At 38.5% G+C, this 66,123-nt stretch overlaps 5 protein-coding genes and 1 pseudogene across 6 annotated transcripts; 2 read left to right on the forward strand and 4 right to left on the reverse strand.

The window, feature by feature from the left end:
• Positions 1-3,537: 3,537 nt before the first annotated feature.
• On the forward strand, positions 3,538-4,524 carry LOC306851292 (olfactory receptor 1f45-like; the record flags this gene model as incomplete). The annotated part of the gene is made up of 1 exon (XM_079387450.1): positions 3,538-4,524. One exon carries the CDS (start codon positions 3,538-3,540, stop codon positions 4,522-4,524), a length of 987 nt encoding a protein of 328 aa, XP_079243576.1.
• An 8,837-nt stretch (positions 4,525-13,361) lies between these two features.
• Positions 13,362-15,443, forward strand: LOC306851293 (olfactory receptor 6N1-like; annotated as a pseudogene). Its single transcript has 2 exons — positions 13,362-13,987; positions 15,411-15,443. The product of its transcript is annotated as an olfactory receptor 6N1-like (transcript).
• Positions 15,444-15,851: 408 nt separating this feature from the next.
• On the reverse strand, positions 15,852-16,847 carry LOC306851095 (olfactory receptor 1E16-like; the record flags this gene model as incomplete). The annotated part of the gene is made up of 1 exon (XM_079387160.1): positions 15,852-16,847. The coding sequence occupies exon 1, from the start codon at positions 16,824-16,826 to the stop codon at positions 15,852-15,854; it is 975 nt and encodes a 324-aa protein (XP_079243286.1). The 5' UTR covers positions 16,827-16,847.
• Positions 16,848-19,840: 2,993 nt separating this feature from the next.
• Positions 19,841-35,642, reverse strand: LOC306851294 (olfactory receptor 1M1-like; the record flags this gene model as incomplete). The annotated part of the gene is made up of 5 exons (XM_079387451.1): positions 19,841-19,957; positions 20,216-20,359; positions 25,307-25,448; positions 29,350-30,164; positions 35,343-35,642. 5 exons carry the CDS (start codon positions 35,640-35,642, stop codon positions 19,841-19,843), a joined length of 1,518 nt encoding a protein of 505 aa, XP_079243577.1.
• An 8,541-nt stretch (positions 35,643-44,183) lies between these two features.
• Positions 44,184-45,189, reverse strand: LOC306851810 (olfactory receptor 52E8-like; the record flags this gene model as incomplete). The annotated part of the gene is made up of 1 exon (XM_079388257.1): positions 44,184-45,189. Exon 1 carries the CDS (start codon positions 45,162-45,164, stop codon positions 44,184-44,186), a length of 981 nt encoding a protein of 326 aa, XP_079244383.1. The 5' UTR covers positions 45,165-45,189.
• Positions 45,190-61,102: 15,913 nt separating this feature from the next.
• Positions 61,103-62,083, reverse strand: LOC306851811 (olfactory receptor 1M1-like; the record flags this gene model as incomplete). Its single annotated transcript, XM_079388258.1, has 1 exon — positions 61,103-62,083. Exon 1 carries the CDS (start codon positions 62,078-62,080, stop codon positions 61,103-61,105), a length of 978 nt encoding a protein of 325 aa, XP_079244384.1. The 5' UTR covers positions 62,081-62,083.
• Positions 62,084-66,123: the final 4,040 nt, after the last annotated feature.

Here is a 66,123-nt window from a genome sequence, read left to right on the forward strand (position 1 = left end):
ATGCAACAGTTTACTGACCCTTTAGACAAAATATACAAGAAAAAAAACTTTCTGTAGGTGTGTTTTGTGTTTTATATCACATTTCAGAATTTTATGACTCACATAGTATGATAGTGAGAATATGAAAAGCACACTAGAGAAGAAAAACACATCAGTTATATTCAGAGGCCAAAATTGAACAAAAATATGCAATTTGGTGCACAAGCGCACACACACACACACACACACACACACACATATACACACAAATACAAATGGTTCTATTGGGTTGTTAAGGTGCTATAGCATCACTGACATACAGTGGTGGAGGAAGTACTTAAGTTTAGTACTTAAGTAAAAGTACAACTACCCTGCAAAATATATACTTAAGTAAAAGTATAATTACTACATCAACATCTTACTTAAGTAAAAGTCCTAAGTACATACTTTTAAATTTACTTTAAAGTATTTTTTTAAGTAAAAGTACACAATCGGTTGTCTCAATGTCTGGGCTGTTCAATTGTAATAATCACAAACAATTTCTATTGTGTATTGGAAAGGGTAGTTGAGCAAGCTCTCTGCAATACTGACACACTGTAAAAATCTGGTTATTTACTTATTATTACTCATTAAATAATAATTAAGCTAATCCAATTATGACATACAATTTATTTTATTTTTAAAATTGGTTTGATATTCGCATATACTTCGCGCTAAATTGCTAAATATATATATATATATATTTGCAAATTCAAAAAAATGTCATGATATTGACGAAAAACAACTGTCATAGTGCAAAATTGTTCACAATCGAATCAAACCTAGATATAGTTTTAACTGCATGCTTACTTGCGAATGTCAACTAAATACCCAATGTTGAATGGTAAAGAAGCTAGGGGCCGTATAAAAAGTTTGAAAATTTTTTAATCGAGTCAAAACAAACAGCTATTTTAGCCAACTACGAATGTACAGATATAGCAGTAGTTTGCTCATCTCCAAAAATGTAACGTACTAGTAAGCTATCGTCCCTGCTGTGCTAATAACCAGCTAATGAAGTTGCCCTGTTAGGGTACCACTAACTTACGTCAAACAAATATTATACTGGTGTGATATTTTTGTTATGTTGACATCCGTTTTTCTATAACAGTCATAGCACCATGTCATAGCAAGTTAGTAACTTAAATATGAATAGCTACCATTGCATGTCTTACCTCTATATGTTTCTTCAAATTTGAAGGGGAGTTTTTAAACGCCAACAGTTCTTTGCGTTGAGGTAGGCACTTGACACATTGAAAACGCCAGGAGTCATTCTTTGAACCTTTAAATTCAAATAACTTGCTTAAATAAGGCCAGGGGTGTCTCTCAGAATCAGAGCTGCAGGGCACAGGCTCAAGCTCAGTCGACGTTGTTGGCTCTTCGTCCATGTTTGATATTTGGTGTCCTTTTCTTCGATTTACATCAGTTCTGCTTGTGTTGTTTCAAAACGTGCGCTCACTATTTTCGGCGTGAGTTCTTTGACCAATCAGATCTCCGATCTGTTTCAACGTGCATTGGCCAGCAACGCCAAAACGTCAGTCGACCAAAAAAATTTTATGCAAGATTTGGAAGGATGTAACGACACGCATTTTAATAATGTAGTGGAGTACAAAGTACAGATAATTGCTGAAAAATCTACTTGAGTAAAAGTATAAGTATGCATTATTTTTTTTACTTAAGTAAAGTATAGATACGTAAAAATTTACTTAAGTACAGTAACGAAGTACAAATACTCCGTTACATTCCACCACTGCTGACATACAATAAATAAATAAAAAAGTGGTGTGTGGCCAAGTATGATGACCCATACTCGGAATTTGCGCTCTGCATTTAACCCATCCAAATGTACACACAGTAGTGAACATACTCCCGGAGCAGTGGGCAGCCAACGCTGCGGCACCCAGGGAGCAGTTGAGGGTTCGGTGCCTTGCTCAAGGGTCTCACCTCAGTCGTGGTATTGAGGGTGGAGAGAGTGTTGGTTACTCATTCCCCCACCTACAATCCCTGCCGGGCCTGAGACTCGAACCCACAACCTTCGGATTACAAGTCCAACTCTCGATCCATTAGGCCACGACTGCCTACAAAGAATCCATTAAGCCCCCATATAGTTTTATTAATGGTTCTCTAACTCTTTCTTTGTCTCTTAGTTCAGTTGGGGAATGGATAAAAAACAACATTAAAATACAGTGTATTTCCTGAAGACAACATGGTTCTCAACCTATTTGCCCCAAAGGCCCCCCCATAAGGAAATATTCTAGGGCCTCCACATGAGACTTTTTGACCTCAGAAAAGCATAAAAGTGATTCAAAACAGCTTTTGCCATTGTAGTAAATTCCTGTTATAGCAAACATATGAGAGTGGAGAACCATATCTAAAATCTTAGGAGGAGAATAGGGTTCCTCTAATGGTTCTACATAGCACTATTTGAAAAAGGTGCTGTATATAGCACCTATTCGTGCAACATAGCACTTAAAATGGTTCCCCTATGATTACAAGCCAATGAACCACTTTTAGGGCTTTTTTAACACCCTTTTTTGGGTATGTTTGGGTACGAGCGTATGTTATTTATATGACCATAAAGTAAGGTGAAACACTGATAGCTTGTAATGTAAATCAGTGAGACTTTTTATAACAGTATAACATACTACTTGCATAAATGCATATGAATATCAGCTATAATCTCCCAATTATATATTTTAGCAAGATGCTTGATTTTATGATCAAAGCTCTGTAGTTTTAATTGTGGAGGGCAAGTTTCTTCAGATCAGATCAAATATGAATGGATATTTTGTTTCCTATTCCTCATATTTATATATATAAATATTATGATTTAGATTTGCTCTTATATATATATATCTGCCACAGTATACAGACATCAGATTAATGAGACATGAAATTTCATTCAATATTGATGACATCTTGCCTTTATTACATTTTGTTTTTACCTTGTTTGCCTCTGTGGGCCAAAAGTGTAAAAAACAAAGCCTAATTCATGTCTAAATACACCAACAACGTCATGGCCTTAATTACAACAGTAATTAAATACACATGAGAAACATTTTTGCTAAATAACAAGACCTCAGTCAAGGTAATTATTTCTTTGTTTGTACACAGTGGATAATTAGACCCATTAGACCCTGGTCATTAGTTTAACAGCCCTTTTAAAACCCCCTTTTTCCTGTAACACTGCACGATTTCAATCCAAAGCAACATTTACAGAACAGTTGGTGGGTATTATTTGTTTTTGTTTAATTTACAGATGAAAATGAATTTAACACTTCCAATGTTTTTTACACTGTTTTTCTGTTTTAGTGCTTGTATTTAGCTTTAAAGTTGTATGAAGATAATGACACTGTTGTTATAAAAATATAATCTTCTGCTTCTGTGTTAATTCACAAATTTCCTGCTCCTGTTTTGTTAAGTTAATTGTTGACAATGTCTTTATGCTTTTACTATCTTAAACTGAATATTTAAAAGCTGAAAATTATGAATTGTTATTTGTTTCAGAATTGCAGAGTTCAAATGAATTTTTCAGTTGCTTTCAACAATGGAACAAATTCTTTCAATGAAGGATTTTATCTAACTGCCTTTCGCACGCTGGAAAACAAAAATTACCTCATTTTGGTCTTGGCGATCATCTACATTGTCACCTTGCTGGGGAACTTTGCTCTTCTGACTGTCGTGCTAATGAACTCCAGCTTACAGAACCCCAAGTATCTTGCTGTATGTAATCTAGCCATTGTTGACATTTCAATGAATAGTGTCATTATTCCTCAAATGGTGCCTGTTTTTGTGTTCAATCAGAATTATGTTTCATTTGGAGCATGTTTTTCCCAAATGTTCTTCATGCATTTTTTTGGTGACATGGAATCTTTCTCTCTTGCTCTTTTGGCGTATGATCGTCTGATTGCGATCTGCTGGCCTCTTCGTTACTCTACCATAAACACCAACCTGAGGATGCTGCTCATAATAATAGGGATTTGGTCTCTGGTTATTTTGCTTGAGATTTTCCCAGTCATTTTTGCAGCCAGACTCCCTTACTGTGGCTCAAGAGAGGTAAACAGCTGCTGTTGTGAACACGGCCCAGTCTATAGGTTGGCTTGTACAGACATTTCTTACAACCGACAACTGGCTACAGCTAAGACACTGACTGTTTTACTAGGCCCTTTGTCTTTTATTATCATCACCTATGTGATTGTAGTGGTTGCTGTGGCAAGGATTGCATCCATATCACAGCGCTGGAAGGCCTTCCACACCTGTCTCACTCACCTGCTACTGGTGCTGCTCTATTATATGCCTGTCATTCTAGCATATGTACTAGGGAACCTGCGATTAGTTCAGAATGTAGATCTATTCACAGCAATTCTGACTGTTTCTGTTACCCTCCCACCAATGCTGAACCCCATCATCTACAGCTTAAAGACTGATGAACTCCGAGACAAGATAGCCAAGCTTCTGGGAAAGCCAAAAGTGGCACAACAGATCATTAAAAACGAGGCCAATGGATAACAATGATAACATTTTTCCCATTTCAACGTACTTATAATTTGTAAACTTGTTAATTATGTTAAACATGTCCTGAATTTGTCCCAGTGACCCAATGTTTTGACCCTGTGCATTATATATTATTATTACATTGTATTCATGGTGAGTTACTCATCTTTCAGTGCAAAACAGAAAATAAATGATGAAAATATTAGTTTGTTGATTTAATTTTATTTGCTATGTCTCTAGTCCAGCATTTTTATTCACTTATTATTTCTAGTACTGTAGTTTTTGTAAATATCACATTTTTAGATGTTTTATCTAGTCATTCACAAATGGTTACATGGAAGCAAAACGGTTTCATAATGCAATAAGTTCCAGTGTCCATAAAAATCTGTAAATTTAAGAGGCTGAATGACTTTAAAATGAACAAAAACATTAAATAAAACACAAACACACTAAATAGACATCTCATACAGACATGAAATATACCTTTAGTGTATAATGCATTTTAAAAAATAGTAATATATCTTATCTTCTAATATAAGATATAATATCTAATATGTCCTATCACATGTTACCATTTATGGGGTAATAAAGAGAAAGTACGTTTGGAGCTGTTTCATACTTAAGAACACCAGAAGTCAAAATAATTCATAATTATTCATAATAAAAAACATGGGAATATTTTCCTGTGGAATCACTGTGGACTCGAAGATTTATTCTCTCATTTACCCACTAGATGGCAGAAAAAGGAAACAATGCACTGCAGTTGACTATTTACACCTCAAGATTATGAAAGGCATAAATGCACTTTGAATAAAATGTAAAATACGTTAAACTAAAATGAGCAGTATCCTTGGAAATCATCTGATGAGTGAGCATTTCATAACTACAAACATAAGAGCTTTATTAAAATGCTAAATTATTTTAGAGATTTTTAGAATTTTAATAGTGTTTCCTCCCTTTTGTATGTACTCCTAGAAAAACATACACTACTACACAACAACAATAAGGGATCTAAAAAGTGATCTGGCCTATATTACAGAAACATCCTAACTCAGAATACTATTATCTCTGTTTAATAACCATGGCAATTTTAGGAAATATATCATAATTCGGTTACACTTTATGTCAATAGTCCACTTTAGACATTCTACTAACATTCTAAGGCCTCCTCCCGTAATATTTTTAAAAAGCAGTTAAAGACACACTTTTATACTCTGGCTTATAGTTAGAGTGGTGCCGATTTTGATTTTGATTTTAAATTGCTGTCATTTTTTAAATTTGTATTATTCTTTTCCTTATTGCTTATTGTGTTTTTTGTAAAGCACTTTGAGCTACATAACAATGTATGAAAAGTGCTATATAAATACAGTTTATTATTATTATTAGAAGTAATTTTGTAACTATGTCAACTACATGTCAACTAAATATCATTAATTTGTAACTATGTCTACTAACTCTCAGTAGGGTAAGTTTAGGTTTAGTAGAATAAGTTTACATCTACTTGCAGATTCTCATACTCAGTATGTTGTATGTTGTGGACCAATCAATATAAAGTGTTAGAAGATATTAAGCAGACAGTCTTCTAATACTCTAGTGACTGCTAGTTGACATGTAGTTGCATAGTTACTTACTGTTAGTAGAATGTCTACAGTGGACTATCGAAATAAAGTGTTACCCATAATTCAAATCTAAATTCAAGAATTAATATAGGAAGTTTCTTTAAAAAACCAACCTTTTACACAAGCACTGAATTACTTTAAATGTACAATAGGAAAAAAAGAAAACCCTGTTATATCAACAATATTCTCCCAAATGTTGTCCTAACTAGCATAAAAAGTGTTGTTTAATCAAACTCTTTCATATTACAGAATATTTTGAATTGTTAAGAGTCTGCAAAGTTCCCAGCATGCATCACAGTTGGAATAAATCATGTGGCTACTGTTGTGAGATTATTAGTTTCGGACTTTGTGTTGTTGTTGTTGCTGTTTTTGTCATCACTGTAATGGTTTGTGTGGTGATGTTTAAGATCTTTCTACATTGTAATCTTTGTCTTTATTCAAGTACTGTGAATATATAAGGCTTCGCTTTCGATTACAGCCCGCGGATGTTACACGTACACAATAACTACACGTAACAAGAGGGTAATAAGGCTTTGCTTTAGATTACAGCCCGCGGATGTTACACTTACACAGTAACTACACGTAACAAGAGGGTAACAAAGCTTCGCTTTGGATTACAGCCCGCAGATGTTACACTTAGACAGTAACTACACGTAACAAGAGGGTAACAAGGCTTTGCTTTAGATTACAGCCCGCGGATGTTACACTTACACAGTAACTACACGTAACAAGAGGGTAACAAGGCTTTGCTTTAGATTACAGCCCACAGATGTTACACTTACACAGTAACTACACGTAACAAGTGGGTAACAAGGCTTCGCTTTAGATAACAGCCCACAGATGTTACACTTACACAGTAACTACACGTAACAAGTGGGTAACAAGGCTTCGCTTTAGATAACAGCCCGCGGATGTTACACTTACACAGTAACTACACGTAACAAGAGGGTAACAAGGCTTCGCTTTAGATTACAGCCCACGGATGTTACACTTACACAGTAACTACACGTAACAAGTGGGTAACAAGGCTTCGCTTTAGATAACAGCCCGCGGATGTTACACTTACACAGTAACTACACGTAACAAGAGGGTAACAAGGCTTCGCTTTAGATTACAGCCCACGGATGTTACACTTACACAGTAACTACACGTAACAAGAGGGTAACAAGGCTTCGCTTTAGATTACAGCCCACGGATGTTACACTTACACAGTAACTACACGTAACAAGAGGGTAACAAGGCTTTGCTTTAGATTACAGCCCGTGGATGTTACACTTACATAGTAACTACACGTAACAAGTGGGTAACAAGGCTTCGCTTTAGATAACAGCCCGCGGATGTTACACTTACACAGTAACTACACGTAACAAGAGGGTAACAAGGCTTCGCTTTAGATTACAGCCCACGGATGTTACACTTACACAGTAACTACACGTAACAAGAGGGTAACAAGGCTTCGCTTTAGATTACAGCCCACGGATGTTACACTTACACAGTAACTACACGTAACAAGAGGGTAACAAGGCTTCGCTTTAGATTACAGCCCGTGGATGTTACACTTACACAGTAACTACACGTAACAAGAGGGTAACAAGGCTTTGCTTTAGATTACAGCCCGCGGATGTTACACTTACATAGTAACTACATGTAACAAGTGGGTAACAAGGCTTTGCTTTAGATTACAGCCCGTGGATGTTACACTTACACAGTAACTACACGTAACAAGAGGGTAACAAAGCTTTGCTTTAGATTACAGCCCGCGGATGTTACACTTACACAGTAACTACACGTAACAAGAGGGTAACAAGGCTTCACTTTAGATTACAGCCCGTGGATGTTACACTTACACAGTAACTACACGTAACAAGGGTGCATGTTTGCATAGTAGTTCAGAAAAAATGTTGAAATACATTTTATTCTACTTGCCTCAAACCACATACGGAAGCTCAAGTGCACCAACAGCACTACAGCTATCAAAAATAAATTTGGTAAATGTGTATTATGATGGTATATTTATATGCTATATCCTCGGGCAGCTGGAAACAGGTAATCTAGTTTTCCACTACTGCACCTCAACGGACATGATTCGCTGCTGAGATGACCATATGCAATGCTCTTTTATCAGGTAAATTTTCATATCAATTTTTAAACCAAATCATAGCAAAAACTCATTACAAAATTTCCCCATACTTTAGTAATCTCGACTATGGTGGTTTTTAACTTTGCTATAATTACTAAATTATACTATAGTATAGGCCTACTATTTGTATCAATGTCATGTAAGATATATGTTGTAATAATACAGTACAATAAGTACCCAGTATGCAGTGTAAAATATACTGCATCATATATTTTATGTTATTACAATAAGGCCACTTGTTCTAAATCATAATATTGTTGCCAAACACAGTACGTCATGCATACCACATAATCTTAGAATAGTTACGCATTACTTATGAAATACTAACAGTATAAATACTTTTAATTTTACAAGTCATTACCCCCTTATTCCCCAATTGTTTCCGTTTACCTACATGTACATTCAGCTTTAAGTTATGCTAACGCGGAAAATCGCGGACTCTACATACACGTAATTTCAGAATAGGTACCCTTTAGTTATAAAATACTTACAGTATAAATGCTTTATAATTCCGCAGGTTATTACCACCTTATTCCCCAAACGTTGCATATTGTTCCCTTATACCTATGAATAGGTACTGTGGAGGTACTCTGTAGTTACAAATAGGTACGCTGTAAATTCTGTTTAATTACGCAGTACACTGCGGGATGTAATCTAAAGCATTACCAAATGTTTCATGAATAACAAATCAGCATATTAGAATGATTTCTAAAGGTTCACCTGGCACTTTAAATGGCTTTTCCATCACATAAATAAATTACATTTTAAAATATATTAAAATAGATAACAGTTCTTTTAAATTGTAATATCAGTTCACAATAATAGTACATAATAGTAGTTCCTTCAGAAACATTTTAAAATCTTTTAAACTTTTGAATAATTTTGTATGCATGTTTAATTAGAAAAATACAGTAAGAAAGGCCTAGAAATAAATCTACTGGTCACACATTGTCTGTGCTTCGTCAAGACTTTATTCAGGTGCAATTTTGTTTCTGATGTCTTTGATTCTAAAACAGTATATAAAAGGATTTACTAGAGATGGGCCAAGGATGGTCCCAACCAGTAGTCTATAATGCTCCTCTAATGTTAAAACCACACCAATCCAGGTCAAGACTATTCATACGAACATCGGAACACAAAAACAAACTATTACTAACAAGTCAATAAAGCACTTATGAAAAGTTTTCTTCATGTTGCCCTTTGAAGTAATTCTTCAAATGAATAAGAATGTGCTGAATAGCAGTACAAAGTCACAATGCAAAACCACATACTGCAGCTATTGCAACAGCATGGCTTCGTAGTAGAAGAGTCCGGGTGCTGAATTGGCCTGCCTGCAGTCCAGATCTTTCACCTATAGAGAACATTTGGTGCATCATTAAACGTTAAAAATATGTCAAAGATGATCACAAACTCTTCAGCAGCTGGAAACCTATATCAGGCAAGAATGGAACCAAATTCCAACACCAAAACTCCAGAAATTCATAACCTCGATGCCTAGATGTCTTAAAACTGTTTTGAAAAGAAGAGGAGATGCTACACTATGGTAAACATGGCCCTGTCCTAACTATTTTGAGACCTGTAGCAGGCATCAAATTTGAAATCATTTTGTGCATAACTCATTTTGTGCTCATTTAACTCATTTTGTGCATAAAATTGTAAAATTTATCAGTTTAAATATTTGTTATATTATCTATGTTCTATTGTGAATAAAATATTAGCTCATGTGATTTGAAATTCTTTTAGTTTTAATTTTATTCAAATTTAAAAAAAAACGTACCAACATTTCCGGGAATTCAGGTTGTACCTTACAATCTATCAGCATTTTATATTGCTTTCTGGTCATAGAAATATCAGCATCTGCACAAAATTGTTTGGTTTTTGCTCATTTTGGGCCTCTGAATAAAGTTGAGGTGTTTTTTTACTGCCTTGTATGCACTCCATATTTTCACTACATCACAGGCCTACATGGGCCATAAAGGCCTGATATATCAAATATGATGCTCAACAAAAACCACATGCAAATTTTTTATTTTTTTTAAACATATTTTGAGTAAAGGTTCAATAAACTGTTCTATGTTTTAAAAGTTCTGAATATTATTTCATTAATGTCAGGGATTGGAATTGAACATGTTAAAGTTCCCAGGCGAAGTGGTGATGTCAACAATATTTTACTAAAAAGAGAAGCTTACACACTAAATACTCTTTCCCCTAAGGGTTTGAATTTAGAACTTGATTTTAACTCATGTTTCTAATTGATATTTTTTGTTTTGAAAGGTGAATGGTGTTGATACAGTCTTGTTTGTACCTAAATATATGTGTTATATAGTTATGCATTGATTAATTCTAGGACAAGTAATTGTAAATCGTAAGGATGGGGGACTGTTTGGGTCTTGTCTTATGATGGTTTGGGGATTTTCTGATATTGTGTTTGTAATTAAATATTTGCCTCAGTGTGGTTGTCTTGTTTCAGTTGTAATACTATAGCTGCTCACACCATTGACTTTGATTGCTAACAGGTGTAATCAATTAAACTCTGTTTGAATCTGAATACTTATTGAGCTGTTGGTTTTGCATGTAGGTAGGTGTGTTTTCCTTTGATCGAAACATTGCCACTTTTAAATTTTTTTGAATAAAGGGAGATTAACAGCGTGCAGATCTTTTTTCTATTATTAAATAATTACATTTACACAATTAGCCTACCCAAACCTATTTCATGCAAACGAAATGAAGGTAAACAATCTGAAGGAACTTGTTACTCTAGTCATTGCAAGCCTACTAGACTATATAAATTCCGCTATGTTTGCTATGAAGCCATTTAGTTTAGCTGTAGCGTGGGCACTAAGTTAACTTCATTAGCTTACTAGTAGCCTTCATTTTAAGTGTTGGGTTTAAGTATTCAACCCAACACAGCACACTTATCTGTATGCTTATTTTGACACTTTCTGCAAATAAAAATAAATAAATAAATCAAACAAAAGACAAAACGACCCGTCTTACCAATGTATTAAATTATTTTGTTAGTTCTGTTTGATAGCTACCGAGTCACTGACTCAGTATCACAGTGTATTCCAATTTATATCTGCTGACACACCTCATGGGAGCATGAATACAATGATGCAATATATGTTTTGACCTGCTCATATGAAATTATGATTTCAAAACAAGACAAAAAGATAAAGGATAAAAAGTTAAAAGTAAATTCATATTTTTATTTTTTTTGCTAAAATAGTTTCATGAGAGGTATTGATTAAATTTTTGTGAAGTAAATGATGTGAAAAGCCTAAAATGTACAAATAAAAACCTCTATTTGGTTGGATTTGGAGTATGTCTGTTTGTGTGTACGTTATTGCTATTATCACTACTGGTTCCAAATATATTAGCCAAACTAATTTGTTTACTGTTTAATTTTAATATGAAAATAAAAAATAGATATTATTTTGTACCTTTTTTTTTTTAGCTTTGACAAAATTTCATTATGTATTGCACTGATTAGATTGTTGCATCAAAAAGGAATAGTTATCATGATAATATACAAAATAAATAAATGAAAATTAAAAAAACAATATCACAATATTAAAGTCACATTTCGCAAGTAACTTTTTGATTCTCACATTAATAATTTCTAAATCACATGGAATAAATGATTTTGCAGTTTGTATGTATGTGTAGGGGATCTATCAGTAAGAACAAATGTTGTTTGTGTAACATCATTTCATCTCTGTATACACACATTATCATGTAGTATTATCTCACCAGACTTGTTAACAAACTATGCCATCTTAGAGACTTTTGAATACGTACAATATGTTTGCTAACGACGGCCCATTCACAAAGGCCTACACTCATTAGGAATAGAGGGGGGAAAAAACAAGTTGCAAATGAAGACTAGAAGACTATGGGGAATGGCACACATCATTAAGTTTTTTATGATATAATTTCTGTTTATATCTCTGTAAAGATAAACTGAACATCATGCAAAAAAAAAAAAAAAAAGTAATCAGATGGCCTTTTTATGCTCTCACATAATTTGAAGGACTCTCATTCTGAACTTTGTCCTCCTGGAAGTCAAAGTTCCCAGGAGATGACAGTTTAGCGTATGTGCATCCAAATGATATGAGAGCATGTGTGCCATTAGATTAAGACTACAGTTCTGCCATGTAATAAACAAACTATAGACCATAAAGCATTTCATCTCTTGTTGTTTTCATGCATTATTTCTTTACTCTTTATTTTTTGACTGAACTGCCAAAAGTTATAATATTTTATACAAAATTTCTTTAAAAACGTTCACATCAATGCCACGTGTTAAATTAACAGCAATCTTTAAATTATCATTTATACATTTTCAGGTCAGAAGCAATAATCAGTACTACTTCAAATTGTGATTATAATAAATGTTTAAGAAAATGGTACAAATGCTGTCACTGGGTGTTCTTCAAAAGATACTAATATTTATTACTTACAGTATATACATTTAAAGTAACTTTATGTACTTTTTTTACCTTTAAAGACCAGTTTCAAGAATCATTCTGATGGAACATTGACTATAATAAGGGCAATGGCTTCTGTTTCTTTCCCACGCTCCCCCCAAAACGATTGTTATGGGGGTTTGGTGAGCAGGTATGAAATTCCATGAAATGGCAGATTACTTTACAGAAGCAACAAATGCATATTGAAATTCAAATACATCTCTCTATATAGTATGTGGAAAACAGTATGCCAAAAGAATAGTGCGTCTGAATTCATTGTATTTAAAAATCAGCAGGTGAAAATACTTGGATGACCTACTGCTTCTGCACTGCAGTGGACACTTTACTCTTCAAAGAGGCCAGGTAAGAGGAAAAACAATCACTGTCTTAATGCATTATAAGCCATGGTTTTCACAATTAGTGTTTTGGAATGTCCCATTTAAAAGTTTCAAACTGTTTCCTTTGTTTTACACTACTCACATGGCTTTTTGCTCCCTCTGAAACTGATGATAATGATATTCAAACTGTCCAGTCAAATCAAATCTGGCATTTAATGACATAGTTTTTAATAATAATAATAATAATAATAATAAGATAAAGATTAGTTAAAGACTTTAACTCATCATGCCAGTGGGAAATGTCAGCTTTGTGAAGGATTTTGTCATAGTTGGCTTTCCTGGACTACAGCCTAATTATTATGGCCTCGTATCAGCCGTTCTATTTCTTGTTTATGTGTTTACAATAGTGGAAAATGCTGTATTTTTTTATAATGACTAGGAACCTTCAGAAACCTGTTTATTACTGCATTATAAATCTAGTTGTGTGTGATGTACTATTCAGCATCATAACATTACTAAAGATAATCAGCAGGTACTGGTTTCAAGATGGAACCGTTTAATTCTTGGGCTGCTCTCTTCAGATGATTTTTGTGCATTATTTTGGCTCAGTCACTGCACATTTGTTGGCAGTAATGGCTATAGATCGCTACGCAGATCTGTTTCTAACTTCGGTATCACAGTATCATGACACACATAAATGTATTCATTGTGATCCTGGGCTCTTGGTTGTTGGGTTTGATAGGCCCTTTGATGATGATCATCTGAGCTTATCCTCTCCCTTACTGTGAGCGAAACTCCATTATGCACTGTTACTGTGATCATATTGCCATCACAACACTGGCATGCACTGACAGAGAAGAATATAGTTATCCAGCATTCATTCATGCTATGATAGTACTGCTGGGCTCTCTTGTCAGTTCTGTGTATATCGAGTGCTCAAGGAAGGATCACCTGCAGTCCTCAGCTTATCAAAATTGCCTTTTTTCCCTACCCAGATGTTTTAATTATTTGTCTAGCAATATTAATATAAAATTCAGTACTGATTTGCGATTAGTCATTATTATGATGTATAGCCTTTTACCACCTATGATTAACCCCCTGACTTATACAGATGAGGTAAAGAAGAAAAACTTAAAAGGCAAAAAATAGACATTAAATCAGTGAAGACCGGATTGTGCCTTTTTGTCTGTAGCTTGTTTTATTTATATACAGTACAGTATATATTTTCAGAAATTTACATACATAACATGAGCAAAAGGCAATGCAAACAAAAATTTAATTAACTGGTTTGCTATTTAAAAAATTATGTATTTTAAATTATGCATCTCTGAATACGTCTATAATGTTTGTGTATAGAAAGTGTCATACAAATATTTGTGAGGTCTTATACATTTGAGTACTTTTCAAAAAAAGTTCTATATATAAAATATAAATGTCTTTGATGTCTAAATGTCTACAAATATGGCTGATAACTATGTGTTAAAATAGTGATATGAATACTGAAACTTCTTTTTATTTGGCTATATATACTTACAATATGTTATGTTCAGTAATGAATAAACAATATACTGCTTTTGACCTCAGTTTTACTAAAGCAGTGAAGTCTGTACAGATATCATGACGTCATCCCCCTGCCTAGGGTTTTTAAAATAAACTATATGTACTTTGCTTTATATATTTATTTAATGTCACAGATAGTTTATCATTTTAAATATAAAAAAATAAAATAAAGTAAAATAAAATTCTAGAGTTATCAATAGATTTAGGCAATTCTGGTTTTAGCAAGTTATATTATTTGAATTACACTGTCCAGCTTTTGATCTCAGATTTTCATACACAATTAAACATACACTTACTTGAATTTACCTCTAGATGGCAGTAAAAGACCACTTATGCAGCTGAGATTTTACATAATCTTGTGGCATGGGTTTTCCTCATAAAGTGTTCCTTAAAACGAATAAAATAAAAACTAGTAAATCTCTACTTAATTTTATGCCTAAATGTTTGTTACATTTTTTTTTTTACCATTTGTTATGTTTGAATCAAATCTATAAGCAGTTGAAAAGGGTAATACAATAAACTGAAACTTACATATATTTGTGTGCATTGGGTCAAGGTTAATTTTCTTTATTTATTATGAAAAACAGGAAAATAACAAATGTACAGAAACAAGACCAACATCAGCAGATCTCAGACCAACATGCTCATGCTAAGCAAACAGGAATACATTATTATACATTATTTCATTTAGTCAGGTCTTTGTTGATACACTCTTAAAAATAAAGATGCCATAAAGAACTTTTAACATCTGAATAATCTTTCTGTTTCACAAAAGGTTCTTTATGGAGAAAGAAGTTTCTTCAGATAATGAAAAGGTAGGAAAGAGATTGTTCTTTTGCCCGAATGGTTCTTTGTGGAACCAAAAATGGTTCTTCTGCGGCATCACTGTGAAGAACCTTTCAAAATACCATTATTTTTAAGAGCGTAGTTTATTCCAGAAAATCAAACAAAATACATTTATAGATGACAGTGAACAATATGTTGAAGGTGAACATTGTAACAACTGCACAAGCAGTACAAAACATTTGAAATCAGATTAATGAGTATAGTAGATAACAGTAATTTTGCATATTTTAAAAGCATGCATTTGTGAAAATATATTGTCCACTGGCATTATTTTTGTACAATAAGTCATAAAGAGCTGGCAAATGTAGTCTTTGTATGGGTCAAATTAATTCCAAGTCATTAAATATGAATAAATAGACATTTCAGTCATTTAGACATGCTCTCTAATTGGTGCAGACCTGTTTTTAAACACTTTTCGAATAATGTATTTGATTTCAGCTGTCTTTAAAACATAAATGATGGGATTTAGCATTGGTGGAATAGCATATGCCAGAGATGTGCTGATGACTCTGGCATTGGGTGTAAGAGAAACCAACAATGCAGCAACGTATGAGCTGCACATGGGCAGGAAATATATCCCTACTAACAACAGGTGAGAAACACAGGTCTTCAGAGCTTTGAAACGTCCTTGCCAAGTTGTAATTTTGATTAAAGCAAGAAAAATTCCCATATATGAAAGGACTATAATGATCAATGGTGCTAAAATGTATAAAACTGAGACAAGAAATGCCATGAACTTATTAATGTTATTGTCATTACATGCCAACCTAAACACTGGTCCATGATCACAAAAATAACTCTGTATCACAATAGATTCACAGAAAGAAAGTTTGGTAATAAAAGACACCATCAAGGCCACAACAGAAGAATTAAGTGCCCAAACTGCTGAGAAAATTAAAATCATAGTGGTATTGTTTACAAGAGCATGATATCTTAATGGCAAACAAATTGCAATGAAGCGATCATATGCCAGAACAACAAGAGTGACACTTTGTATAGAACTGAAGAGGAACACAAAAAACATGTTAGCCAAACAAGCATTGTATGAGATGTACCTTGAGTCAAACAGAAAATTCTTCATCATGTTAGGAATCAGTGCATTAGTTTCACCAATATCAGCCAAGGCCAAGTTAAATACACCAATGTACTTTGGACTGTGCAGACTTCGTTCAAGAGCAATAATGACAAGGACTATAGAGTTCCCAATTACACTTATAAAATAAACCATAAATAAGAATATATAGTAATAACTGCTATAAGGTATACCTGAAAGTCCAATGATGAAAAAGTATTCAGGATGAACAATGGAGATATTCTGGTAAAAACTTGTATTTAAAGAATTCATTGCAGCTTTGTGTTTGGTGTTTTGAACAAGCTGAAAACAAAAATGACCATAACATAAGTAACATCTAGGAAATTTACAAATTTGTCATTTCAAACCTGTGACTACAATTTAAAATTCTGAAAATATACCTTCTTGTAACTTTGCATGATATCTGAATTACATATATACAGTATATAATGCTTTAGAGTCTGAGCAAACAATGACAATGACAATCTGAATGCTTGTGAGCTGTTTTGAATGAAAATACCGAGCTATAAATGCTGGTCCCTATTCTCTCGAGCTGTAAAGATTACTAAATGTTTGATGTCATCAAATTTAAATATACCTTCAGATTCATCTCATGAGATCTCCAGACAACACTATGATGTAATATATGCTGCAAATGTTTTGGCCACTATAGTTCAGATCAATGTTTTATTTAGTGATCTGCAAACAATCCTCACAACAGTGTTTTCATTTGACATTTATTGTCACACAACAATTTTATAGTTACACTGCCCTCCAAAAGTTAGGAAACAACCCTGGCAAAGTGTGGTTTTGGCTTCACCTTCCAACAAGACAATGACCCCAAGCACACTTCCAAGCTGTGCAAATCCTATTTGGAGAGGAAACAGTCAGCTGGCATCATGTCTGTCATGGAATGGCCTCCCCAATCACCCGACCTCAACCCAATTGAGCTAATGTATTATGGGAGGAACTGGACCGTGATGTCCGTAAGAAGTGTCCAACCAGTGTGAATCATCTTTGAGCAATCATTCAGGAGGCTTGGAGTAATATACAGTATCAAGTCAATGTTTAAATAAACTGACAGCTCGGATGCCTGGATTATGCAGAGCTGTAATAGCTGCTAATGGTGGCTATTTTGATGAATCGAAAATGTAAGTTTTTTCTATGTATAAACTGTTGATGTAATAAAATATGTTTTCGTAGTTTGTGTTGTCCCTTATCAGTGCAAAATTATCACAAATTAAAAAGGATTCATGCCAATATTGTCCAAAACCCCACTTTTCTAGGGCGTTTCCAAACTTTTGGAGGGTAGTGTATGTAACGATGAAGAGCAAGCATTGTATGAATAAAATGGAAAATCATAAAATATTTAGGAGAAAAAAATATTTTATTAATCATTTATATATTTCCAGTTGGTAACAAACAGTCAATTTAGTGATGGCCAAAAATATCCCCTCTGAGGCCGGGTTGTCCATTCTGAAGGGCCTTCCAGATGAGTTTATCTTTAGGCCTCATTAAATACACCTGCAGAAGCTAATCAAGGTCATTGGGATCACTAGAAAAACTATACTCTGCATGAAAGTGGCTCTTCAGGAGCAGGACTGTGAACATTTTTATGACAAAAAATGTAGTACTTTTGTTTGTTGACTGATTTGCAGTACCGTTGAAAAACAAGCTGTAAATGTATGCAACTTATTTTGTAGTTATATCCTACAGCTTTTTACCAAACAAAATAGAGCAGTGGTTTTTAATCCTGGTCCTGGGGACCCTCCGCTTTGCATATATTTTATGTATTTCTTATCTGACACTTAGGAAAAACAATGTGTTTGATCAGGGTTGGAACCTACAATTTGCAGGTAGATCTTCAGGAACAGGATTGGGCATTGCTCTACATCAGTGGTTTTCAATCGTGGTTCTGGGGACCCACGGCTCTGCACATTTAGTTTGTTTCCCTTTTTTAACAGTGATTCAGATCATTAGCTCCATATACTGAATTAAAGGGATAATTGATTGTGATTTCACTTTTTTAACATTAGTTAGTGTGCAGTGTTGCTGTTTGAGCATAAACAATATCAGTAAAGTTGCGGCACTGAAAGTTCAATGCAAACTGAGATATTTTTTTTTAATTCTGGCAGTTTAAGGCCTACAAAAACGGCTCGTAGGGACTAGAACGAGTTACTTCCCGGATAAACTCCAGATAAACTCCACCCCCAGGACCATGCTGTAAAGGGGGTGAGGCCATGTTGTGCTGCTTTAGAGAAGAGGAAGAGAAAACAATGGGTGCACGTAAAAATCTATTCATATATGAATCCAATTCTATCTTCTAACGATTCTAATGGATTCGCAAGTTTCAAAATCAGTATTCTAAAGCAATTCTGTTCCTCACGTCGCCCTGCTCTGCACATGCTCTGCATCTCTCTCTCTCTCTCTCTCTCTCTCTCTCTCTCTCTCTCTCTCTCTCTCTCTCAGATGACCAGCTCAGCTCCAACAATAAACTGTTCCAATTATACACTTTATGTGTATAGATAGACAGATATTTTCCCCGCAGCTATGAGAGGCATTATACATGGATACGTGTGTGGTTGCTGTAGTGTATTAAAGTTAAGGATCAGGATAAAATCGTATATTTAAAGCTAACAAAAGCAGTAGCATTTACAAATAACAGCATATCTAAAAGTATAAGACAACAATAACAAACAAAAAACATTCCATTTAGAACTGTGCTTGCACAGGTTCTGCACAATCCTCTTCACTAATATCCTCTGCGTCTCAATAGGGCTCAAATTGATGAGCAATATAGACGATGCCATTGTTTACAATACAACCGGAGCACATGCTGCTGAGGTGAGGGGAAGGACGTTTAGACGCACTAGAGGTGGTTTAGCCAATCACAACACATTGAACCATCTGAGCGCACTGCGTATTTCTGAGGGAGGGGCTTCATAAAACCAGGAAATTATCGGCACATTTATAGGAGAAGGGACAGAGCGGTGTGGAATAAAGGTAAATTATGTGAAAAATAATGTGTTTTTTATTTAAATGAAGCATTAACACATGTTAGACTGCACCCCATAAGCACAATCAAGCCTAGAAACATCTCTCCTTTCTGAGGAATGGACAAGACCCCTCTACCACTACCCGTTCCTGTTTCTTTGCTCCAAGCAGTGGATCGCCGGCTTGTGCTCTGGGAGATCTGAGGATCACAGTGAGAGCAAATCCACCTGGCCAGTCCCCACAGACCTCTCACTCCCCATGCAGTGCTTGTCCCATATAGCTGCCGAACTATCTCATGGCAGTTCCAGCGTTTCATTCAGAGATCTGTCAGAGGATAAAATGTCGATAGCAGCATCAGGGGATGGGCTATCATTCTCTGAGGATGAAGATTCGTATCCAGACTGGAGGGACTGGAGGTGAGCACACTGCCCAGCCCTGAGTGCTCATGGCTGGATGATTGGTTTCTCGGCACAGAGCACGGCTCACAACATCGTTCTGCTCTACGTCCTTTCTTTCCAGAGGTTCATGAGGTTGTCACTAATTGTGGAAGGCCCCTTTTACGGCCAGAAGCCGCTCGTCGACCTCCTCTGTCCTCACTACCCTTGATGGTGGGGTGGCTAGGGTGTACATTGACATTCCCCAGGGGGAGAGAGCAACTTGTGGTGCACCTTCCGCAAAACGCTACCACCTGGAGGAATCATCTGCACCTTCCTTCCCATCAGCACATGCTGCCAAAGCTTACAGTGCTGTGGGCCAGGCTGCCTCTGCATGCCATAGCAATCTTGCAGGTCAGGATCCTGTAGGTCAGGATCCTGCACCAAGCCAAAGCACTCAAAAAATACACAAGGATAGTACTAACCCAAGGTTGATGCAAGAGCTGCACATGGTGACTGACTTCGCCCTCTGGGTGACGAAGGTCATGGCATGGTCCCTTAAGCAGGCAATGTTTAGTGTCCTGCAGCAGCAGCGAGAGTCAAGTGACTTCAGCGCAGCTGAAGAGTTCTGCGTTCAAATGCATGCAATAGGCTAAAGCTTGCCACAAAACCCCAGTAAACATAATTACCATGAATGTGTCCATGGGAAATAGTAAGGAGATAATTGAATTATTTACTAATAAAATAGTGTTTTCTGAGTCCGTGTCGCAAGGATGAAGTTGCTGATCCCGACTCCCCGTCTCCTAGATGCACATTTAAAGAGAAATGCATCTTTATTGATTATGATTATAATAAAAGAGTTTTTGTTTTTTCTTTTTTTTTATTTTGTTAAATCGAGCGTAGCGTTAGTTCTGGCAGGTCACGTTAGTCAAGCTCGCATCAGCTGACTCTCAGCTGATCCCCATCTAGCAGCGGTTCTCAATTCCAGTCCTCGCGCCCCCCCGCTCTGCATATTTTGCATGTCTCTCTTTGTTAATACACCTGATTCAGATAATCTGTTCGTTAGAAGTGAGCTCCGTGCATGAACTGTGTTCTGATTGACATGATACCTACACAGTGTTCATTGCTCCCTTCTCCCTGAGCAGGGTAAATCCGTTGAAGTTTACTTCACTTCGGAACATTCATTCATGGATTTGGGCTGCGCAACATCTTCACACATGGACGAGTATTACATAATATACCTCTGTAAATATATATACAATTTAAATTGACGTCTCGCACACTTCAATGCACTTTGAATGGAACATTTGTTCGCTTCAAACTGGAATCATGGCAGAATATCCTGATACATCGATACATCTATATAGATACATCTATTCTGCTTTTAATTATCGACCAAATTAAGGTATCTCAAGAGGCAGGAAGTAAGGCTAACATTGGATTTGACGTGTCTTGATGCCTTCTTTCTTCGAAATGTGTCTTTCAAAGGCAGCAATTTCCAGTTTCGGATGCAGCCTTCATTTCAGTGTTGATTCCACTTCGGTATCAGACATGCTTATTCTGTCTAGTCGTTTTGGGAACATGCTTGTTCTTAAGCTCTTGGTTGTATTGGGAACATGCTTGTTCTTAGTTATAGCTGATTGTCGGGAACAGGCTTGTCCCAGAGCTATCTGGTTGTTAATGGAACATATTGTTCTAAAAGCTGTAGTTGTATTGGGAACATGCTTGTTCTTAAGCTGCCTGGTCGTTTTTTGGAACATGCTTGTTCCAGAGCAATCCAGTCGTTATTTGTAACATGCTTGTTCTTAAAGCTGTAGTTCAATAGGGAACATGGGTCACACTTTATATTAGGTGGCCTTAACTACTATGTACTTACATCCAAAAATAAGTACAATGTACTTATTGTGGTCATATTGTATTTCAAATCACTTTTGCTGCTATTGAGGTGGGATATGGTTAAGGTTAGGGACAGTTTCGGTGGTATGGGTAGGTTTAAGGGTGGGTTAAGGTGTAAGGGATGGGTCAACAGTGTAATTATAAAAGTAATTACAGATGTAATTACATATAGCTATTTTAAATATATAAGTACAATGTAAAAACGTGTATGTACACAATAAGTGCATTGTATCAAATGATTAATTTCAATGTAAGTACATAGTAGTTAGGGCCACCTAATGTAAAGTGGGACCGAAACATGTTTTTCTTAGCCTAGCAGGTGTTATGAAGAACATATCACTTAAGCTTTTAAAGTATTGGCAACATTCATTAGGCCATCTGTTGAAGGCAACATGCTCGTTGCTGCAGGTTATGTGGTTTTGGAAAATATTTGTTTTGGTTATTGGTTAAGGGCAACAATCTTGTTGCTAAAGGCTTTGAGATTTTGCTATCAGTTTTTGTTGGGGGATATCAGCATATGGTTTTGTTTTGGGGGGTTGTTGCTGCTCTCCCTGCTCTCATCCATGCTAGGCTGCATGGATGCGCAGGGAGTTCTTGCCCAGAACAGAACCATACCGCCAATCCAAACTATATGCTAATTGTCAATCATCTTTGAAGATAGTGGTCCTGACAGAAGTGGTAATTTAAAGCTTTCTATAGAAAGGGCCGGTAATTCTTGGTCTGCATGGCTGTCGTCCCAGAAGGAAGCCTCTTCTAAAGATGATGCACAAGAAAGCCCGCAAACAGTTTGCTGAAGACAAGCAGACTAAGGACATGGATTACTGGAACCATGTCCTGTGGTCTGATGAGACCAAGATAAACTTATTTGGTTCAGATGGTGTCAAGTGTTTGGCGGCAACCAGATGAGGTGTACAGAGACAAGTGTGTCTTGCCTACAGTCAAGCATGGCGGTGGGAGTGTCATGGTCTGGGGCTGCATGAGTGCTGCCGGCACTGGCGAGCTACAGTTCATTGAGGGAACTATGAATGCCAACATGCACTGTGACATACTGAAGCAGAGACTGGACCGCAGGGCAGTATTCCAGCATGATAACTACCCCAAACACACCTCCAAGATGACCACTGCCTTGCTAAAGAAGCTGAGGGTAAAGGTGATGGACTGGCCAAGCATGTCTCCAGACCTAAACCCTATTGAGCATCTGTGGGGCATCCTCAAACGGAGGGTGGAGGAGCGCAAAGTCTCTAACATCCACCAGCTCCGTGATGTCGTCATGGAGGAGTGGAAGAGGACTCCAGTGGCAACCTGTGAAGCTCTGGTGAACTTCATGCCCAAGAGGGTTAAGGCAGTGCTGGAAAATAATGGTGGCCACACAAAATATTGACACTTTGGGCCCAATTTGGACATTTTCACTTAGGGGTGTACTCACTTTTGTGGCCAGTGGTTTAGACATTAATGGCTGTGTGTTGAGTTATTCTGGGACAACAAATGTACACTGTTATACAAGCTGTACACTCACTACTTCACATTGTAACAAAGCATAATTTATTCAGTGTTGTCACATGAAAATATATAATAAAATATTTACAAAACTGTGAGGGGTGTACTCACTTCTGTGAGATACTGTAATCTAAAGACTGGTTAGCTCATATCACATCAAACCATGCTAATTATTATTATTGTTATACTTTATTCTCAAATTACTAATGATAACAACATCAGCATTGCGTGACTATGAGTATAGTGTGTATTAGCGTGCAGATTTCAATTTTTGCACAGCCTAATCTAATTGTCATGCCATTCGAATTTCATATTAAGAAATTCTTTTAACCCAAAAAGCAAATTATGCTCCCTTCGAACTGGTTTTCCTTAAAATAAAAATCTTGAGTAATCCCAGGCTATCTGTAATCAGAAGCACATTTAAAACTGGAATATAATTTTATTTTATTCACATGTGTTTCATAAACATAATCCTTTCTGGATTACAATCCGCCATCAAAATGATACATTTAATTATTCTAGCTGCTGTGAGAAAAGGCTAAAAACGATGCATCACCTGAAGGATCCTCTTTATGATTACCCTCGAAAACGTGTACCACTCAAATTAGAAAACATTATTATAAGTTAACCGTTGTGAATCGGGCTAAAGTAAGTAATGATACAAATAATTATTTTGGATCATTTTTAACCAAAAAAAGTTACGGACTGCAGCTGTATTCAGTGCATACAGCGCCGGGCATGACAGATTTCTGGTACGCAAAACAAGTAGGCCTAGCCTACTTTAAAATAATTCCTTAGTTTATTACTGAGGCAGCCAACAACATCACAGCTTAACCCTCCGCACATTTTTATATTTAGTTATAATGAAAAAGCTTCAATTCAGTCGATCTTTTTTACCCTGTTTAACATGGATTTCTATGGAGACCGGCTGTAGATCTCTGGCAAGATCGCCGATAACAGCGGCGGCACATAATATCTGGGTTCTGATTGGTCAGATCGGCTGTCAGTCAAAGGAGGAGTTTGGATAAATGAATCGTTGAGCGAATCGTTTGCGAGTCATTGAGGAAGTAAAGTAAAAATAAATGCATATTATAAGACAATGAAAGTGTTTTTTCACCTTGCATGCATGTCAATTGTTGGGGACTCCCCAAACCAAAATATGACCCTTTTATTACCCATAATAGGGGCATTTTAAACAACATATACTTACTTGAATTTACCACTAGATGGCAGTAAAATACCATCTATGAAGCTGAGATTTTACATAAATGTGTGGCAATGATTTTCTTATGAATTGTTACTTAAAGACTTCAAAAATAGTTTGTCTCTACAACATTTTAATTCTAAATAATGTTGCATTGTCATTGTTATCTTTATAAGCTTCTGAATAGGGTGTGAAACAATAAACTGAAACATATATTTGTGTTCATATGAATTAATGTTCATTTTCTTTATTCATTACTAAAAACAGGAAAATAACAAATGTACAGAAACAAGAGCAACATCTGCAGACCACAGACCAAAATGCTCATGTCAAAATGGACCCCTATACAAATTACAAAGAGGAAAACATTACATAATATTATTATGTTTAGTCAGGTGTCTTAGTTGTTATTGCAGAAAATCAATCACAATATAGTTATTGATGACAGTGAAAAATGTGTTCAAGGTCAACATAGTAACAACTGCACAAGCAGTACGAAACACTTGACATCAGCTGAATTAATGAATAAATGTTAAATAACAGTAATTTTGCATATTTTAATACATACAAATATTATTCTTTTAAAAGTTATTTAAAAAAAATGCATTTGTGAAAAGATATTGTTCACCGGCATTATTTTGTACTGTAAGTCAAACAGACCTCTGTGAGGCCTGGGAATGTAGTCTTTATACGGGTAATTTAATTCCCAGTCATTAAATATAAATAAATAAACATTTCAGTCATTTAGACTGGTTCTCTGTAATTGGTGCAGATCTGTTTTTAAGCACTTTTCGAATAATGTCTTTGATTTCAGCTGTGTTTAAAACATAAATGATGGGATTTAGCATTGGTGGAACAGCATATGGCAGAGATGTGCTGATGATTCTGACATTGAGTGTGAGAGAAACCAACAATGCTGCAATGTATGAGCTGCATATGGGCAGGAAATAATTAACAACAGGTGAGAAACACAGGTTTTCAGAGCTTTTAAATGTCCTTGCCAAGATGTAATTTTGATTACCACTATTATTTATAAGTTGGTTTTTTTTTACCTTCTGGGGCCTGAAATGAAATTTTGGTCAATATTGACAATTAAATAATATTTTGCTGAATGTGTTTTTGTGCTGGCACCTTGGCTGCTTTAGGTCTGTCATGGAAAAATAAATATGACAATAAAACCGCCAGTAGGTGGCAGCAAGTCCCTGTTTTAATAAATGACTTACTGAATCATTCATATCAAACGATTCGTTCAAAACGGCTGCTTCAATAGAAAGGAAACAAGTGAATCACTGGCTCACTCGATTCGTTCATTCACGGAATGAAACACGTGTTGCTGTGCACTGTTGTATAAAACTAAAAGCACATTTGTGCTCGCGGCCTCGCGCACGTGCTGATATACAGAAAAGTACGTGCTTGTGCAATGAATATAAAAACGTAAAAAATCATAAATGGGTATTTTGTGTTTCATTGCTGGAAATGAATTATAAGGGGGTTCTACCTGTATTCTAATGGGCTTCATCGCGCAGTGAGTGCGTTTGGACTCTCACAACGTGTTTTTTTCCCTCAAAGTTGGATAATATCAGCTCTCCTACAGTCACACATGCATTATGCCTATGTCAGGAGAATGTCTTTAAATTCTAATCAAGGAAAAATCATTCTTTCTGTTGTCTTTTTGTTAAAGAACTTCAAAAGTTGCACTTGAACAATTTTGCGCGAAAAAAATGCTTCTGCTTGTGCGCAGCTTGTTGCAATACCAAGTTCGATTGGCCAATCGCCGTTATTTAGTTCGTAAATGATCATAAGTAGAGAATTTGAACATTTCATATGCATAATAAGTTTTACTTAATACACAAAATTAATAATCCAAAGGGGATGGTAAGGGGGGATGGTGGTTTTACAGAGGGGATGCTTTTTATCATTTTTGCCTGCCGCATCCCCCCTCAATTCGAGCCCTGTATGTGTGTGTGTGTTCTGTGTATATTTATTATGTATATGTCGCGGTCCTACTCCACCCGCTCCGAGCGGGATTCGAACCTCCGCGTGGGAGACGGGCGCTCTAACAAGGAGGCTAAAGGCCACGGCCTCTAGCATCAGTCGCTAGAGCGCCACTTGAGATCGGGGAGTGAGGTTTAACCTGCACAGCACTTACCCGCTGGCCTCTGCTACATATATATATACACATACAGTATATATTCAGAAAATATGTACGTGTATTTAAATGTCTATACTTATATTCATATCATTTATATAATAAATACATATATTTAATATATAAAAATAGCATATTTTTTTTTAAAATATATACATGCATGTGTGTGTATTTATTTATACATAATAAATATACACAACACACATAGACTACATATCTTATTAAATAGCACCACTACTCATCTTTGCACCAATAAACCGTAAAAACACTGTTTTCTACCAAATTATATCATTGTACTATCTAATTATTACATTTAACTTACGTTGGAAACGTCTCGCGAGATCTCGGCAAAAAGTCTCAAGATTTTTTTTCCAAAACATGATGCATGATGGGATACGCTTAGCCTCGAATACCGCTCCGAAGAGGTATTCTTGAATAGATGGTGTAGGTTTAGTTTCCACTAAGCGCACTGCACTTTGGCGTTTTGAAGACCTGGGACAGTCTTGCGTACTTAAATTGCGCACGCGCTCTCAAGTGGCCAAGACTGCAGTGGGTATTTGGACAAGGAAAATGTCTCTAAAATGTAATCTTTTATTAAAATTTTTATTATTATTTAAAAGTAGCCTACATAATATACATTTTACATTGGATTATGTGTTGATTCTAGCTTATTATATCTGCTTCACTTCTGACCTATTGAAACTTTTTTTTTCTTTGCTTTTTTTTTTTTTTTTAGTGATTCTGCTTTACAAACGGTGGACAAACAAGTTATGAAATTCATGCTGTAAAATGTATATACTCTTTTTGCCACACAATAGAGCACTCACAACAGTTGTCTGATCTATTTTTTTTTTATTAACTGGTCAACAAACAATCTCCACATGGACTGCTTTTTGTGTTCTCATATGTACATATCATTACAGTAATTCAAAGATGAACTCTAAGTTAGTCTATTGTGACACTGAAAACGCACACATTCAAGCCCATGAGTGATGATACATCATATATGATATATTAATAATTTAATATCAAACTTGCCTGATTTTTTTGTGCATTTTCCTTAAAACTGTGCCATGTTAATTGTGTATTGTGTACATTCATAACTCTAAAACCATTCTAAGGACTTTAAGTCATCATGTCAGTGCGACACATCAGCTTTGTAAAGGATTTTGCCTAAGTTGGCTCTCCTCCCTGTTGAAAAAAACAGCATATGTCTTTGATAGCTGGTCCTGAGCATTCCATTTATTTATTTATTTAATTTTGTAACAGGGCTGGACTTCAGCCTCATTACTGTGTGTGTGTGTCTGTGTGTGTGTGTGTGTTTACAATTATGTGAAATGCTTTATTCTTTGGCATTGTATGTTATAAGGATCTTCATAAATATTGTTACCCAGCATTTATTTATGATTTGATAGTACTGCTGGGAAAACAGACATTAAATCAGGGCAGAACTGACTGTACCTTTTTTATATGTAGTTTAATCATATTTTACTTATATAGCCTACTGTATACATTTTTAGAATTTCACATACGACTATGAGCATAAGGAAATACTAAAGGAAATACTTAAAATATATACATTATATTAAATATATTAATAAATTAAAGTCCTTAACATAAATAAATAAATAAATAAATAAAGAGAATGCGAATGTGTATGTTTATATTTTATAAACACAGACAAACATTTGGTTGATAACTATGTGCTAAATAATTCTCAAACAAATATATGCAACCAGATGAATGTATATAAAGCAAAGTGTGCGTTTTCTTAAAAATACACTGGATGCACTTACATACACTTACTGAAATTTACCACTAGATGGCAGTAAAATACCATTTATGCAGATTTACACAAAAGTGTAGCATTTATTTTCTCATGAAGTTTTACTTAAAAGACTTTGGAAAGAGTTTGCTTCATTTTCAGTGTTATATTTGAATCAGTCCTGTGTACGGGTTCATGTTCATTTTATTATTCATTATTCATTATTACATAGCAAAGACGAAATAAAAACAGGAAAACAAATGCAGAGAAACAAGAGCAACATCATCAGATCTCAGACCATTAAAAAGTGTACCCCTGTATTGCAAATATTATTTTACTTAGTTTCATGTCTCAGCAGTTATTATTATTATTTTCAAAAATCAATATCAAGTCGATATAAAATAAAAAAATAAAAATGAACCAAAACACATTTATAGATGGCCGTGTACAATGTGTTTAATGTCAACAATGTAATGACTGCTTTTTTCCTGTTCATTTTTCACTTGTGGTGCATACATACACACATTTCTTTCAGAATTTTTAATGTCCATAAGGGAATACAAAGAAATACAAAGATTGGTGACTCCGTCAAAAGATCTGTTTTCAAAGTATGCAATTCTAAAAAGATATTGTGCACTGACATTATTTTTGTATTGTAACTCTGTGAGGCCTGAGAATGTAGTCTTCATATACGTAATTTAATTAACAATCATTAAATAAGACATTTCAGTCATTTAGAAGGGTTCTCTCTATTTGGTGTAGATCTGTTTTTAAACATTTTTTGAATTATGCCTTTGATTTCAGCTGTGTTTAAAACATAAATGATGGGATTTAGCATTGGTGGAATAGCATATGCCAGAGATGTGCTGATGATCCTTGCATTGGGAACAAGAGAAAGCAAGAGCTGCGCAAAGTACGTACAGAATAAGGGAAGGAAATATATCCCAACTAACAACAGATGAGAAACACATGTCTTCAGAGCTTTTAAACGTCCTTGCCAAGTTGTAATTTTGATTAAAGCAAAAAAAATTCCTAGATATGACAGGACTATTATGACCAATGGTGCTACAAGGTATAAACCTGTGATGAGAAATGCCATGAACTTATTAATGTTATTGTCATTGCATGCCAACCTATACACTGGTCCATGATCACAAAAATAACTCTGTATCATGTTAGATTCACAAAATGAAAGTCGGGTAATCAAAGACACCATCAAGGCCACAACAGAAGAATTAAATGCCCAAACTGCTGAGAAAACTAAAACCATACTTGTATTCTTTACAAGAGCATGATATCTTAATGGCAAACAAATTGCAATGAAGCGATCATATGCCAGAACAACAAGAGTGACACTTTGTATAGAACTGAAAAAAAACACAAAAAACATGTTGATCAAACAAGCATTGTATGAGATGTACCGCGAGTCAAACAGAAAAGTCTTCATCATGTTAGGAATCAGTGCATTAGTTTCACCAATATCAGCCAAGGCCAAGTTAAATACACCAATGTACTTTGGACTGTGCAGACTTCGTTCAAGAGCAATAATGACGAGGACTATAGAGTTCCCAATTATAGTAATAAAATATGTGATAAATAAGAATATGTAGTAATAATTGCTGTATGGTATACCTGAAAGACCAATGATGAAAAAGTATTCAGGATGAACAATGGAGATATTCTGGTAAAAACTTAAATTCATGGCAGCTTTGCGTTTGATGTGTTGAACAATCTGTCAACAGAAATGACCACAAAAACTTAAGGAAATGTACAAAATTCAAACCTGTAAATATGATTTTAAATTCTGAATATATACCTTAATGTAACTTTGAATATTATTTGAGTCACAGACCTGTATTCTCTCATGCTGCAGAGATCTGTCTATCTGTATCACTGCATCCAAATATATCTTTTGATCAGTCTCGAGAGCCTTAAGACAACACAGTGATGTAATACTTACTATGTTGTAGTAAATGTTTTTATCACTAGTTTGGACCAATATTTTATTCCTCACAACAAATGTTCTTTGTGTTCTCATTCGTGCATACCACAATATTGCATTTCGATAAATTTATTGTTTGTCTATTATGTGACACAGCATGTCTGTGTACTTTCATTACAAACACAAAGTGAATGTAAAACAATTGTATGTAATTATATACAATACAACAAAGTAATTATTATTATGCTATTTAACACATCAACAATATTTACAACCTGAATTCCGGAAATGTTGGGACCTTTTTTAAATTTGAATAAAATGAAAACTAAAAGACTTTCAAATCACATGCGCCAATATTTTATTCACAATAGAACATAGATTACATAAATGTTTAAATGGAGAAATTTTAAAATCCGCTGTGCCATCTGCAGATGCCAACTAAAGCACTATCATACAAAAAGGAAGCCATATGTGAACCATATGTGGTCCAGAAGTGCCGTCGTCTCCTGTAGGATAATTTAAAATGGACTGTATCAAAGTGGAAAAGTGGACTATGGCCAGACGAGTCCAAATTTGACATTCTTGTTGGAAATCATGGAAGCCGTGTCCTCCAGGCTAAAGAAGAGGGAGAAATTCCAGCGTTTCATCAGCGTTCAGTTCAAAAGCCAACATCTCTGATGGTATGGGGGTGCATACGGTATGGGCAGCTTACATGTATTGGAAGGCACTATGAATGCTGAAAGGTACAGTATCTCACAGAAGTAAGTACACCCTCACATTTTTTTACATATTTTATTATATCTTTTCATGTGACAACACTGAAGAAATTACATTTTGGTACAATGTAAAGTAGTGAGTGTACAGCTTGTATAGAAGTGTAAATTTCCTGTCCTCTAAAAATAACTCAACACACAGCCAGTAATGTCTAAACCGTTGGCCACAAAAGTGAGTACACCCCTAAGTGAAAATGTCCAAATTGGGCCCAATTAGCCATTTTCTCTCCCTGGTGTCATGTGACTCGTTAGTGTTACAAGGTCTCAGGTGTGAATGGGGAGCAGGTGTGTTAAATTTGGTGTTATCGCTTTCACTCTCTCATACTGGTCACTGGAAGTTCAACATGGCACCTCATGGCAAAGAACTCTAAAAGGATCTAAATAAAAGAATTGTTGCTCTACATAAAGATGGCGTAGGATATAAGAAGATTGCCAAGACTCTGAAACTGAGCTGCAGCACGGTGGCCGACACCATACAGCGATTTAACAGGACAGGTTCCACTCAGAACAGGCCTCGCCATGGTCAACCAAAGACGTTGATTGCACGTGCTCAGCGTCATATCCTGAGGTCGTGTTTGGGCAATAGACATATGAGTGCTGCCAGCATTGCTGCAGAGGTTGAAGGGGTGGGGGGTCAGCCTGTCAGTGCTCAGACCATATGCCGCACATTGCATCAAATTGGTCTGCATGGCTGTTGTCCCAGAAGGAAGCCTCTTCTAAAGATGATGCACAAGAAAGCCCGCAAACAGTTTGCTGAAGACAAGCATACTAAGGACATGGATTACTAGAACCATGTCCTGTGGTCTGATGAGACCAAGATAAACTTATTTGCTTCAGATGGTGTCAAGCATGTGTGGCGGCAACCAGTTGAGGAGTACAAAGACTAGTGTGTCTTGCCTACAGTCAAGCATGGCAGTGGGAGTGTCATTGGCTGGGGCTGCATGAGTGCTGCCGGCACTGGGGAGCTACAGTTCATTGAGGGAACCATGAATGCCAACATGTACTGTGACATACTGAAGCAGAGACTGGGCTGCAGGGCAGTATTCCAACATGATAACAACCTCAAACACACCTCCAAGACGACCACTGCCTTGCTAAAGAAGCTGAGGGTAAAGGTGATGGACTGGCCAAGCATGTCTCCAGACCTAAACCCTATTGAGTATCTGTGGGGCATCCTCAAACGGAAGGTGGAGGAGCGCAAGGTCTCTAACATCCACCAGCTCCGTGATGTTGTCATGGAGGAGTGGAAGAGGACTCCAGTGGCAACCTGTGAAGCTCTGGAGAACTACATGCACAAGAGGGTTAAGGCAGTGCTGGAAAATAAAGGTGGCCACACAAAATATTGACACTTTGGGCCCAATTTGGACATTTTCACTTAGGGGTGTACTCACTTTTGTGGCCAGCAAAATTAATGTTTAGACATTAATGGCTGTGTGTTGGGTTATTTTGAGGGGACAGCAAATGTACACTGTTATACAAGCTGTACACTCACTACTTGACATTGTAACAAAGTGTCATTTCTTCAGTGTTGTCACATGAAAATATATAATAAAATATTTACAAAAATGTGAGTGGTGTACTTACTTCTGTGAGATACTGTATATAAAGGTTTTAGAGCAACATATGCTCCCCTCTAGAAGACGTGTATTTCAGCAGGACAATGCAAAAACGCATACTGCAGCTATTACAACAGCATGGCTTCGTAGTAGAAGAGTCCGGGTGCTGAATTGGCCTGCCTGCAGTCCAGATCTTTCACCTATAGAGATTTGGCGCATCATTAAGCCTTTGAGGCGTACGATCACACCGGTGCGATTAGAACGTTCAGTGCATCACGTGATCAACTGCTGAATTCAAATCTGCATTCACACTTTGGCTGGCACGAAGCCAGAACGGATGCGCTGAGCGCTTGTCATATCACAAATATTCAGTGTTTTCAACCATATAATGCTTATTTTAGGTGTCAGACATTTAAATACACATAAGTACTAGCAAAACCATTTATTTATAGTTTTGTAAAATACACGGTGATATCTATGGAAACAATAATGATCTTTACAAATATAATCTGATGACATGTTTTATTGATATCATATACAGATTGTGTAGTTAACTATAAAGTTTAATCTGGTCTTCTCCCAGTTTACCGGAGACTTACTTTAACCCTTTAACAGTCACACTAAGATTAAATAATAAAAAATTATTTATTTTAAAAATTGTATTTCTGACACCACGCAGAGCAACTTTTCCGATAATTTTTTTATTATTTTTCCAGATGACCCATTCACTAAGCGGATACACAAGTCAACCAGTTGTAAATCCCACATCTTGGATTCAGCGCGAACTTACATGGCCCATCACCCGGTATAGATCAACTAACACGGCCATTATAAAAGTGTTTAAACTACCAAATACATTTACTTGCACGTATTTTATGAATATTAAAAATAAAAATGAAATAACAGCGATCCATGTGTCATACAGCGTTATTGTGGCTGTGGTGTGTCACATGACAAGCATGACGTGTCGCCATGGAAAGAATAAGGTTAAACATTCTAAAATAACAGTCGCCTAAAAACACTCACCCTGGGGGCTCAGCTAGTATATTTTAAACTCACTCCTCAACTCATTCCTCAAGAGGGTTACAACCCCCTCTAAATCTTCTATATGTACCTAAACAGTTAGCTATATGTGTAAGTGCTTCCGAGACCTCCTTCAGAAGAATGGGGCTTCCACAATGTTCCTTTTCCAAGTGGAACGGGTTTATTTTCCCAGTGTTATACAATCTCACTGAGTGGGTAGTGCTACAACAACAGTGACTGGTCTTCTTGTTGCGAGCTCGGCCTACACCTAAAAGGGCCACAGGGGGCTCGTTCCTTCCAATCTCTGTTCCTTCCTTCAAGGCTACATATGGATTCATATTCTACTGTGGAACAGCAGCCGGGCCAGTGCTGTCACTTTGTGGAACAACCAATTAGTGCAAAACATATAACTTCTTAATGCATTGCCCATGGAAATCCTGTGTCCCGTCAAATAAGTTATGGGTGGTCAAGTGACAGATGCAACTTATTCGACAGGGCCTACTCAGGCTTTCCGTGGACAGACCTTTTTCAGGGTAAATATGAAAATTGATGAGCTGTAATGTATATGAACTTGTCAGATGGAGTTTCCTGAGTGTAGCATTGTATGTTTTGCATAATAAAATGATTATAAACTTAAATTATGACTTATTAATGCATTGTCCACGGAAAGCCTGTGTAGAACCCGTCAAATAAGACACAGGTGGTCAAGTGACACTTGCAACTTATTTGATGGGGCCTACACAGGCTTTCTGTGGACAATGCATTAATAAGTTTTAATAATTTGTGAATACAATGATTTTATTAATAGTTACATATTAATAACATGTATTCTGATGTTATCCTAATTGTGAAAATAGTTCAAACTTAAATTAATTTCAATTAAGTAAAATTTTAAATTAAATGTTAATTATCACTCAGATGTGTGGAAAAAATTACAGACAATAAGTTTTTATGTTGAAAAACACAAATAAATTTACTGCAACTTTTGCAAAATATGAAACAAGATCACATGAACACTGACTAATGAAAAGTAAAAAAAGAAAAATGAGTAATAAAAAGTTAAATGTCTTTCAACCCCCCCCCCCCCCCCCCCCCCCGCCCCACACACACACACACAAACACACAATCAGATTTATATACATCCCTATATACATCCAGAACATCCCGAACATAAGGATCAGAAATTCTTTTTGTCTTTGCAACGCATCTTCATGGCTTTTTTTTCTAATTCTGAGGCCTTTTTTTGACGGCTCATCCCCATTAATGTGGTTGAGCTCACTGAAAAATTGCTTTCTTCACCTTCAGAGGGGAGATGTTTTTGTGGGTCATGTTGCTAGATAGAGCAGACTTAACTGGTGTCAGCACCACCTTTAGCTTGCCCTTTCTTGTTTGGTACTTTTTTATGGGGGGGGGTGGGTGATGTCTCTTCCTTCGGCTTCCACCCCTCCTTCTGCCGCTCCTTCCGGCCCTCCTTCCACCTCACCTTGGCCAGTCTCCTCTGGGTTCTCTTCTTCACCCCGTCAAAGGAGAAAAGAAGACATGGTGAGAAAGTGATCATGATCACGCAAATCTGTCTAACATGGTAGGCAAAATCTGGCTACAGGATGTCAGTTTACCTCGAAGGACTCAGGACTGGATGTCCCAGACTCCCGATAACGGACCTCCGTCTTCTCTGGAGTGGTTCTGCCCGATGTGAATTCTGGGGATTTTGGTGGATGCTTTTTGGACGTTTTGGACTTTTCTGAAGGCCGCTTCTGTTTTTGAGGTGTTGGCTGCTTTGGTGGGCTCATGTCAGGACCCTCCAAGGCAGACTCAAAGTGCCTGTGGTGTTCCATGGCCTGCTGGGCAGACAAGTTTGTGACGTAAAACTTGTCTGATGTCCTGACATCGTGACACATGAATTCAGAGATTTTCATGTGGTCTTCGCTGAGTGTGTGAACTTGGCCTGGAAAGACAGCGAAAGAGAGTAAAACAAGCGCCATTCAGAAGGCTACCAAACATGCAGTACAGTGAACATAGCATCACAGGTTAATGCACATTACAACTCATCAGTATTCATAATAAGCTTAAAAAAGGTATGTCCGTGGAAATCCTGTGAAGGCCCCTTCAAATAAGTTGCAGGTGGTCAAGTGACACGTAACTTATTTGACAGGGCCTCCACAGGCTTTCCATGGACAATGCATTAATAGGTCATAATTTATGCTTATAATGAATTTATTATGTAAAACATACAGTACTACACACAGGAAACAAAGTGTGACAAGTTAATATACATTACAACATACTCATCAATAGTCATAATTAGCGTGCAAAATAAAAGCATTTAAAAGCAAACTTCCTGATGAAATATTAAAGCACACCAGTGTAATAAACAGTACAAATTTGTATAATGTTTTGTTTGATATTGTGAAAATTATTCATAAAACATGTTTTTTTCACTCAAAAACGAGGTACCTACTCTCAGATAAATGAGGCCTATAATTAATCAGATGCAAATTGAACATAAAACCAGTCCCAAATGAAAAAAACAAGTTGACAAAAAGAATTAATCCAATATTTGGTGATAATATAGCATAATGAGAGATTTATAAGCAATTGTTTGGAGTCCGGTCATTTTTTGACCTGGAACATAACAAGTGTGACTACGTGAAATAAAACCCACAAAAAAAAATGAAAATTCTAAAAAAAATTCTGAGAAGTACTTATACCCTGTGTTAACAAAGTCAGTAAGTTTGAGTCCAATGCGATAACGTTAACTAGTATTTTCGGGGAAAATAAAATCTTCTCTGGGTCAATTTGACCCGAACACAACCAGAGGGTTAATCATCCATCACAATGAGAAAAAGCAAAGAATATATTTCTGATGTGCAGCAAAAGATAATTGAGCTTCACAAATTAGTGAAGTGGCTTTAAGAAAAGAGCTAGAGCAGTGCAAATTCCCATTTCCACCATCAGGGCAATAATTTCAAATTTCCAATCAACAGAAAATGTTATGAATCTGCCTGGAAGAGGACATGTGTCTATGTTATCCTAATGCAGGGTGAAGAGGAGAATTTGAGTGGCCAAAGACTCTTCAAGGACCACAGCTGGAATTGTAAAGAAAGGTTGAGTTTTGGGGTCAGAAAACCTTTTAAAAAATTGTCAAACATCACCACATGTTGTTCAGGAGGGTTTCAAGAAAAATTCTCCTCATTTGTCCAAAAACAATCTCCAGCATATTCAGTTATCAGACACGACTGGAACTTCAAATGGGACTGGCTTCTATGGTCAGATGAAACTAAAAAAGAGCTTTCAAAACACTCAAGATGGGTTTGGTGCACACAGGGATAAAAAAAATGTGTACAATGAAATATACTTTCTGTATTTTTAATGTTGTTGGCCTATATTTCTGCTGGAAGTCCTGGACATCTTGTTTAGATACATGGCATCATGGATTCTATCAAATACCAACAGATAAAAAAATCAACAAGTGACTGTCTCTGTTAGACATCTTATAACTGGCCATGTTTGGATCTTCCAACCGGACAATAATCCAAACACAAACCTCAAAAACAACACAAAAATGCACTGGGCATAAATACACTGGGCATAAAACCAAGCTTCTGCTATGGCCATTCCAGTCCTCTGACCTGAACCCTGTAGAAAATGAGTGAGGTGAACTGAAAAGAAGAAGCACTGTTATGGAGCTGTAAATCTGAAGGATCTGGAGAGATTCTCGATGAAGGAATGGTCTCTGATCTGTTGTCAGGTGTTCTCTAACGTCATCAGGCATTATAGGATAAAATTTTGAGCTGTTAAACTGGCAAATTGTGGTTTCAAAAAGTATTGAATAAAAGGGTGCCATTAATTGTGGCCAATGTGCATTAGAGTAAAACATTTATTTCATAATATTTCCTCCCATTTTAAATTCTTATTCTCCAATGTAAGGTTAGACTTTTGTGATTTTTTTAAATAAAAGATCAAAATGATTAACAATGCAGATTAATTTTCACAGCCTTCTTTGGTCATATTTACCAAGGGTGCCAGTAATTCTGACCACAACTATATTATTTGCACTTTCTTGTGTGCCCCCATTTTTGTTACGTCCTTTTCGAGCTATGGGGTGTAACATACGACAAGCTTTGCTCATTTGCATTTGGCATTTATCTGCCATTCTTCTACTCACCTCTTCACCTTTCAAGCTTTGTCAGGTTGGATGTGGGCCAACAGATGTTTTCAGGTCTTTCCAGAAATGATTGCTTGGGTTCAAGCTGGCTTGGCAACTCAAGTACATTCAAAGAGTTGTCCATAAGCCGCATTGCCTTAGCTGTGTCCTTAGGGTCATCTTCCTGTTAGAAAGTGAATCTTCTGTCCATTTAGAGGTTCTGAATGCTCTAGGCATTAATGTGAATATGAGACCTATGTGTACAAAGTATGCACGGTTACAAAAATCGAGTGGTGCGCATATGTAACGGGGGTGGGCCCCTCCTCTCCCGGTGGCGGGAGCATCGTCTTGCCGCTCTGTCAAACCCAACAGTTGCCCCTTTTCCCGGTTTCCTTCCCCTAGGACTGCTTCTGCCCTCCTTCCAACATCGAGGAGTTTGTGTCCTTTAGCCAGGAGAAGGGGGATGGCTCAATGGCCTCGGAGAGGGAGGATTGGGCGGGATCGGAGCCCTATCAGACAGACAGCACGGTGCCCCCAGACCTCCAAGAGGAGCTCATGAGGGTTCTGTCGAAGGCTGTCCAGGAGTTGGAGCTTACCTGGAGTCCTCCAGAAGAGCCTGCCTGGAGTAAGCTTGACTCCTGGTAATTCAGGTCCACCCGGAAAGCTGACCCGAGGGCGTCGGTCCCCTTCTTCCCCAACGTACACAAGCAGCTGGTGAAAATGTGGTCTGCGTCCCAATCCCAATTCACTCTGCCACACAGGCCATCTTTTCCCACATGGATGGGGCAGAGGCCCATGGGTACGTGCATTCTCCCCCAGTTGAGGAGACCGTTGCTGCACACCTGTGTCCTGCAGCAGCCAAGACCCTAGGCTCGGACATCAGCCTTCCTTCGAAGCCATGCAGGACCACTGCCCACCTCGCTAATAAAGCGTATGCCTCTCATCACTCGCCGGTGGCTTCCACACTGCACGCCATGGCGGTGCTGTAGGTTTTTCAGGCGAAGCTTCTGCAGGCAGCGGAGGGCGGAGCTCTACTGCGGAGGCTACTAAGGATCTGCGCGCAGCGACAGACTTCACGCTGATGGCGACAAAGCGAGCGGCCCAGGCCGTGGGTAAGACCATGGGTTTTATGGTCATCCTTCAGAGGCACCTATGGCTAAACCTGGCGGACCTCAATGATGCTGACCATAAGGTGCTGCTGAACACTCCTGTGACTCCCTCCGGCCTCTTTGGTGATGCCGTGGAGTCCATTATTGAGCGGTTCGCGGACTCTTCCCAACGGAGGGATCACCCCAGGCAACTTTTGGCTCCCAAGCACCAAAAGATCATGTGTTCAAATGTTTGTGTGTTGGATGTTCATTCAATAAAAATTAGGGATGCACCGATACCATTTTTTTAAGACCGAGTACGAGTACCGATATTTCTTTCCTGGTACTCGCCGATACCGATACCTGTTTTTTGGGATGTGGCAGTTTTCCAAGTAATGACAGAGTGAGACTAATAATTTTAAGGACAGCTTCTCTGTAATTATAAACAACTGTAACTCAAAAAAAAAAAAAAAAAAAATCTGCTTGTCACAAGGTTGTGAAAGTACAAACAATTTTCACAGTATCTAATAACTTCCATAACCAAACCAAGGTCATAATAAAATAATATTATTATTAATAATAATAACAATAATATATGAAAAAAAAACATTTCTTTATCAACCTGTCACAAAGTTGTCAAAAATCTACAAATTAATTTCACTGAACAAATGTTTATAACATAACACTGTGTAGAAATGTTCACTGTTGTGCAACAATCAGAAGTGCACAGTGAAATAAAACGAACCATTGTGAGCAGCACAATAATTGTAAGTCTAAGTGCTCATAAGCCATTAGTTAAGGATGTTCCTTATAGCATTTGTACAGCATGTTTTTACTTCTGCAATATTTTTTGTACAAAAAGTACAAAAGGCCGTCAATCAGTTCACATTATTCTTCAAAAGTAAGAGGCAGGTTTTTTTTTTATAGGAACAGAAGCATCTCTGCATGTTCAGCTACAAACCTGCTTCTGTTGTTAGTCAGAATGTGTGACACTGAGCTGAAGAGTCTTTCACTTTCCACACTGCTGCATGGAGCTGAAAGATATTTTTGTGCCATTTGAGCCAGAGCAGGAAATCACAGATTATTAACTGCCCAGTACATGAAGGGTTTCTCTGAACGACTCACAATGGTCTCTCCAAGGTTTGCTTCCAGCTGTATGGTGGTGGATGCTGGAGCTCTGCTCTCAGATGCAGATGCACATTCATCTGCAATTTCTTCAAAAACACTGTCCAGACTGCTACCTGGCTTGTCACTGTGAGATCTTTTGTCAGCTGGTGCAGCATGTGTCTCAGGTGTGGCTGTCTCTCCCACAGACATTTTTTGTAGCTCAAGTATCAACATTTCTTTGGCCTGCCTGGCAGTGTCTGTGTTGGAGAAGAATCGATCTTTATACCTTGAACAAAAAACAATGATGACATTAACATTTGTTCCGTGCAGTTAAAAAATTTGAATATAAATTAAATATAAAATATAATTTATTATATACAAATTATATAAAATATAATTACTCTTGCATTTTTCTTATTGAATTATCACCTCAACATCTTTTACATTTCATTATTGAGCAAATTAAAGCTGATTGTAACTTAACTTATAATCATAATTTTAGCTAAATTAATTTAAAATTGAGCACAAAAATATTAATTACCTCGGATCAAGTAAACTTGTAATGCAGTAAAGTGGGGTTTGCTCCATGTTGGAAAAGAGTCTCTGCAAAGCATCAAGCAAAGTGCTCTTCATTGTTTTGATTCCGTGGTCCTCATCCATTTGTTTCAGCAACAGTCTCTGTAGCACAGTGACAGCAGGAATTACACCTGAGGCTAAAGCATCTGAAGAACTCACTTGACGAGTCATTTCTTCAAAGGGCGCCAATACATTTACCATCTTCTCCAGAAGATTCCACTGGTTTGAAGTTAGAGTGGCAGGGAGCTCGTTTTCAGACACATATACTCCAATCGCCAATTGCTCAATCAGAGACTGCACCATGTAGAATGTGAGTCTGCACGTCTTGCTGAAGTCTTTTTATTGGTTGACCGAGCTGTGTCTGAATATCCTGTAACCGAGAGTATGCCAGGTTGGAGTGTTTAAAGTGGCCGACTATTTTGCGTCCCACTCCCACAGCCTCCGTAACGCTGCGGCTGCGCTGTGACAGCAGACCCTCTGTGATGGCCAGCTGCAGAGTATGTGCCACACACGGAAGACTAGAAACTCCTCCATGCCCTTTACCATGTTTTTGGCATTGTCAAGGACAACAACATGAACAGAACTTTTGGGAATTGCCCAAGTCGCAAGCATTTCCTCAAATACGCTCGCTATCGCTAGACCCGTATGTGAGCATCGAAATTGCTTTGCATGAAGCATGATTTGCTGTAGAGTGAAATCGCCATCTATCCATTGCGCCGTTAAGCTGATGACCTATAGCCTATGGAGGACTTTTTTTTATTATTATACTAAGCAATTAGCCACTTACAAACAACATGCCTACATTTTGTGCATTAGAATATACAGAACAGGTAGGCTACTTGAAGGTGAAGCAGGGGCTTTTTCCTGTAAATAATATTCTTCTAAAGGACAAAATATTTATTGCATTTTTCTTTTTCATCACTTTGAGGGAATTTAATAGGCTACAAGAAATAAACTCACAAAACGCAAATGCACAAAACGTTGGTTTCACTTTCAAGTAGGCTATTTGGATTTGTATAAATAAAATTTCTCAGCAGAAGTATGTTTGCTAACAAGTCATCTTTGTTAATTATTGTGTGTTTGGGGAGGACTTATAGACCATAATATCAGCGTGATATTGCGTCATTACCTTATCACTTCTTGCATGGTTTGGCTGTAGTTTGCAGACCAGACAGAGTTGTCAGCGATTCTTCCTATTATAAAGTCATCATACCAATCAAAAGTGCACTATGGAGTAGCTCAAGGCTCAGTACTAGGCCCCTTACTTTTCACGCTTTACATGCAAATGTTACCCTTGAGAGATATCATTAGGAAACATGGTGTTAGCTTTCACTGTTATGCTGATGATACTCAGCTCAGACCCGATGAAACATACCAATTTGCAAAACTAATGGAATATATAGCTGATATCAAAAACTGGATGACTAGCAATTTCTTACTGCTAAATTCTGAAAAAACAGAGGTTTTAATTATTGGACCAACAACTTTTGCATGTAATAACCTAGATCACTGTCTAATACTTGATGGCTGCTCTGTAAATTATTCGTCATCAGTTAGGAACCTAGGCAAACTTTTTGATAGCAATCTTTCAATATTTCTAGCATTTATAAAACTGCATTTTTCCATCTTAAAAATATATCTAAATTACGACCTATGCTCTCAATGTCAAATGCAGAAACATTAATTAATGCGTTCATGACCTCGAGTGTAGCTTTATTAGGTGGTTGCTCTGCGCGTTTAATAAACAAACTCCAGCTGGTTCAAAATGCAGCAGCTAGAGTTCTTACTTGAACCAGGAAATATGACCACATTAGCCCGGTTCTGTCAACACTGCATTGGCTCACACTGGTATACATTTTAAGATCTTGCTAATTACCTTTAAGGCCCTGAATGGTTTGGCACCTCAGTATTTGAGTGATCTCTTATCACACTATAGTCCTTCACGTCCGCTGAGATCTTAAAACTCTGGCCATTTGATAATACCTAGAATATCAAAATCAACTGCGGGCGGGAGATCGTTTTCCTATTTAGCGCCCAAACTCAGGAACCTAACACTGTTTGGGAAGCAGACACACTCTGTCAGTTTAAATCTGTATCCAGATCAGATGGGCCATATCCAGATCAGATGGTGGATCAGCACCTAGAGATGACCTCTACAGCCCTGAATGCCAGCAGAGACCAGGACAACTAGATGAGCCACATAGACTGATCCCCAGTGAAGACCCTGTCTCCTAGACAGCAATCGGGACAAGACCACAAGAACCAGCTGGGTCCTTTGCACAATCTGACTCTGCTGCAGCCTAGATTTAAACTGCTGATGTTGTCCGACCAGAGGAGAATGACACTATTTCGACACACTATTTCCCTGTCTAAATACTGTAAAGCTGATGTAAAGCCACCCAACTTTATATCAAGCTGATGTAAAGCTGCTTTGACACAATTTGCATTGTTAAAAGCGCTATACAAATAATAGTGACTTGACTTGACTTGACATAGTCTTACTAAATTGTAGCCACTAGATGGCAGTGAAAGATTTGACTTTGGAAATACTCTTTATTTTCTCACTTTGTTTTCATTCTAAATATTTAGGTAAATTTCCATTGTTATCCTCGAATTAACATTCTAGGCCTTGAAGTTCTACTTGTGTCAACATAACTGTGAATTTGCATGAATTTAATTAATATAATAAAGAATACAAGAAAAAAATTTGTGTAAATTTATTATGTATATGCTTTCAGACATCAACAATCAGTTAAGTGGTGACTAAAACACCACTCATGTAAAAATGAACACCTTGATTACAAGTTCAAATATGACCCTGGACCACAAAACCAGTCATAAGTAGCACGGGAAAATTTTAGCAATAGCCATTGTATAGGTCAAAATGATAAATTTTTCTTTTATGCCATACATCATTAGGGTATTGAGTAAAGATCATGTTTCATGAAGATATTTTGTAAATTTTCTCCCATAATATGCATTGCTAAGAACTTCATTTGGACAACTTTAAAGGTGATTTTCTCAATATTTCGATTTCTTTTTTTTTGCACCCTCAGATTCCAGATTTTCAAATAGTTGTATCTCAGCCAAATATTGTCCTATCCTAACAAACCATACATAAATGGAAAGCTTTTATTCAGCTGTCAGATGATGTATAAATCTCAATTTCACAAAACTGACCCTTGTTGTCCAGGGTCACGAATATGAAAATATTAAAATAACATTTTATTTAGAAACAACTGTTTCTTTAGAATTGACCCACTACTAACAGTAAAAGATTAAGATTAAGTATCATGAAATAAGTGAACAGTAATAATTTTTCACAAATTGCTTGATAAAATATTCTGCCTTTTTGGTTGTTTTGGGGTCAGTAAGAACGCAAGCTGTACATTCGCTTTTGACATCAGCTGCATTCATAAAAAAGTACAGTGAATAAATAGCATATTATTGCTGCTCATCAATTCACATATTCAGTCCCAGTGGTGATGATACTTCATCTATGATATATATTAACAACAAAAAAGCACAAACAATAATTCCAGTCATTTTGAAATGTTTTCTCTAATAGGTGCAGATCTGTTGCTAAGCATTTTTTGCAAAATTTTTTTGATTTCAGTTGTGTTTAAAACATAAATAATAGGATTTAGCATTGGTGGAACAACATATGCCAGAGATGTGCTGATGACCCTTGCATTGGGTGTGAGAGAAAGCAAGAGTTGTGCAAGGTATGTGAAGCATATGGGGAGGAAATATATTCCTACTAATAACAGGTGAGAAACACAGGTCTTCAGAGCTTTTAAACGTCTTTCCCAAGTTGTTATTTTGCTTAAAGCAAGAAAAATGCCCAGATATGACAGGAATATAATGATCATTGGTGCAATAAGGAATGAAGATGTGATGACAAATCCCACAGACTTATTAATGTTATAGTCATTACATGCCAACCTATAAACAGGTCCATGATCACAAAAATAACTTTGTATCACAGTGGATTCACAGAATGAAATTTGAGTGATCAAAGACACCATCAAGGCCACCATCGAAGTATTAAATGCCCATATTGCAGGAAAAACTAAAACCATACTAGTGTTGTTCACTATGGCATGGTATCTTAACGGCAAACAAATTGCAATGAAGCGATCATATGCCAGAACAACAAGAGTGACACTTTGCAAACTACTAAAGAAAAACACAAAAAACATGTTAGCCAAACAAGCATTGTAGGAGATGTACTGTGAGTCAAAGAGAAAAGTCTTCATCATGTTGGGAATCAGTGCATTAGACTGACCAATATCAGCCAAGGCCAAGTTAAACACACCAATGTACTTTGGACTGTGCAGGCTTCGTTCAAGTGCTATAATGAGAAGCACTATAGAGTTCCCAATCATAGTAATAAAATAAATAGAAAATAAGAATATATAGAAATGACTGCTGTATGGTATACCTGAAAGTCCAATGATGAAAAAGTATTGAGGACGGACAAAGGAGATATTCTGGGATAAACTTGCATTTACAGAATTCATAGCAGCTTTTGCATTTGTTGTTTTGCGCAAGCTGAAAATAGAAATCACCATAAGAAAAATACATAAAATTTTTTTATAAGAATAAGAATACTCAAAACTGCAATTCCACCCTTTTAACAGCTAATTTTAAATGCAAGGAATATACAGTTATATGCATTTGCTAGATAACATTAGAAATACAGACCTGTCGAAATAAACACAAGACTTTAGAGCTAGAGCAAACAATGACTGTGACTGTCTGAACACTTGTGCACTGCTTTGAATTACTGCATCTAAAATCCAATGCTCATCCTTATTCTCTCATGCTGCAAAAGTAACTGGCTGGCTGTGTTACTGAATCCAAATATGTCTTCTTATTCATCTCTCCAGGGCTTTCAGGAAACATAATGATGCAATCCTTGTATGTATGTTATGGTAAATGTTTTGATCATTACAGTTTTCTCATTTGTGAGTTTCATTACAGGAATTCAAATATGAAATTTATTCTAGTCTATTATGTACCCTGATAGCTACAGTGCAACGTTGTCAAGTTTTTGATCTCAGGGTTTTACACAAAACCAAAAAAACTAAAACATACTCTTAATGAAATTAAGCAATTAGAAGCAGAGATATTCTAAAGAAGAAAAGGTTATAGTCAGGGTGCGAACTACGGGGGCGCTAGGGGGAGCTCGGCTCCCCTTAATAAGACATGGGCTCCCCTGAAAACGGGATTTTTGAAATTTTGGGGGGTCTCAAAAAATATTGACAATGTGTTATTTTGACGTGCAATTTCAGTTTTGTGTAATGTGATCATCTTGGATTATTATGTGTAAAGCTGCAAAATATCATTCATTCATGCATGACGGCGATTTAAACCTAATTCATTTCAATAAAGATAACTATACATGCTATTCTTGTCATGAGCATCAAGGTGTGGGGGCGCTGCGGTGCAAATTAATTTCACTCATATTTAGTGCATGTTAACTCAAAGATTCGTAGGAAAAATATAAACGTTGGATTCAACATTGGCCGTAGATCTGCGCGCACACCTTGAAATCCATTCTGCAGTTGGCATCATATAACATCATATAGCCACCATGGCAAAAAGAGCACAAGGCAGTTTAATGGCACGACCGAATCACCTGCTGCAAGCCCTGTTAGCACACCTCCCGTCGGGATGATAACGCAAGAAGTAAGTCATTCTAGAGCCCTGCACTTTTTTACGCCTCTAGGGCCGGGCTTCGGGTTAATTTTCACGTCATAGTTCAGACGCGGGCCGGGCCTCGGGCCTGTTTTGGGTTTCTCCTTATTTTTATATTGTAGACATCCATCGATTAGTGATGAAAAAAATTGGCAGGCTGGTGGAAACAACACGAGACCGTGCTGCCACGACTGAGAGCAGCTCGATGGTGTTTAGTGTCCCGCAGCAGCAGCGTGCACAAGTGACTTCAGCGCAGATGAATAGTTCTGCGTTCAAATGCATGCAATAGGCTAAAGTTTGCTGCAAAACCCCAGCAAACATAACCATGAATGTGTCTGCAGGAAATAGTAAGGAGATATTGGAATTATTTACTAATAAACTAATGTTTTCTGAGTCTGTGTCGCAAGGATGAAGTTTCTGATCCTGACTCGCTGTCTCCTCATTAGATGTGCCTTTAGAGAGAAATGAATCTTTATTAATTATGATTAAGATTATAATAAAATAATTTTTGTTTTCAATTTTTTTATTTTGTTAAGTGATAATTTAAAGCTTTCTATAGATATATTTATCATGTCTGTGAGGCATGTATTCGCTCAGCCTCGGTTCATTTTTGTGAAGCGCTTCTGTTCAAGACGAGACGGCAGAAAGCGCATCATGTTTGTTTTCTTTGTTTTATAAAAGAACTACCTTTTGTTGGTATTGTGAGTGCACACAAAAGTAGACCATTTACAGTTCCAAATGATGTATTACTCTTACCTTTATCGAAAAATAAAAAATAAAAATAAAAAAATGAGGGCGTAGGCTATTTTAATTTGTTTCCACTGCAATAAAAGCAAGTGTTTGTTCTGGTGCCTCCATGTCCTGCTGAGCACGCTTTAGCTTCCACTCTCCGCACAAACTTAGATATATATAGGCTAGCGCACGTTATTATTATAGCGCAGGTTTAACGTTTAAACATTGTTGTATACTTGAACTGTTTTAGTATATCTATAGATTTTATTTTAGGCAAGTCGTGATGATATGAGAAGGCTAAATTGATCAAACATAGGCTATGATCAGCTCATGCAGCTGGCCGCTTGATCGTCACTTTAAAAAACAAAAACTTATAGGCTATTTAACGAAAAAAAATGCTGCAAACGTTTTTCTAAATTAACTTAATAAAACAATGAAACAAAATCTATTAATTTCGCCATTACACACAAAACTGAACTATTTTAATAGCCGAAACAGTAGTATAAACTGTTTTAGGAGAAGGGGGGAAAAAAGACGGGCTTGGGTCGGACTCGGGGCCGGTAATTCTGATAAGCTGTCGGACGTGGGCCGGGCTAGGTCTATTGCGCACGATCCCATAGATTCTTGCCCGTGTTTCCTGGATTAACCCTTAGCCTCGCCGTGCATGAAGAAAGGGGGTATCCTCTCATAGCCCCTTTCTTCAGCGCCATCGATCGTAGTGAGGGTGGATGAAGCGGAAGTACAGAGGCGAGTAGAGTAGGGGGAGCGCCAAGATCTTGTGAGCTCATCATGAACTTCAGGGAAGAACAGCGAGGGCCGCTGGCCACTGGACGAGTCAGTGGCTGTGCACCTTTGCCCACCCACTGCTATCGGCTGGACAGCAAAGGCAACCCATCCGTCCAAGCCATGCAGGACCACCTCAACGCTCGCTGGATGCTGCTACGCGTCAGCTGGACAGGCGGCTGTGGTGCTGCACTCGATGGCCGTCCTCCAAGTCTATCAGGCCAAACTCCTCTCTACCATGGATGAGTCTAAGCCTGATCTTGTGACTCTCAGGGAGCTGAGAACTGTAAGAGATGTGGCCCTGCGCTCCAATAAGACCACCGCCCAAGCGATAGGACGGTCCATGGCAAGCCTGATGGTGCTCGAGCACCACCTGTGGCTCATGCTGATTGAAATTAAGGATGCAGACAAGGTCCCCTTCCTTGATGCCCCGATTTCCCCAAATGGCCTCTTTGAACCTGCGGTGTAAGGATTTGCTGAGCGCTTCACAGAAGCACAGAAGTCGTCGCAGGCCATGTGACACTTCCTGCCAAAGCGCTCTAGCTCCACAGCTGTTTCTAGTCATCCCTAAGCCTACGCCGACTCAGCAGCCCATGAAGCCTGCACCTGGCGTTCCTGCCCCTCAACCTGCCAAGACTCATTAGACGCGAGGGCGTTCCCGTTCGGCCAGACGCCACCTCTTCCCAAAGCGCCAGGGTCCCCAACCAAAGATAGCATTGGACTCGGTGCTTCGGGCGTCCTCCTGATCTGCAAGTCCCGCCACAGCCAGACCGCCCACCAAACAGCCTCTCTTCAACCTCTTCTCACCCAGTTCATCTCCGGGTGCAGCGGTAAATGTGTTTGTTGCGAATAGAGGGCCCGTGCAAGCGCCCAAGCAACTGCCCGCTGTGATAGTGGGAAAAATAGAACACAAACATTTTCAAAAAGAGAGCAAATTTCCTCTTCCATCCCTCACAAGTGCCCTGCCCCCGTGCAGTCGGTCTCTCGAGTCTATCAAACCCCTTGCCATGCTGGCTGAGGCCTGGCAGGCCATCCCCGAAGTGTCAGACTGGGTTATAGGGATATTAAAACGAGGTTATTCACTCCAGTTCGCTCGAAGACCCCCACATTTCAGCGGCGTGGTCTCCACCTCGGTGATGACTATGCTGGAAAAAGAAGCTATAAAAAAGGTTCCTCCAGCTCAGAGAGAGTCAGGCTTCTACAGGCCCCAAAAAGGATGGCGGCCTCCAGCCTATCCTCGATCTCAGACACCTGAATCAGGCCCTCATGAGGAGGTCGTTCAGGATGATCACGCTGAAGCAGATCCTCTCGCAGATTCGCACAGGGGACTGGTTCTTTTCTCTGGACCTGAAAGACGCATACTTTCACATCCAGATAGTCTCCCATCACAGACGATTCTTGAGATTCGCCTTCGAGGGAGTGGCTTATCAGTACACGGTCCTCCCTTTTGGACTGTATCTGGCCCCCCGCACTTTTACGAAGTGCATGGACATGGCTCTTTCCCCTCTAAGGCAGATGGGAATCCGCATTCTCAACTACCTCGATGACTGGCTCATTCCAGCCCAGTCAGAGGCAGAGCTACTATCACACAGGACGCTTCTCCTCAGTCACCTAGAGTGCCTGGGGCTCAGGGTCAACTTCGCCAAGAGCGCACTGTCCCCCAGCCAGTGAGCATCGTTCCTGGGAACAGTTCTAGACTCAGCTCAGATGAGAGCAGTGGTCACGCCAGAACGCGCTCTGGCCATACGGAAACTCGCGGCCTCCTTTAAAAGCGGCACCTCTCGCCCCATCAAAGCATTTCAGAGAATGCTGGGCCTCATGGCCGTAGCATCGCCAGTGCTACAGCTGGGTCTGCTTCGCATGCAGCCCCTTTAACGCTGGCTGAAACCACGGGTTCCACCCCATGCATGGCGTCACGGACACCAACATATCAGGGTGAGCCAGGCCTGTGTAACAGCCTTAGCCCTCTGGAAGAACCATCGCTGGATGGAGAAGGGCGTGGCCATGGGAATGGTCTGCAGCACGAGGGTTGCCACAACAGACGCCTCCAACACAGGTTGAGGGGCGCTGTGTGAGTGCAAACCGGCTTTCGGTCATTGGTCACAGAGCCCCTAAACACAGATACAGAGAGAGAATTGAGTCTCATTTCCAGCTCAATGACTCTCGACCGATGTGGCAGGGACTGAGGACCATCTGTGCCTTCGGAAACAAATCCTCTGCGGAGGTGAGAGCAGATCCGTTGCTGGCCGACAAGTTAAACATCTTCTACGGCCGCTTCGATTGCAACGGTGGCGGCGCGTCTCTGCCGTCCAGCGCATCAGGAAGCAGCAGGCAGAGCAGCGATGATCCTGTAATCACCGTGTCGGAGGATGAGGTTCGGAGGGCGCTAAAGAAAGTGAACGTCAGGAAAGCAGCCGGACCTGATGGGATAACCCCCTGATGGGTCGTGTTCTGAGGTCCTGCGCTGATCAGCTCGCTGGTTTGTTCACTTCTGTCTTTAATGAGTCCCTTGCTACCTCCGTGGTTCCCACCTCATTCAAAAAATCCATCATTATCCCTGTGCCAAAGAACAATAAACCCTCTTGTCTGAATGACTATCGCCCAGTTGCCCTCACATCTATAGTCATGAAGGTTTTTGAGAGACTTGTAAAGAGCCACATCTGCTCCTCCATCCCTGATACTTTGCTCCCTCTTCAGTTTGCCTATCGCCTAAATAGATCCACTGACGATGCCATCTCTCACGTCCTCCACTCTTCCCTCACACACTTGGACAGCAACAATGGGTATTATGTAAGGCTGCTATTCATTGACTATAGCTCAGCTTTCAATACTATAGTCCCCATCAAGCTGGCTTCTAAACTCACAGACCTCGGCCTAAACTCCTCACGCTGTGACTGGATTCAAGACTTCCTCACTGGCAGACCTCAAGTGGTGAAAGCTGGCCAGTTCACCTCAAACTCCATCACTCTGAACATAGAAGCCCCTCAGGGCTGTGTCCTGAGTCCCCTGCTCTACTCTCTCTACATGCATGACTGCATGTCCTCTCACAGCTCCACATCTATTATCAAATTCGCTGATGATACTGTGGTTCTGGGCCTCAACTCCAACAACGATGAGACCGCATACTTGGATGAGGTAGAGGACTCACATCATGGTGCCAGGACAACTGTCTCTCTCTGAATGTGAGCAAAACTAAAGAGCTGATCATGGACTTTAGGAAGAGACAGCAGCCCTACACTTCTCTTATGATCAGTGGGACCCCTGTGGAGAGGGTGAGTAGCTTCAAGTACCTCTGTGTAAACATCTCCGAGAACCTGACTTGGACTACACACATCCAAACACAGGTTAAGAAAGCCAGGCAAAGACTGTACCATCTGCGACAGCTGAGGAAATTCAGGGTCTCACCAGCAATCCTGAAAACTTTCTATTCAGGGACCATAGAAAGTGTATTGACTCAGTGCATCTCAGTGTGGTATGGAAACAGCTCCAATAAGGACTGCAGAGCACTACAGAGAGTTGTGCGCTTAGCTGAGCGCATCTCATGGTTTGCTCTCCCCTCTCCGCAGGACATCTACCTCAAACACTGCAAAAATAGAGCTGTTAAAATCATAAAGGACTCAAATCACCCTGGTAACCGTCTATTCACTCTGCTTCCATCTGGTAAGCGCTTCCGTAGCCTGATGGCAAAAACTGAGAGACTTAGGAGGAGCTTCTTTCCCCAGGCCATCAGGCTCCTAAACTCTAACTCTGTGTCATAACATCACTTGACTCCATGTAAATATCAGCATATCAATAAGCTATTCCTAATTTTTTCTCTACCTCATATTGCTGATATTGCTGCTATTTAAATACAGGGGTACAACTGTTTTGCACATTTTTTTGCACATTCCTCTTTACTACTATTTAAGTCAACAACATAATGACCTGCACATTTATATTTATACTTATATTTTTTATCTTTTATTTTATTTGATTCTTTTATTTTTTTCTACTTTTCTTTTTCTTAATATTTGTGTTCTATATAATTGCACTGTCCTTGGAGCGGACCTGACCTACATTTCACTGCTGGTTATACTCTGTATAATTGTGTATGTGACAAATAAAAAATCTTGAATCTTGGTTGAAAGCGGAGAAAGGCTTACACATCAACTGCTTGGAGATGCTAGCAGTACGTTGAGCCTGCCAGTTCTTCCTGCCGGATCTAATTGGGCGCCATGTGCTGATCCGCATGGACAACATGTCCGTGGTGTCCTATATAAATCACCAAGGAGGTCTCTCCTCGAAGCGCCTCTTCATTCTGGTGGAGTGCCTTCTGGAGTGGGCTCAGCTCAACCTGCACTCGCTGAGAGCAGCCCATTTACCGGGCAAATTGAACCAGGGAGCGGATATGTTATCTCGGAGCAATGTCCCCTCAGAAGAGTGGATGCTCCATCCGCAGACGGTTCAGATTTGGTAGATCTTTGTCAGAGCCGAAGTCGACCTCTTCACCTCAAAAGACAGCTCTCTCACTACCCAATAAACTATTCGAAGGACATGGACGCATTGGCCCACGATTGTCCCAACCTCCTCCTTTATGCATTCCCTCTGATCTCCCTGATTCCACAGGTCATCAGGCAACAAGGGCACAAGGTTCTCTTGGTGGCACCCCTCTGGGAGAACAGTCTTGTGAACAAATGTTCTGTGAGTGTTTTATGGCCTTTTTTCAGTGACTTCAAAATTTTAGTTTTTACTAACCACGCTTAAACATTTACTCTTGGTTGTCAGAGCTGACTCAGCTGCTGACAGCAGCCCCCTGGTCCATCCCCCTAAGACAGGATCTCCTCTCACAAGCGAACGGGACAATATGGCACCCTTGGCCCGAGCTGTGGGCTCTTCACCTCTGATCGCTAGACGGGAGCCTACCAGCCTCCCAGAGTTAAACACCATTTCTGAGGCAAAAGCCCCGTCTACAATACGCCTCTATGCCCTTAAGTGGTCTGTTTTCTCCACCTGGTGCCTAAACAGTGGTTAAAACCCATCTACCTCTGAGTTACCCCTTCCACAATCAAGGTGTTCGTAGCAGCTATAGCGGCCTTCCATGCCCCTATAGCAGGCCAATCAGTGGGCAGGAACAACTCAGTTGTCCGCTTTCTGAGGGGAGCCAATAGGCTGAATTCGCCTCGGCCCCTCACCGTCCCTACATGGGATTTGCCCACTGTGTTGAGGGCCCTAAAGGGCCCTCCCTTTGAGCCGCTACAGTCTACAAATCTCCGGTTACTGTCGTTAAAGACTGCTTTGCTACTAGCACTAGCGTTGGTTAAGCGAGTAGGAGACCTACAGGCGCTCTCCATTAGCCCTGCTTGCCTGGAATATAAAAACCTCTGGTCACTATCGCTAAAGGCGGCTCTGCTACTAGCACTAGAGTTGGTTAACCCCTGGGGTCTGAGGGTGTTTTGGGGGCCTGGAGAGGTTTTGACATGCCCTGACATTTGTGCTTTTTTCAGTTGCTTATAAAAATATAAATGTCTAAAATCTAATAACACTGTAAACAGCAAAAACAGGGCTACAATAATTTGTTAGCAGCACTTATGTACTTGATTTTGTTTTTGAGAAAACAAAGTTTATGCGTGGTTAGTGAAAAACTAACATTTTGAAGTCACTGAAATAAGGCCATAAAAAAACCTACAGAACATTTGTTCACAAGACTTCTGAGAACTGGATCTTGTAGCCTAGAATTTTTGCTTCAAAATAATGTGAAAATCATCTTGTTTATTTGCTCACAGAAAACAATATATAGATTTTTTGAGTAAAAAGGGTCTATGTGAGAAGGCGTCAACCTTCACATTCACACCTGAGAAGACAGGCCTGCATAATGAGCTTCATAATGAGCCATTTAGTCAAGTATGTGACTGAGAGGGAAGAGTTACAAGAAAGAATATGAGGACAAAATAAATTTAAATATATATATTTTTTTCATTTTTGTAGTTTATTAAGTATATATTTAGCTATCACACAAAATAACTTGAGATTCACTTGTGAATGCAATTAAACATTTTATTAGGAACAATCAAAGCTGTCTTTCAAAGCTGACTTTTAAGCATCATTACTCCAGTCACATGATCCTTCAGAAATCATTCTAATATTGTGATTTGCTGCTAAAAAAACATTTATTATTATGTTGAAAAGAGCGAAGAAGTAAATCTACCCATCCCTGAGATACGGAACGAGTACTGTGTCTTGATAAACACGCATATGGGAGAAAGCCTTTTTTCTCCTGAACTGAAGCCTTATTCAATCACGCAGTGAAACTGCATGACTTGGTTCATGCAGTGTATAAAAAATGAACCAATGGGTCGGCATCGGAGCTACACGAGCCTATGGCGTCGAAGCCCGCCAGAGCCTGCCAGAATGGGCAGAGCTAGTTATATAAGCAGCCGTTTCACCATAGGATCCTCAGGTTACTTCGACTGAAGCTACCTAGCACGGCAAAGTGCGCAGTACTCGTTCCGTATCTCAGGGAACTGAGGTTACGATAGTAACCGAGTACATTCCCTATCGATACTCCACTCGTACTGCATCTTGATAAAGACACATATGGGAACTCAATTCAATCACGCCGTGCTATGGTAGAGGAACAACTACATAATATACCTCCTCAAGCATTAAATTGCTCATAGGGAGGCACAATAGTATACTCCATGCCCGGCCTGGGTGATCGTTCCATATGATTCTTACTTAATCGGTACTTCCTGGACCGAAGTATGCAAGCAACCAACCAGAGAGCTTGAGCACGCCGCGGCCAAGACTCTCCGCCAGAATTGTTTCCCACAATATAGTATAGAGGACCCTGGTCTGTAAGGCCGGTACGTCCAGGTTATAAAACCAAGCAAATGTGGATGGCAAGGCCCAGCCGTCCGCTGCACAAATCTCTGTCATAGACACACCGCTAGACCATGCCCACGATGAGATGATGCCTCTGGTGGAACGGGCTCGTACTCCAATGGGGGCATTGCAGGCCCAAGGAAGAGTACGCCAGCACAACAGTATCCACTATCCACTTAGAGAGTCTTTGCTTCGTAACCGGAAGCCCTTTAGCACGGTTACCGAAGCTAACAAAGAGCTGTTCTCTCCACCTAAGAGGCGGAACGCTCAAGGTAAATCCTCAAAGCTCTGACGGGGCAGAGCAAAGATAACTTGGTCCTCTTCAGATGGAGGAAGCGCAGCGAGCATGATCACCTGAGCTCTGAATGGAGTGGAAAGTACCTTGGGTACATAGCCGAGCCTTCGTTTCAGGATGACCTTGGAGTCGTTGGGCCTGAATTCTAGGCAAGCAGGGCTAATGGAGAGCACCTGTAGATCTCCTACTCGCTTAAAGACATGGAGTTGGACAGTGCAATGCCTCAGCTTTACAAACTGTTCTCATTAGTGGCAACAATTGGAGCTAAATCTGCAGGTGTAGAAAGGAGCTTCTCCTGTTTAAAGCGGTTCAAAGTTCAAAGTCCTACACCCGTGTAAGGGTAATACAAGTAATATTAATATGTAATTTAAAGAAATAGTTTAATTTAGCTTAAAGGGAATCATTTATGATTATATAGGGATTTGAACAGAATCAGTGTTACAGCGATTCACTGAACAAGCCATATAACAAACTATTACCTTAGCTAGGGGTGTTCTTTATATCATAATCAGCTTGTTATCAGTCACATGGTCCGAATTTTACAGGCCCTTGCAAAGTATACTCTTGTCCATGATTTCTAATAACAAGACTATGATGCATTTGACAAAGAATTGATTGGAAGAAACATTTAAAGCATGCATTTTCAAACTCATACATACTAAACATGCATTTGAATCCTTCAGCTATTCAATAATGATTAAAAGACATACATATTATTTGATTAAAACATGATATGTGGTTTACAAACATAATATGGGGTTCTGAATAAAAATGTCCTTTTAGGATGATTTTATGTGCATATGGAAAATAAAGTCTTTGTGTAGTTCTAAGGAGAACGAAGACATGTTCTTTAGACAAAGGAATTTTGGTTTGGTCTGTCTTCTATGTGTGGAGACCCGCCCAAGAGAGAGTTATCTTCTATCACAGGCTTACATGTGACCATCAGTCTTGATTACTTGCAACAAATTTGACAGTCTCCTTCTTGAATTGGAATTATCAATAAGTGTTCTTTTGTCTCAGTGTTGCAAGCTGTTTGGTGAAAGAGGCTTGCTAGTTAGAAGCCAGGAATCCGATTTATGGCGTTGTCCTGTTACAGCTTTGAGGCCTCTCTGCATTCCAGCTCCTCAGGTTTCAATGTTCTGATGCATCTTAAAATTTTCTGATTCAGTCTCTGATATCCTACACCCGTAACACAATGGGCCAAGGCCTGTTTAAGCAGCCTAGCTCTGCTGGCCACTGAGAGGACACTGGTCAAGTCACTGGAAAAGACGACTAGTTGGTACAACAGGGTCACAGAGCATTTTCTTGAAAATAATTTACGTATAAATAAATGGACAATTTTTATGATGTAGGCCGAAAATGAGCTTCCCCTCTTTGAAAGACCAGCAGCCGCCACTGGTGTCTAGACACCAGAGCCCAAAGCTTCTCCCCAATCTGTTTCCTAAAGTGATGTAGTCGGTGTCCGATATAATGTTTGAATATGTTTGTTAATGGGAATGTGCTTTGTTTGGGGGTTGGAAGACATCCAAACACGTGTCTAATGTCAAAACCCTAAATGGTTTAGTTCTGCTTGATCTATAGGCTAAATGTTGATAGCTAAGACCTCACTGTTTTAATTGTATGAAAACTGAAACATAGAATTAAAGAATTCACCAAGATCATATTTCTATATGCGTCTGAAAAAGGTGCTATGTCCGGGCATGTTTTTCTTTATTATCTCTATGTGTGTATGCTAACATCTCTGTAGGATCAGAACAACCTAATCTGTAGGTTTAAACTTATGAGAAGCAATCTTAAGTTAAAAATTATTCTCAGACCCACCCTATCCATTTCCTTCTAACAGTGAAGGTGTCTAACTGACAGTGGATATCCTCTATGTGCTTGTGTTAATGGCATTACATCATTCACCTCATATAGATGTGCACAGAATCATGCTTCAGTTCAGTTCAGTTCAGTTCATTTCATTTATACAGCACAATAAAACAACAATGGTTGACCATTGTGCTGAACAATATCGTTGAAAAAAAAAAAAAATCAAAGTACATTACATGATATGACAAGACAAACGAATGAACATTTAAAATAACCCCTGCGTTAGACAATGAACACACACACACACTTAATGGTTTTTATACTGTACAAACTGTTTTTTCCATCACCCTACACCAACCTTACACATAAACCTACCCCTTACAGAAAACATTGTGAGTTTTAACATTTTCAAAAACTTCATTCTGCATGATTTATAAGCTTGTTTCCTCATGGGGGTAAAAAAAAAATGTCCCCACAAGGACAATGATTTTGAATATTGCCATCTTTGTCCCCATAACGTAGGGTGTACCTGAACCACACACACACACCTATTTATCAATTGAATAAAAATAAAATGATTAGCCGGAATAGAATGTACGAGTGTAGACCGAAATAATTTAACTATCGTGTATCTTATATCTGATATAAACTAGGACAGTATTAATAATATAACGTAAATGTCTCGAATGAAGACGACAGGTTAAAGCGATATTTTATTAAAGCAAACAAATTCACATAAATATTGACGTATATGAACAAAGAGAAGCCAAGAACACAAAGAGCACGCTAACATTACAGCAGTACTGTTTGCAAAAAAACAACAACAACAACAACAAAACAGACACAAAATTTTTTACCATCACACACGACAATACAATACAAATTGTGATGTTAAAAATTAAACCGTGGTTCAGAACAGCACAAACAAATCATAAAAAGATAAAAACACAACAATGTTCACACTGCTACAACTAAGGCTCAAGCTAATTTTTGTTTGGTCTTGTTTCAGAGTCGGCCTACTACAATGAAAAAAATTTGTGATTTATACAGTATGTGTCTTCAAGTAATGAGGTGTTAAACATGCGGAACAGTAACAAACAATATTCAACATAAACTAGAATCCAAAACTCTAATGTAACTGAGAAAATCTACAGAATGTTAAACAATCTCAGTAATGAAATCTCAGTTCACTTGCATTTTCTGGCTAACAACTGAAATGTGGATTGATGATAAACGTATTCTTCAGTCCTTTAGGTTTGGTGAAATATATGTTATAACATTCAAAACTATAAACTATCTAATGTTCATAAAATATAAACATCAGTCATGATAACTTTGTAAACACAATATTTAAGCTAAATACATGTTTAGATATTTAGAAGGGGAAAAAAAAGATATACTACAATATTTCAAGGGACTGTGCTGTTGAATACAGTAAATTTATGCCGTATTGTTTTAATAAAAGTGGATCAGTTTTGAAGACAATCATGACAACACACAGCTGCTGTTGTGCGAGTTTCCCCAGGATCAAACCTTTTGGTCAGATGAATACCTAAAACATGTGTCTGTGTGCTGGTGCAGGCCATCTAAAACGGCCAAAAACATGCACCTTTCAATGAATTAACTACATGACATCTGTGATTTATTTATTGAAGTCATGTTTAGAGACGTGTACAAAGAAAATAGTGTTTCCACACCATCTTCAATTTGTAATGTGCAACTTTAGATGTACATGTATCAGAGAAACAGTACGGGGCTTGTGTCACGTCTCGTGGCCGCTTTGTAGACAGACTAGAAAAGCTCTACAGTACATCACAATCTCAGTTTAAAAAATCTCTTGTAGAAGGACTATCCTTTTATTATCTTATAATGTATTTGTTCATGTTTTCCTGCAAACACTCGCGGCATGATTGACCAGACTCTGAGAATAGTCTTCATCTAAAAACAATGAAAAGTATAGAGTGGTATCAGCTAGTGGGGTAGGCCATCAAAATCAACATTAAAACTTTAACAATATATTTAGAAGAGAGGATTTCAGTATTAGGTATTTGTTATACCGATACATATTTCTGTTGTGCAAACATATTTCCTGTATAAACGACTATGTCTATCACCTTTTCAAAGGTAATGTTACGGTTTTCTGTATTTATATGATAATTTTCTTAGTGACTTGGACTGTTGAGTTACATAGGGAGCACAAAAAAATTCCTTGATATTTTGTGTATGTAGCCGTTTCAAGACTGCGTACAACCTCAAACTTTACTGAATGTGTAGCTTTGAGCACAATTTTTAGATATGTTTCAGTTGTAAGTGTAAAACAGCACGCCTTAATTTTCTAAAATGTCGATACTTAATGGGGTCTCACGTCAAATAGATGGATAATTGTCCTAAAAAAGAAATACAGACTTAGTCAAACACTCTCAAGAAATTTTTCTTAATTTTAATTTATTTCTATAAACACTGAATGCTGATGGCTCTAAGAGAGAGGGCTTCACCTATAGTACAGTCATAGTAATGATATATACAGTCCAACAAACAAAATGTGAGCCGTGCCGTCCATAATCCTGATCGTCTGACTTAGTAAAATTTCAGTCACAATAGATCAAGAGGATGATTTCTGTATCCTGTATGCATAATAGCAATTTTTCTTAAATGATGTATACACTTTTGCATTTCGTAATTCAATGATTTTTAATCAATTAATTTTGCGCAAAGATAATTCCTATGCAAAGACTATGTTTGAATTCTTTCTATAACCTTTACAAAAGCATGGAACATCATAGTTCTTAAAATATTTTTGCATTACATCAAATAAATATGACAGAAAGTGGAGAAACAAAGATGTGCAGCACATGCACACATTGCAGATGCTTACGTACACCAGAGATGTTGGTTTATTTATCAAAGGAGATGGCGATAGTAACTTATAATATTCTTTAATGTTTAATGCCATTGTGATGAAAAAGAATCTTTGGACAAACACCTCAAGGGAAATAATTTGAAATGGAGGTTTGTCAAAATAATAAAAAGTTCAGTCAAATGTTCAATAATTTTCTTAAATTAATAAGTATGTGCTCGTCATGCTCTCTTTCCCATGCATGGATTAGCATGAACTTGCGAAGGAGTCATAAAACAAATACAGCCCAACAAACGTAAAAACATCATCAATTCGGTCATAAATCCATCAAATGTCAAATCTAACATCTGTTTTGATCTTTTGATTTACACAGCCCTACTGCCATGTCAGTCAGGGGTAACAGGACCCGGGGCCGGTGACGTGACAGTCAGGGTGAAAGAGGGGTCATATAGCGATAAATCAGGTCATAAATCTACCCATGTACACATTTGACATATGGCAACCTGTCAATCAACGCTGAAAAAAATCAGATTTTATATCAAGTATAAATCTGAATATACCAATAAATATACCAATCTGACACATGGTATTGGTTATAACTACTAAGATTAATGCAAACAAGATATCAATAAATGCACGTCACTTGATCCACAAATGCACAGATTCCTTTTTGCATGAGCCAATTTATTGATATATTACATTTACATTTAGTCATTTGGCAGACGCTTTTATCCAAAGCGACTTACAATTGGGGAATACAAAAAAGCGATTCATCTTGAAGAGACAATCAGACAGAGGAAGTGCTCGTAACACCAAGTCTCAGTCATTGTTCAAATAAGTACAAGCTAGTAAGGGAGGGAGAGAAAGATAGAGGGAAAGAGTGAGTTTTTTTTTTTTTTACGTACAAACGTATATTAATGCAGATCACAACATTTTTATACGCAAACATGTCTGTATTTGTTAAAATCGCTGCACAATCATTTAATCCCGAATTCCACAGACTCAAATTGAAAGACATTTGTTTGTGGTTAGTAAGATACATGGATAAAATTTATGCAGTATGGATAATTGTGCGTGCATCTATTAATAATTTTGAGCCCAATATCATCCCATAAAATAAAGACTTTTTCATTTGCAGAGCTTCTTTATCAATAATCAGAATGTGGAAACAATGGAAACAAGAAAAATTTCAGATTGCAGACTTGACTAAAACCACAAACATCAGCAGAGACATCATAACAGATTAACAGAGAATAACAAAATAACCATATCAGCAGATCTAAGACCAACATGCTCATATCAAAATGGACCCCTGGATTACGAATTCACATAAATATATTATTAAATAATACAATTTTAATTAATTAATAGCTGCTTTTACTAGGGAATCTGTTAATTAAAAGAAACAATCATTATAGTCATTTTGAAATGTCTCTAGATGGTAAAGATCTGTTTTTAAACATTTTTTGCATTATGTCTTTGATTTCAGCTGTGTTTAAAACATAAATGATAGGATTTAACATTGGTGGAACAGCATATGCCAGAGACGTAGTGATGACCCTTGCATTGGGAGCAAGAGAAAGCATGAATGCAGCAATGTATGCACAGGATATGGGGAGGAAATATATCCCTACTAACAACAGGTGAGAAACACAGGTCTTCAGTGCTTTTAAACGACTTTCCCAAGTTGTAATTTTGTTTAAAGCAAGAAAAATGCCTAGGTATGACAGGATTATAATTATCAATGGGATTACAAGGTATAAAGTTGTGATGAAGGATCCCATAAACCTATTAATGCTATTGTCATTACATGCCAACCTATACACTGGTCCGTGATCACAAAAATAGCTCTGTATCACATTGGATTCACAGAATGAAATTCGAGTGATCAAAGACACCATCAAGGCCACAACAGAAGAATTAAATGCCCATTTTGCTGAGAGAACTAAAGTCATATTGGTATTGTTAACAATTGCATGATATCTTAATGGCAAACAAATTGCAATGAAGCGATCATATGCCAGAACAACAAGAGTGAAACTTTGCATAGTACTAAATAAGAACACAAAAAACATGTTGATCAAACAAGCTTTGTAGGAGATATACCGTGAGTCAAATAGAAAAGTCTTCATCATGTTAGGAATCAGTGCATTAGTTTCACCAATGTCAGCCAAGGCCAAGTTAAAAACACCAATGTACTTTGGACTGTGCAGACTTCCTTGAAGAGCAATAATGAGAAGCACTATAGAGTTCCCAATCATAGTAATAAAATATGTAACAAATAAGAAGATATAGTAATAATTGCTGTATGGTATACCTGAAAGTCCAATGATGAAAAAGTATTCAGGGCGAACAATGGAGATATTCTGGGAAAAACTTGCATTTAAAGAACTCATTGCAGCTTTGTGTTAAAATAGAAAATAGAAATTACCGCAAAGACATAGGCATAAAAAGTAAAAAATTGTCACAAAATTGTCATTATACTATTTACTATTACTACTATTTTCAGAAATTGGAAAAATACCTTTACAACTTTCACAGAGTCACAGACCTGAATAAATAAAAGTTACAAAAGTGTCCAAAATTTTAGAGCCAGAGCAAGCAATGACTGTGACATCTGAAAGGTTGTGAACTAAGTGGTTGTCCTTGTTCTGTCTCACTGATCATTAACTGTCTGCATCACCGAATCCAAATATATCTTCTGATTCATCTCCTGAGAGCCTTCAGACAACACAGTGATGTAATGCTTGTATGTTGTCAGTGTTACGGGGCTGATGAGACGTGAGACGTGCGGATCCATATGCAAAGCTTTATTGTAGAACATGGTCAGAAAACAGGCAGGGTCAGACAGTGGCAAACAGGTATGGCAAGGGCAAGACAGAGCAATCCGTGGAGCAAGCGTGGGTCGACGATCAGCGAACAGTATCCAAAGGGCCAAGGCAGAGAGATAATCCAGAGACGAGAGATTTACTACAGCAGCCGAAGCAAGCGCGAGGCTGCCTCCGCTCGCAACAGACCCACGCATCTTTCTTTTACCCCCTTTTCTCTTTCGCTTCCATCAGTCTCCCACCTCAAGCCCCAGACGCCGATATTACACGTGAGGCTGCCTCTGATAGAAATCTGGGCCCCTGCTCCTCTCCCTCTCAGCTCTCTACTTCATTTAAAGTCACTATATCCTCTTTTACAGCAACATCATTGCCCGTCTCACCAAATGCTGTTGCCCCGGAGCCACCGCTAGTGGCTTACAACATCTGATCATGGATCCTGGCAGGTGCGGGCATAGACCCCTCATCCAAGGCCATCACTAACGAGCAATTGGTAACAGATGCATTGCAGGCCACAATAGGCCATAATAATAATTTCGAATAAAGCATCTAAAGTAAATAACTTATGGTTCCATTGAACAAACTTAATAAAATGTATCAAATAATATAACATGCATACGCATTACATCAAAGCCTACAGAAGACTCCAATGGGCCGACATTCATCTACTTGTCACTGTGCGATCTAATCCCCATTCGTTTAAACAATTCTTAATTCAAATGTCCACTTAATCTTTAATATTTGGCCATTTCTTTATGATAGAAATGCTGCAACAATCGTAAATCATTGAACGTGGACATCAAAAGTTGTAATTTTTCTGAGTTTTTCATTACGTTCAGCCATTTCACTGATATAATCTATTCAGCTTTTCCCCTATAGGCGGCACAATTAAACAAGGGTTCGTGATCAGCCCTTTCAATGACCGCCTTCTCAGCATTAGCCCATTGGAGTGGCTGCTAGGAAAATTTCTGAGGTAAGACATGCCTTCTAATCGATCTGTCAGCTCTGCATAACTCCCCGTTTCAAGCATAAATGCCTCGATTTCCTCTCGATGAATTCTCTCACAATAGTAGGACATTGATCATGCAATCCATTTGATAAAATCATGGGTCTCATCACCTGGCTGTCAAAAGTCGACATCACCTCCGCTTCCAAAGCCATGCCTGTCCATCCAGATTCATGGCATTTATTTGTGCTACGCTAGCACAGGAAATCCTATTTTGTCGTATGCTTAACTTTTGGAGGCAAGCAGCACCAAGATTTTCGTGGCGTTATCAGAAGCAGCTCATTGGATTTGTTTACATTTGCGCAAGTAATCCTCATACGTCTTCCTTTTTAGCCGACTCAAATTATCCTGAGTATTGAACTCCCCGTCAGATGCTCCAAGAGCGCTCCCGGTGGAGCAAATATGTTTCTCTGTCGACTACCGGCGAGGCTCACCCATCCAACGCTGTGATTTATTGAATTCCTGTCAAATGCTGGCGAGAGCCTCCCGGCCGAGCAAACCTTGGCCTTTCCTGCCTGACTAACACGACAACAGCCTCCGGTCAAGCAAATCTTGACCTTTTCAGTCCATCTACTGGCTAGGCTTAACCATCCGATGAAGTGAGTATTGAACTCTCATCGAACACTGCAAGAGCCTTCCAGTCAAGCAATTTTGGCCTTTCAGTCCGTCTACCGGCGAGGCCTACCAGTCTGACGCCGCGAGTATTGATCTCCCGTCGGATGCCGGCGAGAGCCTCCCGGCCGAGCAAACCTCGCATTTCCACCTGACTACAAGCTAAGCTTATCCGTCCGATACCGCGAGTATTGAACTCCTGTCGAACGTGGCAAGAACCTTCCAAATATATTTTTCGTTCAACAACCGGTGATGCCTACCCGTTCGTGCCATGAGTATTGAACTCCCGCTACAGCAGCCTCTCGGTCAAGCAACCTTGGCCCTTTAGTCTGTCTACCGGCGAGGTTCAACCATCCGACGCAGTGAGTATTGATCTCCCGTCGGATGCAGCAAGAACCTCCCGGCCAGACAACCCCTACCTTTTCCATCCCACGGTCGGCGAGGTTTACCTGTCCGACGCCGTGGGTATTGACCTCCAGTCGGACGTCAGCGAGAGCCTCCCGACCACACAACTTTACACTTCTGTCTTACCCATCCAACGTCGTAAGTATTGAACTCCTGTCGAACGCGGCAAGAACCTTTCTTTCAACTACCAGCGAGGCTTACCTGTCCGACGCTGTGAGTATTGACCTCCCGTCGGATGCCGTCGAGAGCCTCCCGGTCGAGCAAACCTGTCCGGCGCCGCGAGTATCGAACCCCCGTCGAATGCTAAAGCAGCCGTCCGGTCACGCAATCTTGGTTTTTCAGTCTGCCAACCGGCAAGGCTTACCCGTCCGACGCAGCGAGTATTGATCTCCCATCGGATGCCGCGAGAGCCTCCCGGCCAGACAACCTTACCTTTTCCATCCTACGGCCGGCGAGGCTTACCCATCCAACACTGTGAGCTTCAATCTCCAGTCGGATGTCGGCAAGAGCCTCCCAACCACTCACCTTTACCCTTCTGTCTTACCTGTCCGATGCCGTGAGTCTTGATCTCCCGTTGGACGTCGGCGAGAGTCTCCTGGCCACCCAGCCTTACCTTCCGTCTGACGGTCAGCGAGGCCCAGCTGTCTGACGGCATGGGTCTCGTCCCCCCCGCCGAACGCTGTCCGAAACCTCTCAGCCAAACCTCACATTTTTTTTTCACTCGCCTGGCGAGGCTTACCCGTTCAATGTCCTGAGTCTTGATCTTCCATCAGATGCTGCGAGAGCCCTCCCAGTCCGGTTTTCCTTTTCTCATCTTTCTCAATTGTCATCTTACACTTTTAGCAACTATTTTCAAATACTGAAATATTTGAGCTGCCTTGTGAGCTGCCTTGACTGATTACTCGGGTGTAAATGCTCATCCCAATTCTCTCATTTCGCAAAGGTCTTTGGAAATTTGCTCCATTGAATCCAAATATAACTTCTGATTCATCTATTGAGAGCCTTCAGACAGCACAGTGACGTAATACTTGTATTTTGTTGTAAATGTTATGGCCCCTATAATTTAAATGGACATTTAATTTACCAGTGCACAAATCTTCACTACAACTGCTCTTTTAGTACTCATTTGTGGACAATCATATTACAGCAATTCAGTGATAAATGGAATTAATGTTAGACTCTTACATAACACTGAAAATGCAACACTGGCAAGCTTTTGATTCCAGGGTTTTACACAGAATAAAGCTGCATATCCTTACTACAATGTAGCCACTAGATGGCAGTGGAAGACTAGAGTGTATGGCATTTATGCAGCTAAGCGTATGAAGTTAAAACCCATGTTGAACCATCACCCATTTATTTTTTAAATAAATATAGTTTAAATGACTTTGGAAATAGTCAATATTTTCCAAATTAATTTTCAAAGCAGATTTTAAGGTACATTATCGTTATTATATTTGACTTCAAGCTGTAGGCCTTTATATAATTATATAATTTGACCACCCTTCAATAAGGCAGTAGGTCTGTTATTGACTTAACCCAAGCCTGCAAAGTAAATGACAGATGATTGTATGTGTTTGTTTATTGATTG

Source organism: Barbus barbus, assembly GCF_936440315.1.
Source record: "Barbus barbus genome assembly, chromosome: 31".
Lineage (NCBI taxonomy): Eukaryota > Metazoa > Chordata > Actinopteri > Cypriniformes > Cyprinidae > Barbus > Barbus barbus.